Below are 71,315 nucleotides of genomic sequence, written 5' to 3' on the forward strand. Positions count from 1 at the left end.
GTTTTTTCGTATGTTTGGGATTTAATAGGCAATGATGTATGGGAAGTATGTAAGGAAGTGTTAGAAAATGGTGTGTTGTTGAGAAGTATGCGTGAGAGTATTATTGTATTATTGTTTAAGAAAGGCGATCGGAAATGTTTGAAAAATTGGAGACCGATTGCGCTTTTGAATGTTGATTACAAAATTATTGCAAAGGTGATTGCAAATAGGTTAAAAAGTGTGGTTGACTGTATGGTAGGTGAAGAACAGATGTGAACAGATGTGTGCGGTGCCAGATAGGCAGATTTCTGAATGCTTGTTGGGTTTGAGAGATGTGTTATGGGATTGTGAGGATCGGAAGCAGGGTGTGGCTGTGGTTGCGGTAGATTTCGAGAAAGCGTACGATCGGGTGGTGCATGAATTTATGTTTCGGGTGTTAGAAAGGATGGCTGTGCCTGTTCGGATGATCGGTTGGATTAAGTGTTTATATAGTGATATTGTGAGCAAGGTGCAAGTGAATGGTTTTTTGAGTAAGGATGTCAGGATTAAGTCGGGGGTACGTCAAGGGTGTCCCTTATCCCCCATTTTGTTTATTTGCGTGATTGAGCCTTTGTTGGGTATGTTTCGGCGTGATAAGTTGATACGTGTTGTTGAGATTCCGGGAAGTGGTGGTCGGGATTTGCGTGTGATTGGATATATGGATGATGTTACGGTTGTGTGTAAATCTATGGCTGCAGTGAGAAGATCGAAGTTGTTGATTGAATGTTTTTGTATGATGAGTGGTTTTAAACTGAACTTGGATAAGAGCGGATGTAAATTTTTTGGTGCTTGGGCTGGTCATGAGGGGTGTGAGTGGCCTATTCGAATGGGTGGTATTGAGATTTTGGGAATTGTGTTTGACAAGGATTTGTATGGGAAAGAGTCCTGGGAAAGGGTGTTGGTGCGTATAAGGAATATAGTTGGGTTTAGGTCTGTAAGGACATTATCGATAGAGGGTCGCATTTTGATTATTAAGTCAGTTATTTTACCTATTTTGTTATATGTGAACTATGTTTTTCCGCCTCCTGACAGGTGTCTGGCGAGGATCGGAAGTTTTTGTGTTCCTGTGGAACTCGCAAATGGAAAAGTTGAAATGTGAGAAAGTGTTGAAAAAGAAGATGAATGGTGGTAAAGGTTTGATGAATATTGAGGTGTTTTTGGCTGTGAAATATGTTAGTTTTTGTATGAAGGTCAGTAAGAAAGATAGTGTGTACGGATGTATGATGAGATACTTGGCAGGGAGTGTGTTGCGAAAGTGTAAGTTAGAGGTGAGAGATTTAAGAGTGCCTGTGTGTTTTACTAGTCCGTGGTTTTATGTAAGGATTGAGCGGTGTATTAGGAGAAATGATTTGGGAAGTATGAATGTGCAAGACTGGTGTGATAGTAAGAAAGTGATGGATAAAATTGATTCTAGAGAGATTATGGAGGATATTGGGGGTCTTACTGGGAATGAATGTAAAGCAGCGTGGAAGAAGGTGCATGATAAAAGCTTGACGAATAAACAGAAAGATTTAGCTTGGATGAGTGTGCAGAGATGTTTGCCTACCCGAGAGTTTCAGAGAAGAGGGTTGGTGACAAGTGAGGTATGTTCTAGAGAAAGATGTGGGAGGACAGATGATTATGTGCATGTGTTGTGGAAGTGTGGCATGCGTAAAATGGTTGATGGCCTAACAGGGATTAAAATGTTAACTTTTAATATGATGATGTTTCGATTGTGTGGTTTGAATGGTGCGAAAGCTAGAGTGTTATGGTTGTTAGTGAATTGTCTGAAAGAGGTATTGTGGGATGTGAGAAATATTTTAATTTTCAAGAAGGAGGTGATTGAAGTACATGAGTGTCTGGGTATGGTCCGTGTAAGGCTCTTTTTGTATGTTCTTTGTGACTGGAAAAACCTTGGTTTTGAAGATGCGGAAGGATTGGATTTGAAACATGTAAATAATTTATGTCTTTCCTTTTTCAGCCAGTTTGGTCTTTTTATGGAGAATAAAGAAAAGCGTCTGTCAAAATGTTTATGTTGTATCTTATGATAAGTAAAGATATTTTCAGTTTTTTCCTTAAAGGAGGATGTATTGTATTGAGTTCTTACATGTCTTTTGTGTAAAATGTATTTTAGTTTCATTACTTTGAACTTTTGTTACGTAAGACTTGTATATTGAACTTTATTTATAATAAAAGAATAAAAAAAAAAAAAATCAAGAGGTATTGCACTGGTCTTGGCCAGAGGTGCCCCGGGTACCCTGATCCTCGGCCTTAGAGAAAGGCCACGGTTGATAGCCGTGGTTGGACTCTCTGCTGCTATTGGGGAGAAGGCTTAGTCTCAGGGCAACGGGAAGCGATCACCTGGCCGCTTTTTGAGTGGTGGAGGTTCTTTTGGCCATTATGGAGGAACCAATGGAGGCTTTGCTGCAGGAGCAGAAGGATTCTGATTCAATACCTGGATATGCGCAAGTCCGGAATGGAATCCGCGTTATCGTGGAGGAGAAGGAGCGTATGCGGAAAGACTTGGTCTTTATCGTTAAAGTCCTGTTGGGCGAATTTATGGGATTTGGAAGGAGTGAAGTACTGGCGCTAATGGACTATCCAAAAGAGGATGCTATGATATAATTCTTCAGAGTGCTGATTTATGTACCAACTTTTTGTGGAAATGGGAAGAGGCAAAACTGGATGCAAGGTTAGTGGGTGTGAGAGTTATCCCTCACTTTCCTGGAAACGTTAAAGTTGTCATAGTTAAAATGTACTCGCCCTATATTGGTGAGGAAAAAATAACTGCTTATTTACAAAAATTTTGTGACCAAGTGGTGCCATTGGGCAAAGTGTATAACCAATTCGGTTTCTGGACTTCTAAGTGGAGATACAAGGTATCTTTGAGGAAGGACGTATCTGGGAAAGATGAGTTTATTCTACCGGAAGCAAGATTTAAGATAGGCAAAATAACGGGAGATTTGTTTTTTAATGGGATACCAGAGTTTTGCAGACGTTGTAAACTGTATGGTCATCTAAAGGAGAATTGCAATGAAGAGGGCATAATACTGAGGGCTGTACCAATCCAAAATTGTGTTTCCTTTGTCATGAGAGTGGTCATGAGGTGCGTAATTGTCCTAAGAGGAAGGATGCAGGGGAAAAAGAACCAGATCCTCCTGGAAAAGGGGAAACTGCAGAAGACTTGGAGGCGGAGATAATGCAAATGGGGGATGCTTTAGTAGAATCCCAGAAGGAAAGTCAGAAAAGGAAAGCAGAGCAGGAACCTCAAGCTGGTGGGAGCCATCAAGAGGAAGCTGTTAAAAAGAAAGAAAAAAAGGTGGAGGAGGTGAAAGTTGATAAAAAAGAGGAAAAAAGAAAGGAGGAAAAGAAAGAAGTATCACTTTTGGAACTGTCAGATGATCTTAGAGTGAGAATGCAAAGGATAAATAGTAGATATAACCAAACGCAGATGGATAGAAGCCGAAGAAAAGTGTTGGAGAAATATGGGGATGACCCAGTAGATTTTTGTGCAAGATATAAACTTGAGCCCGGGATTTTAAGAGCTTTAGAGAAGATTGTGGAATTATCGGATGTGGATTATTTAGATTTTCAAGATGCTTTAATTGCAAGTATTCAGAAAGCAGGTTTTTCTTGGTAATAGGATATAATAAGTGTAAAGTTTGTTTTGCCTGTGTCTCCCTCTTGTGGATCTTTTAAACTGGATGACTTGGTAAGTTAAAAAGTAGTCCAGCACTTCCTATGTATCAGCAATAGCTGGACCTTCCTTGTCTGGCCAATGGACGGAACACTGCACGTGTCACAAGAGGTCAAGTAAGGTCAGGTCAGTGGATGACATCACAAGGGCCCTGACGGAACACTCAACAATGGGGCAGTGACATCACAATCAACAATGCATACAACCTTATTATTATTTTTTTTCTTTCTTCACACTACTCTCCATTCACTCCTTATCCGTGTTTCTGCTTGGCGCTCTTTGGCACCAGGAATTTCGTGTGAAGAAAGGCGTGACCAAAAGTGGTGGGTGGAGCTATGCAGATCCGGAAAAACACGAAGTGCAGCATGCTGTTGATTTCAGAGCGTAGGACGCACGTTTTCCCTGGTTTGTGAGAGAAAGATGCCTCCCGGACTGTCTCTGCAGCTGGGGCCTGTAGCCTATCGCCTTCACAAGTGTTCTGCATTGAGGACCATCGGCCTGTAGGGCGAACCCTTTTCTGGTTATCGCTTCTCGGCCTTTTGGCTGCGATCATGGCATGACCGGACGCAGCCAGGGCTGAGGTTGGGAAGGCGATCACCGGATACGGACGTGGACGGAGGACGAAGGACGACATTTCCAAGATGGGCGTCACCATCCGCTCTGCGGGGACGGAGGATTTTCGTGTCAAGCATGGATTCGGCATCGAGATATCGGAGGAGAAGCGGGAGAAGTTTACCTTGGAGATTATTGTGCATGAGGTACTTTTTAAGAAACTGCTTGTCAGACGAGAAGAGATCTTATGTTTGCAGGACCCGAAGCGAGGCCGCTATACTTTAGTTTTAACTAATCCCGCTGCTTGCCATAATCTCCTAACTATGTTAAAAGGATGTGTGAGTGATCCTTTTTTTGATGGCGTTACTTTTGTTGTTTTGTATAATGACGACATTCCGCTGGTGGTGTATATGCACAACCCTTATGTCCCTTTGGAGAATATCACGGTCTTCTTGGGACGATACTGTGAGGTGGTACGGTTCTCCCATAAGGTCTTGAACTCCGAGGCCTTGTGGACAGGCAAATATAAATTTTTCGTACGGTTTAAAGCGGACGTAACTAGACCTGGTGGTTTGTGCTACCCCCCGATGTCTTTTTCCATCGGGAGGGACAAAGGGTTTTTGTTTTTTCCCGGCAATCCTGCTTTTTGCAGAAAATGTAAGGTGTATGGACACACTATGGAAGGTTGCAGAGAGACACCGTTAAGATGCTCAAATTGTAATCAGGAAGGCCATCTTTCTGGTTCCTGCACGAATCCTTGTGAGTGCAATGTGTGTGGCCAGACTGGCCATATTTTCCGGGAGTGCCCTTTGAACGTCAACCCATCCAGGTCAAAGGCTAAGTCCTATTCAGACGCCGCTAAGGCGCGTCCTCCTGTCCCTGAGAGATATCAGAGACAGGCCCAGAAAGTGCCTGTTATTGAGCAAGAGGGTGGTGATGCTAACGTGGAGGCGGAGGGTGTGAGCGGAGGAGCTGGTGCGGGAGAGATGGACTTTTCTCTTCCGGACATTTCTCTTCCACCAGATGAAGTCACTGGCTTGCAAGGAGAAGGTGGAATGGAGGTTTCCTTGGATAAAACCCCGGTTTTACCAGGGGAGGAGGTGCAGGTGATGGAGGGAGGTGGAGGTCAGGGGGACTTCTCCAGACCCTCATCAAGTTTGGAGGAGTTTGGGTTGGATTTGTCGGTGAAGAGGCCTAGGATGGAATCCCCGTCAAGCGAGGACGCAAGTCCCCGTGTGGATAGAATTTTTCCCAATTCTGAGATCGCTAACGAACATCTTTTTTTAGACGCTCTCGGGACTGGGGGCTTCAACTTTGGCTATTCCCCTCAAGGAGAAGAAGGTTGAGATTGATGTGGGGGATTGAGAACTATACCCACAAAAAGATCAAAGCATGGGGGTCAAAGTTGGCATCCATGTCATATCCCTAAATGTTCGTCTCCTTAAGTCAGCTGCGAGGAGGGCGATAATTCTTGACTATCTTGAAAAACAAATTGTTGATATTGTATGTTTGCAGGAGTGTGGAATTGCAGAAGATTTAAGAAAGGATGAATGGAAGCATGGAGAGTCTGTATGGTCAGGGTCATGTGAGAACAGGAACTCGGGGGTTGGAATTTTGTTGAGAAATAGTAGGATGTGTATAGAGTCATATACAGTAGTGGAAGCAGGGAGATGTATTGTAGCAGTTATAAAGTTGAATAAATGGAAGTTTAGAGTAGTTAATGTGTATGGGTCAACCAAAAAAGAGGAGCGGGTGAGTTTATTAGAAAAGTTGAATGTGTTTTTGGTTGGGAGGATGGAGACTATTATGATGGGTGATTTCAATTGTGTGTTAGAGGGTGAGAAGAAAGATGTATCTGGGAATATGCTACAAAAACTAATTGATGACTTTTCTTTCCTAGATGTAGCAGAGATCGTTCTGGGGAAACCACCACCTTGTACCTATAAGTCTGAGACAGGGAGTATAGAGTCCAGAATTGATTTCATGTTTGTGTCTAAAAATTTAAAATGTATTAAGTTTTCACAGGAGGATGTTTGGTTTACGGACCATATGTGTTTAAAATGTTGTGTGGAAGGGGATGTTGGGAGTTCATATGGGAGGGGGTATTGGAGGTTGAATGTTGGTTTGTTGGATGATAGTAGAGTGATGGAATGTTTTAGATTTGAATATATGGAATGGAAGGAAAAGAAGAAGGATTTTGAGGACGTATTAGGATGGTGGGACTGGATGAAAAAAAGAGTTAAAGTGTTTTTCAGAAAATGGAGTGGTAAGAAAGCTAGGATGGCAAGGGAGGAATATAAGGAACTGAATATGAGGATTGAATGGCTTAAAAAATTGAAGGATTTAGGTGTGGATGTGGATGACTTATTGATGAAAGGGAAAAAAGAGTTGAAACAAGCTATGGAGAGAAAGGGTAAAGAAATTATATTTCGGTCAAAAGTGATGGTTTTGGAAGAGAATGAGAAATGTACAAGGTTTTTCTTTAAGAAGGTGTGTGCAAAAAAGGAAGATATGGATGAGGTTGTAAATGAGAAGGGGCAGTCTGTTTGTGGTGAGGATGTGATCAGTGAGGTAGAGAAGTTTTACTCCGCCCTGTATGCAAATAAGTGGGTGGATAAAATGTTAATGGATCAGGTTGTAGGGTGTTTGGAGGGGAAGCTGGGTAAGGGAGATGAGGAGTGTCTGTGTGCTGGTATATCTTTGGAAGAAATAAAGAAGATTGTCTTTGATTGCAAAAGGAGCAAAACACCAGGGAAAGATGGTATCCCAGTAGAGGTTTATATGAAAGCGTGGGAGTGGATGGGAGAAGATTTGTTTGAAGTATGTGAGTTTATGTGGCAGAAGGGTGTTTTGAGTGAATCTATGAAAGAAGGAGTGGTGGTTTTGATTTTTAAGAAAGGTGAGAAGAAGAAAGTTGAGAACTGGAGGCCGATTACGTTGTTGAATGTAGATTATAAGATTTTTAGTAAGTTCCTGGCAAATCGTATGCGTAGTGTTGTTGGGAGTGTGGTTGGTGAGGATCAGGTATGTGCTGTGCCAGGGAGAAGTATGAATGAAAATTTGATGTTATTGAGGGATGTGATTGGGGATTGTAAGGACAGGAAACAGAAATGTATGGTGTTGACAGTAGATTTTGAAAAAGCGTTTGACCGGGTTTCTCATGAATATATGTTTAAAGTTTTGAGTGTGATGGGGTACCCTGAGGAGTTTTTGAAGTGTGTGAGAAGTCTATATGAGGGAGTTAGTAGTGAAGTATTAGTGAATGGGCATTTGAGTAAAAGGATAGATGTGTTGTCGGGTGTTAGACAGGGTTGTCCAATGTCCCCTGTCTTATTCATAAGTGTGATTGAAGTGTTAATGTGTATGGTGAGGAAGGATAAAGTGATGAGAGGAATGTTGATTCCAGGAAGTGGGGGAAAGCATGTTAATATTTTGGGTTATATGGATGACGTGGTTATGGTGAATGATAATATGGCGGCTATGCGGAGAGGTAGATTAATTTTGGATCTTTTTTGTGGTGCTTCGGGGTTTAGGGTCAATTGGAATAAATGTTTGTTTAAGTGTTTTGGGGATAGTTCAGTGAGGTTGGAGGATGTGGTGTATGAAAATGGGGCAATTAAAGTGTTAGGGGTTCTTTTTAATGATAATCTGAAAGGGGATGAAAGCTGGGATGAATGTGGGAAAAGGATTGAAAGGAAATTTAATTATTGGAGAATGAGAGATCTGAGTTTGTCTGGGAAAATTTTGATTGTTAAGTCAGTGATTATGCCGGTGATATGGTTTGTTTTTTCTATTTATCCAACTAATACTGTGAAAGTGAGAAAGGTAGAGAAAATGGTGTTTACTTTTTTATGGGCAAGCAGAATGGAGAAATTGAGAAGAGTGGATGTGTGCAAATCTAAGGAAAGGGGAGGGCTTGGTTTGCCGGTGTTTGAATGTTTTTTCGGAGTTGCGTATGTTAAGAATTTTGTTATAATGTATGGGAAAGAGAATAAATGTGCTTATATGATGCGTTACATGGATTAAGATGGAGGATTAGAGATGCAAGGTTACCTGTGGCGTTTAAGTGTCCTGAATGGTATAAGGTGGTGGAAAATTTATCAGAAAATATTATTTGTTGAGGCTTGAGATGAATTGATTTAAGAATAAGAAAGCTGTGATGAATGTGATATGTAAGGATGAACTTGAATGTGATATTATGGGTTTGAGATCAAATGAGGCAGTGACGGTGTGGAAAAAGTTGGGTATTAAGGGAGTGTCTAATAGACAAAAGGATATTGTATGGATGGGATTGCAGAATATTTTGCCTGTAAGAGAAGTGCAGAAGAAGAGAGATTTAGTTAAGTCAGAAGTTTGTCCAAGAGAAGGGTGTGGTGCAAGTGAAAGTGTGAGGCATTTGTGGTGGGATGATAATTATGCTCGAAATATATGGAAAAGAATGGGAGGTATGATTAAGGAATTGACTGGGGTAAAATATATGGATTGGAAGGTAGCGATGTTTGGTTTAGGTGCATGTGGGAAGCAGAATATTAGGTTGTTATGGTTTATAATTGTGTGTGTAATGGAGTGCTTATGGGATGTGAGAAACTTGTTGGTGTTCAAAAGAGAAATTGTATCGGAGTATGACTGCTTGAAATTAATTTTGTCAAGGTTATATATAATATATTGTTGGGATAAGAAGTACGGTGGTGGTATAGATAGTGAGGGTGTGTGGAAGTTTAAGAAGTGGAGGTTCTTGGTGAAAAAAATTTGATTGGAATATAAAGTTATAAAAAATATATAATAAAGAATTGCCACGATGATGAGGTTGGAATAAAGCTTACTATATAAGTATATTAAGAGCTTTTAGATACTGACCACTGAGTGGTTTAAAAAAAAAAAAAAACTGTTCTTATCAGTTTAATATCTGATACGTCCCCTATCTGGGGACCATATATTAAATGGATTTTTCGAACAGGGAGATGGAAAAAGAGCTTGCTCTGTCCACTCCACGCATTGACCTGGTATTGCAGTACCTCCAGGACCGGTGCACCCTTTCTATTCCAGTATAAAAAAAATGACTGAAATTGAGTGATGGATTTCAAGGATCCTTCCAGCAAGCAAGTGGAAAGTTGCTGTGCCCTGCCTCAGCAGTCCTGCACTTCAGCTTCTCCTTCCTCTGTGAGGGTTTTGCTGTGCTGCTTTCTGCATCCCTGGTGCTGCTGCATCTAGCCTTTCAATCTCTTAATTGCATCACCTGTGTGTGGGTTTGTTCCAGCACCAAGCAACCCAGCCAGCCAGTCACCTCTCCTCACAGTCCAAATCCAATTAAGATTGATGGCTTAATTGTTGTGTTAATTGGCTTTTCACCTGAATGCAGTTTTTGGACCTCCCTCCACTCTGTGCACCTCTGTTTTGATTTGGGCCTGTTGTGCACACCTGGGCAGTCTGCTGAGTTGTTCCTTTGAATTGACCCTTTTGTAGCAAGTTGGCTTGATGTAACCAATTTTCTTTTCCTAGTTCTTTATTAAATAAGTAAAAGTTTGTTTGCCTGTGTCTCCCTCTTGTGGATCTATTAAACTGGATGACTTGTAGGCTAAAATCTAGTTCAGCAGTTCCTATGTATCAGCAACAACTGGACCTACCTTGTCTGGCCAATGGACGGAACACTGCACGTGTCACAAGAGGCCTGTCAGGTCAGAGGTCAAGTAAGGTCAGGTCACTGGATGACATCACAAGGGCTCTGACGGAACACTCAACAATGGGGCCGTGACATCACAATCAACAATGCCTAGATACTTAATTGTATTTTTTTTTCTCCTCTCTCACTACTCTCCATTGACTTCTTATCGGTCATTCTGCTTGGCGCGCTTTGGCACCAGGAATTCCGTGCGTGCGAAGAAAAGGCGTGACCAAAAGTGGTGGGTGGAGTTATGCAGATATGAAAAACACGAAGTGGAGCATGCTGTTGATTTTAGAGCGTAGGACGCACGTTTTCCCTGGTTTGTGAGAGAAAGAAGCCTCCCGGACTGTCTCTCTCTCTGCAGCTGGGGCCTGTAGCCTATCGCCTTCACAAGTGTTCTGCATTGAGGACCATCGGCCTGTAGGGCGAACCCTTGTCTGGTTATCGCTTCTCGGCCTTTTGGCTGCGATCATGGCTTGTCCGGACGCAGCCAGGGCTGAAGTTTGAGAAGACGGTGGACGGAGGACGGAGGACAGAGGTCGGAGGTCGGCACAAGGCGCTAAGATGGGTGTGATTATACGCTCTGCTGGGAACGGAGAATTCCGGGCCCGTAACACTTTTGGGATTGATATCGAGGAGGAAAAGAAGGAGAAATTTACCCTAAAGCATCTTGTTCAGGAGGTACTGTTCAATATTTTGCATGTGAGGAAGGAGGTTATCCTTTGTTTACAGGATCCTAGGAGAGGGCGCTATACTTTGGTCTTGTCATGTGTTCAGGCTTGCCAAAATCTACATATGTTCCTTAAAGACCAGGAGTATAATCCAGAATTGGATGGGTTAACATTTACATTGTTGTATAATAATGGTGTGCCGTTGGTGGTGTATATGTATAACCCCTATGTGTCTGTCGAATGCATTACTGCTTTCCTACAGAGATTCTGTGTGGATATCAAGTATATCCACAAGGTTTTAAACTCTGAGCTCTTATGGACAGGAAAGCATAAATTCTTCGTCAAATTTAAAGTTGATCCGACCTGTGCTGGGGGTATGACATACCTGCCGGAGTCCATCGCTATTGGGAGAGATAGAGGCTTGTTATTTTTTGAAGGTGGTCCGAGTTTCTGCCGAAAAATGCAAAATTTATGGCCATACTGCGGACAATTGCAGAGAGACAAGACTTATATGCTCCCGTTTCAATCAAGAGGGTCATTTGGCTGGGTCCTGTCCTAACCCCAAAACATGTAATGTGTGTGGGAATGCAGGGCATATTTTCAAAGAATGCCCTATGAACCCTATGGCAAAAAAATCCTATTCGGATGCTCTGAGGAGGGACCCTGGAAGTACCTCCAGGACTCCCGTTGTGGAGAGACCTCAGCCTGATGAGGTGACGCTCCTTCTGATGAGGTGACGGGCTTACAGGGTGAAGGAGAATCAGACATGGCGGTGACCGAAATCTCGGCCACGGCAGACAGTGAGGACAGTGAAATTCCCTGTGGCCAAGCAGGTGTTCAGGGGGATCTCGCTAAAAGATCCCTCGCTTCTGAAGTGGAATGTGAGGAGATGGCCTTGAAGAGACCCAGGAGTATGGTATCACCACTTAGTGATGATGGTAGTTTGGGGGAGGAGAGAGCCTTCCCTTCGAATTCCCCTAACACTCACCATTTTTTAGACGGAGTAGAGATTGGGGACTGTATGCAAGGCTTCCTCCCTCAAGGAGAGTTAGGATGATAGCAAGATGGAGGGTTGGGAAGTACATAATAAGATGGTGTAAACTATGGAAAGACGACTTGCCTTTCATGTCCTATCCGTAAATGTGAGACTATTGGCGGCAAGGGCAAGGAGGCTTGTGATTTTTGATTTCTTAAAGAATCAAGGGGCGGACATTATCTGTCTCCAAGAATGTGGAATTTCTGAGTCCTTAAAGGCGGAAGAGTGGCCTTATGGGGAATCTGTGTGGTCAGGGACGAATGATAATAGGAATGATGGGGTGGGGATTTTGGTTGATGAATAGAGAAATGAGTGTAGTGTCCTATACAGTGGTGGAGGCAGGAAGATGTTTAGTGGCTGAAGTAAAATATAAAAATTGGAGGTTGAAAGTTGTGAATGTGTATGGATCAACAAAAAAAGAGGAGAGAGTGAACTTGCTGGAAAAGTTGAACGTGTTTTTGCTAGGGAGAATGCCGATTGTGTTTGTGGGAGACTTTTATTGTACGACTGAAGGGGAAAAGTGTGATATATCTGGTAAAAAATTAAATCAACTAATCAAAGATTTCTCCCTTCTAGATACAGCAGAGGCAAGTTTGGGGAAACCATATAAAGCCGATAGAGGGGGTATAGTCTCAAGGATCGATTATGTTTGTATCTCTAAAAATCTTAAGTGTATAAGTTATGCTCAGAATGAAGTGTTTTTTTCAGATCATGTTTATTTGAAAGTCGGTGTGGAAGGTGAGTTGAAAAACATACATGGGAGTGGGGTGTGGAAATTGAATACGAGTTTATTGGATGATGAAAGAGTAATGTATGCTTTTAAGAAAAATTATATGTTTTGGAGGGAAAGAATGAATGATTTTGAGGATATTTTGAAGTGGTGGGAGTGGACTAAAGGGAGAATGAAAATTTTCTTTAGAAAATGGAGCTATAAGAAGGCTAGAATGTCAAGAAATATGTATAATGAGTTGAATTTAAGATTGGATTGGTTGAGAAAATTAGGTGGGTTGGGTGTGAATGTAGATGATTTAATTAAAAAGGTTAAAGAAGAGCAAAAACAGTGGATGAGGAAAAAAGGGAAAGAAATTATTTTTCGTGCAAAAGTTGAATGCTTGGAGGAAGATGAAAAGTGTACAAGATTTTTCTTTAAAAAAGTGTGTGGGAAGAAAGAAGAAATGAGTGGAATTTTTAATAATTTAGGGATAAGTGTGGATGGGGGGGAGATGATGGAGGTGATAGAGGACTTTTATTCAACTTTGTATGGAAGAAAGCGTATAGATATTGGTCTGATGAATGAAATGTTGAAGAATGTAGAAAATAAACTAATTAGTGAAGATGGAGAGCTTTTGAGTGATGAGATTACTTTGGATGAGATAAAGAAGATTGTATTTGGAGCAAAAAGAAATAAAACACCAGGAAAGGATGGGTTACCTGTAGAATTGTATGTTAAAGCATGGGAATGGATGGGTGAAGATTTTTGTAAAATATGCAAATTTATGTGGGAGAATGGCGTTCTGGGAGAATCAATGAAAGACGGTGTGGTTGTGCTGATTTTTAAAAAAGGTGAGAAAAAGTCTTTGAATAATTGGAGACCAATTACTTTATTGAATGCGGATTACAAGGTTTTTAGTAAAATATTAGCAAATCGTATGCGTGAAGTGATTGGTAAGGTGGTGCAAGAAGACCAAGTTTGTGCTGTGCCTGGGAGGAGTATGTCAGAGAACTTGTTTTTGTTAAGAGATCTGATTGGGGATTGTGAAAGTAGAAAACAGAAATGTATGTTGTTGTCAGTGGATTTTGAGAAGGCGTTTGATAGAGTGGCGCATGAGTTTATGTTTGAGGTGTTAAAGAAAATGGGTTATCCTGGGAGTTTTTTTGAAGTGTGTGAGGAGTTTATATAATGGAGTGGGAAGAGAGATTTTGGTGAATGGGAATTTGAGCAAAAAAATTAGAGTACAATCGGGAGTTAGACAGGGATGTCCATTGTCTCCAGTCTTATTTATTAGTGTGATTGAGGTCCTGATGTGTATGGTTAGAAAAGATAAAGTAATGAGAGGTTTGTTAATTCCAGGTAGTATGGAAAAGTATGTGAGTGTATTAGGTTATATGGATGATATTGTAATAGTGAATGGAAATATGGCTGCTATGAGGAGAGGAAGGTTGATTTTGGATTTGTTTTGTGGTGGATCAGGATTTAAGGTGAATTGGGATAAATGTTCTTTTAAATGTTTTGGAGATGCTGAGATTAAAATGGATGATGTGAAATGTGAAGAAGGACCAATTAAAGTGTTGGGAGTTTTATTGAATGATAAATTGAATGGGGATGAAAGCTGGGATGAATGTGGGAAAAGAGTAGAAAGAAAGCTGATTTTTTGGAAGTTGAGAGAGTTGAGTATGACTGGTAAAATTCTGATTGTAAAATCTGTGGTTTTGCCGATTATTTGGTTTGTGTATGGTGTGTATCCTCGGAATTTAACGAAGTTTAAAAAAAATAGAGAAAATGATTTTTTCCTTTTTTTGGGGGAGTAAAATGGAAAAATTAAAGAGAGTGTTTTTGTATAAACTAAGAGAAAATGGAGGTTTGGAATTTCCGAATTTTGAGATTTTTTTTGGTTTATGTTATATACCTTTGTGGTTCTAGTTGGGAAAGAAAGTAAGTGTGCGTATATGATGAGGTACATGGCAGGATGGATGATGTATGGCTTGAGATGGAAGAAAAGAGATGCGAGAGTGCCGGTGGCTTTTGCGTGTCCAAAATGGTATTCGGTGAATGAGGTGTTCATTAGGAAGCATGATTTGTTAAGTGTTAAGATGTGTGAGTTCAAAAATAAGAATTATGTTTCGAATATTTTGTGGAGGAATGAGGTTGCGTGTGATATTGTAAACTTAAGGTCATGGAAGGCAGAAAATGTATGGAAGAAATTGTCAATTAAAGGCACTACGAATAGACAGAAAGATATTGTGTGGATGGGTTTGCAGAATATATTGCCGGTGGGAGAGGTACAGAAGAAAAGAGACTTGGTGAGATCTGAGGTGTGCCCAAGAGATGGTTGTGGAGACAGTGAAGGTGTGAGTCACTTGTTCTGGGAGTGTAAGTATGCAAAGGAAGTATGGGATTAAATGGGGAGATTGACAAAAGAGTTGACGGGGGTTACACAGTTAAATTGGAAAGTGGCTCTGTTTGGTATGGGTGCAAATGGGAAGCAAAATACTAGGTTGTTATGGTTTATTGTGGTTTGCATGATGGAAAGTCTATGGGATGTGAGGCATTTGTTGGTCTTTAAGAGGGAGTTGTTGTCTGTACAGGAGTGTGTGAATCTTGTGTTATCTAGGTTATTTTTTTGTGTATAGATGGGATAGTAAGTACGGTGGTGGTTTAGATAGTGAGGGATTTTGGAAAATAAAAAAATGGAAATTTCTGCTAAATAAATAAAAAAGATAACCATGATGATGTTGTGATAAGAGCTTGATACAGTTCTGGTGATGTCTTTCAGATATCGAGACTATGTATTTGAGAGCTTGTATTATTAAACTGAATGGTTTTAAAAAATAAAAATAAAAAATCTGTTCTTATCAGTTTAATATCTGATACGTCCCCTATCTGGGGACCATATATTAAATGGATTTTTCGAACAGGGAGATGGAAAAAGAGCTTGCTCTGTCCACTCCACGCATTGACCTGGTATTGCAGTACCTCCAGGACCGGTGCACCCTTTCTATTCCAGTATGAAAAAACAGAATGAAATTGAGTGATGGATTTCAAGGATCCTTCCAGCAAGCAAGTGGAAAGTTGCTGTGCCCTGCCTCAGCAGTCCTGCACTTCAGCTTCTCCTTCCTCTGTGAGGGTTTTGCTGTGCTGCTTTCTGCATCCCTGGTGCTGCTGCATCTAGCCTTTCAATCTCTTAATTGCATCACCTGTGTGTGGGTTTGTTCCAGCACCAAGCAACCCAGCCAGCCAGTCACCTCTCCTCACAGTCCAAATCCAATTAAGATTGATGGCTTAATTGTTGTGTTAATTGGCTTATCACCTGAATGAAGTGTTAGGATATCACCTGAATGCAGTTTTTGGACCTGCCTCCACTCTGTGCACCTCTGTTTTGATTTGGGCCTGTTGTGCACACCTGGGCAGTCTGCTGAGTTGTTCCTTTAAATTGACCCTTTTGTAGCAAGTTTGCTTGATGTAACCAATTTTGTTTTCCTAGTTCTTTATTAAATAAGTAAAGTTTGTTTGCCTGTGTCTCCCTCTTGTGGATCTATTAAACTGGATGACTTGTAGGCTAAAATCTAGTCCAGCAGTTCCTATGTATCAGCAACAGCTGGACCTACCTTGTCTGGCCAATGGACGGAACACTGCACGTGTCACAAGAGGCCTGTCAGGTCAGAGGTCAAGTAAGGTCAGGTCACTGGATGACATCACAAGGGCTCTGACGGAACACTCAACAATGGGGCCGTGACATCACAATCAACAATGCCTAGATACTTAATTGTATTTTTTTTTCTCCTCTCTCACTACTCTCCATTGACTTGTTATCGGTCATTCTGCTTGGCGCGCTTTGGCACCAGGAATTCTGTGCGTGCAAAGAAAAGGCGTGACCAAAAGTGGTGGGTGGAGCTATGCAGATATACAAAAAACACGAAGTGGAGCATGCTGTTGATTTCAGAGCGTAGGACGCACGTTTTCCCTGGTTTGTGAGAGACAGAAGCCTCCCGGACTGTCTCTCTCTCTGCAGCTGGGGCCTGTAGCCTATCGCCTTCACAAGTGTTCTGCATTGAGGACCATCGGCCTGTAGGGCGAACCCTTTTCTGGTTATCGCTTCTCTGCATTTTGGCTACGATCAAGGCATGTCCAGACGTAGCCAAGGCTGAGGTTCGAGGAGGCGATCGGAGGACGGAGTCGATCGGAGGACGAGGAATGGGCGTAAAAGTCGACTACGCTGCGGCCGGAGAGTTCCGGGTCAGAAATGCTTTCGCAATCCATGTGGCTGAGGAAAAGAAAGAAAAGTTTTCCGACTAATATCTCGTCAAAGAGGTACTGCTGAAAACCTTGCATGTGAATGTATCAGATATATTATGTCTGCAAGACAGAATTGGAGGACGGCGTACACTGGTCTTGACTTCAATTGCTGCCTGTCATAATTTATTTTTATTTTTGGAATTCAACAAGAACAATCCAGATCTAGACAGATTAACCTTCACTGTACTTTATAACAGGGACTTACATCTTGTTGTGTTTATGTTTAACCCGTATGTGGACACGGACAATATTTTTCTGTTTTTGTCAAAATTTTGTGAGACGGTTGTGTACTCACATAAAGTAATGGGCAGCCACGGTCTATGGACCGGTAAACGTAAATATTTTGTTCGTTTTCGCCCTGACCCGCGAGGACCGGGAGGAATGAGCCATCCAACCCAAAGCTTCTCCATTGGTAAGGATAGAGGCCTCATCTTTTTTCAAGATGCACGGTCTTATTGTCGGAAATGCAGGATGTACGGTCATGTACAGGAATCCTGTGACCAAACAATGAGAGACTGCCCGAAATGTCATAAAAGTGGGCATATTGCAAAAGACTGCGAAAATACTATTGTCTGTAACCTTTGTGAAAAGGAAGGACATACATTTAGGAATTTCCCGGCTCGTGGGTATAGAGCTGAAAGATCAACCAGATCCTATGCGGATGTGACCAGGGAAAAGGCTGCAGGGCCATTCCAGTCTTCAGCCCAGCCACCGATTCAGACTCCAATCCTCTCGCCTCAAGTTACAACTATGCCACTTCAAACCTCGGTTCAGCCATCTGAAGTTCCAGACCAAGCACCTCAGAGTGCAGTACAGTCACAGACCAGTGTACAAGAAGTTGAATATGCTCAGCGGTTGACTCCTCTTGTAAGTCGTGAAAGTGAAGGGATGGAAATTTCCCAAGTAGAGGAAGTCTTTCCGCAACTTTTTGGGAATAACCCAGATCTTCGTGGAGAAGGGGAGACAGATCCGTCTCTAGACAGATCCCCAGATTTTAGATGGGATGAGATGGAGGAGGTGCAAGAAGAAGGGAAAGCTGACCAGGGTGATTTCGCATCTACCAGCGACTTTGCATCAGGCCCCACAAGACCGGCGGAGGAAGTCCTGGTTTCGGAAGTCAAGAAACCCCGTTTGTTGCCGCCACAATTCAGTAGGGAGGAACAAAGTCCAATAAGACAGGAGGTGTATCCGGAATCCTGTATCTCGGACAATTCTTCTTTCCTAAATGAGGCAGACTCCAGAAACTTTTGCTTGGGCGGTCAACCTCCCGGCGGGGTTGGCTGAGGAAGTAATGGGGTTTTGGGGATTATGCCCGTGAATTTCTATAATGGGTCGAAAAGTTGAAGTACAGGTCTTATCTTTAAATGTTAGCTTACTTAAGACAAGGACTAGAAGAACTGCAATTTTTGATTAAGTTAAAAAATTGAACCCAGATATTGCATGCCTGCAAGAATGCGGTATTGAGGAATCTGTCTGTGCTGAGGAGTGGCCATACGGCGATTCGGTGTGGTCAGGCTCATGCACAAACAGAAACGATGGTGTCGGAATTTTATTGGGATGTAGGGATTTTTCTTTTGAAAGTGTCACTGTGGTGGAGGTGGGACAGTGTATTATGGCTTTAGTTAACTACAAGGGGTGGCGTTTCAGGGTCATAAATGTGTATTGTCCTTCTGGAAAGAAAGACCGTTCAGAGCTACTGGACAAATTGAACCTTTTTTTGGTAGGCAGAATGCCAACTTTTTTTGTTGGGGGACTTTAATTGTTCTATAGAGGGGGATAAAATGGATGTGACTGGGAACAAGTTACATAAGATGATTTTTCATTTTTCATTACATGACTCTGCTTTGATTTTAGGCAAGCCGCCGCCTGCCACCTTCAAAGCAGACAAAGGAGATATTTTTTCCAGAATTGATTTCATCTTTCTTTCCAAAAATCTAGTTTGTAAGAAAATGTCACAATATGATGTCCTTTATTCTGATCACATGCGTTTGTTCATTTGAGTGGAAGGGGATGAAGAAATTACGTATGGTAAGGGTGTATGGAAGCTAAATACTGTTTTGTTGGAGGATGAAAGAATAATGAGAGTTTTCAAGTGTCAGTATGAAAGGTGGAGATTGAGAAAGGATGAATTTGAGAGTGTGTTACTTTGGTGGGAGTGGGTTAAATCCAGGATTAAGCTTTTTTTCAAGAAATGGGGACGTAAGAGAGCAAGAAGATTGAGGAGTGAATATAGTGAGCTAAATTCGAGGTTGGAGTGGTTATGGAAGTTGAACGCTATGGGGGTGGATGTGAAGTGTCTGTTGGATGAAGTAGGAAAGGAGAGAAGGTTGTTCATGGAGAGAAAAGGTAAAGAGATAATTTTTAGATCAAAAGTGGAGATGATTGAGAAGAATGAAAGATGTTCTAGGTTCTTTTTCAAAAAAGTATGTGGCAAAAGAGAAGAGATGCTTGAAGTAGTCAATAGTTTGGGTGAGTGTGTCAGTGGTAAGAATGTGATTAGGGTAGTTGAAGATTTTTATGAGAACCTGTTTGCGGAAAAGTGGATTGATAAAGGATTAATGAGAGAAGTGTTGAGTGTGTTGGAGGGGAGATTGAATGTGGAAAGTCAAAAGTTTCTGTGTGAGGATATTTCTGTAGAGGAAGTCAAAAAGATTGTTTGGAGTTGCAAGAGGAATAAAACACCTGGTAAGGATGGGATCCCGATTGAGTTGCATGAGAGAGTGTGGGATTGGATAGCGTGTGACTTTGTGGAAGTATGTAGGTATATGTGGGCGAATGGAGTGATATGTGACTCGATGAAAGAAGGTGTAGTGGTTCTGATTTTTAAAAAGGGGGACAAGAACAGATTAGAGAATTGGAGACCGATTAGTCTTTTGAATGTAGATTACAAGATTTTTAGTAAATTGTTGGCTACTAGGATGCGTGATGTGATTGATGAGGTTGTGAATGAGGACCAGGTGTGTGCTGTGCCAGGGAGGTGTATGCTTGAGAATTTCGTTTTGTTGCGTGATCTGATTGGGGATTGTATGAGTAGAAGACAGAGATGTATGTTATTAGCTATTGATTTCGAAAAAGCTTTTGACAGAGTGGCACATCTTTTTATGTTTGCTGTGTTAGAGAGGATGGGTTTTCCAAGTAAGTTTGTGGATGGTGTGAGGAGCCTCTTTATAGGAATGTATCGAGTGAATTTATGGTGAATGGTTGGCTAAGTAGAAAGGTGAACGTTAAGAGTGGTGTGAGACAGGGGTGCCCGATGTCACCAGTGCTTTTTATTAGTGTGGTTGAAGTGTTAATGTGTTTGGTGAGAAAGGATAAAGTGATGAAAGGTGTATTGATCCCAGGTAGTACAGGTAGATGTGTTAGTGTGTTAGGATATATGGATGATGTGGTGATTGTGAGTGACAATTTGGCTACGATAAGGAGAGGAAGACTGTGGTTAGATATGTTTTGCGGAGCATCTGCGTTTAAAGTGAATTGGAGTAAATGTGTATTTAAGTGTTTTGGGGATAAAAGTATTTGTCTTGGGGATGTGAGGAATGAAACTGGTGGAGTGAAAGTGTTAGGTATTTTTTTCAATGATGATTTAAAAGGGAGCGAGAGTTGGAATGAATGCGGGAGAAAGTTGGAACGTAAATTTAATTTTTGGAGGTTGAGAGACCTTTCACTTGTGGGGAAAATACTTATTATAAAAACTGTGATTTTGCCTGTTATTCTTTTTGTTGCCGGGGTGTATCCGGCATCCTCAAGGAATGTTAGGAGAGCCGAAAAATTAGTGTTCACTTTCCTTTGGGGGAGCCGCATGGAGAGGCTAAAGAGAGAACATGTGTACAAAAGGTGTGCGAATGGTGGTTTGGATATGCCTTGTCTGGAAGTTTTTCTTGTTTTGAATTATATTAAGTTTTTTGTGTGCTTGGTGGGGAAGAGTAATAAGAGTGCTTGTATGGTGAGATAAATGTCTGGATGGATGATGTATGGCTTGAAGTGGCGTGAAAGGGATGCAAGAGTGCCTGTGTCTTTTAAGTGTCCTCTGTGGTATGAGGTAATTGAAAGTTTTATCAGGAAGTATGATCTATTGTCAATAGGAATGGAAGAGTTCAAGGATAAGAGAAAGGTGCTAGCTAAGTTGAGAGAGAGAGAATGTATGTGTTATAGTGGGTTCAAGACCGGATGTGGCCTCAACTGTGTGGAAGAAACTAGCGATACAGGGAGTGTCCAATAGGCAACAGGACATAGTATGGATGTCTTTACAAAATATTCTGCCAGTGCGGGAGGTGCAGAACAGAAGGGGCTTAGTAAGGACAGAAATGTGTCCAAGGAAAGACTGTGGAAGGTGTGAATCAGTGAGACATTTGTTGTGGGATTGTAGGTATGCGAATGAAGTATGGAGAAAGGTGGGTGTTTTAGTTAAAGAGCTGACAGGAGTCGGGTATATGGACTGGAAGGTGGCTTTGTTTGGATTGGGTGCGTGTGGTAGGAAAAATACAAGAATTTTGTGGTTCGTAATAGTATGTGTGATAGAATGCCTGTGGGACACTAGGAATATATTAGTGTTTAAGAGGGAAGAGATATCGGTGAATGAGTGTGTCAAAATATTTTTGTCGAGACTTTATGTGATTTATCTCTGGGACAGGAAACGGGATGGTGGTCTGGACTCGGAGGGAGTTTGGAAATTTAAAAAATGGAGAGCACTGATTAAGTAAATATGTGGAACACTGTTATGTTTTGATGTTGTTGCTTCTTCTAATATTTGCTTTCTCGTATGTTTGCTTTTGTCTTAATAATAAATAAATATTAATAAAAAAAAAAAATCTGTTCTTATCAGTTTAATATCTGATACGTCCCCTATCTGGGGACCATATATTAAATGGATTTTTTGAACAGGGAAATGGAAAAAGAGCTTGCTCTGTCCACTCCACGCATTGACCTGGTATTGCAGTACCTCCAGGACCAGTGCATCCTTTCTATTCCAGTATGAAAAAACAGAATGAAATTGAGTGATGAATTTCAAGGATCCTTCCAGCAAGCAAGTGGAAAGTTGCTGTGCTGCTTTCTGCATCCCTGGTGCTGCTGCATCTAGCCTGTCAATCTCTTAATTGCATCACCTGTGTGTGGGTTTGTTCCAGCACCAAGCAACCCAGCCAGCCAGTCAGTCACCTCTCCTCACACAGTCCAAATCCAATTAAGATTGATGGCTTAATTGTTGTGTTATTTGGCTTATCACCTGAATGAAGTGTTAGGATATCACCTGAATGCAGTTTTTGGACCTCCCTCCACTCTGTGCACCTCTGTTTTGATTTGGGCCTATTGTGCACACCTGGGCAGTCTGCTGAGTTGTTCCTTTGAATTGACCCTTTTGTAGCAAGTTTGCTTGATGTAACCAATTTTGTTTTCCTAGTTCTTTATTAAATAAGTAAAGTTTGTTTGCCTGTGTCTCCCTCTTGTGGATCTATTAAAGTGGATGACTTGTAGGCTAAAATCTAGTCCAGCACTTCCTATGTATCAGCAACAGCTGGACCTACCTTGTCTGGCTAATGGACGAAACACTGCACGTGTCACAAGAGGCCTGTCAGGTCAGAGGTCAAGTAAGGTCAGGTCACTGGATGACATCACAAGGGCTCTGACGGAACACTCAACAATGGGGCCGTGACATCACAATCAACAATGCCTAGATACTTAATTGTATTTTTTTTTCCTCTCTCACTACTCTCCATTGACTTCTTATCGGTCATTATGCTTGGCGCGCTTTGGCACCAGGAAGTCCGTGCGTGCGAAGAAAAGGCGTGACCAAAAGTGGTGGGTGGAGCTATGCCGATACGAAAAACACGAAGTGGAGCATGCTGTTGATTTCAGAGCGTAGGACGCACGTTTTCCCTGGTTTGTGAGAGAAAGAAGCCTCCCGGACTATCTCTGCAGCTGGGGCCTGTAGCCTATCGCCTTCACAAGTGTTCTGCATTGAGGACCATCGGCCTGTAGGGCGAACCCTTTTCTGGTTATCGCTTCTCGGCCTTTTGGCTGCGATCATGGCTTGTCCGGACGCAGCCAAGGCTGAGGTTTGAGAAGGCGATCGACGGACGGACGGCGGACAGTGGAAGTCGGACGGCGTACGGCTGGAGAATGGGCATCATTATACGCTCGGCGGGGGGCGGAGATTTCCGGGTCCATAATAGCTTTGGCAATGATGTGGCGGAAGAAAAGAAAGGAATCTTCACGATGAAGCACCTTGTTCACCAGGTACTGTTCAAGCTGTTACATGTAAGTCGTGAGGATATTTTATGCTTACAAGACCCAAGGAAAGGGCGCTATACCCTTGTGCTAACGAGCTCTCAGGCTTGTCATAACCTACACATGTGGTTGAAAAGCCATGAGAATAATCCGGAGTTGGTTGGGTTGTGTTTCACACTGCTGTATAATGATGATGTGCCTCTGGTGGTATATATGTACAGTCCTTATGTGTCTGTGGACGTTATTTCACTTATCTTGAGTAGATTTTGCGAATTGGTGAGGTATTCACACAAAATCCTAAACTCTGAGAGTTTATGGACCGGGAAGCACAAGTACTTTGTTAAATTCAAAGGGGACACTTCATGTGCTGGTGGAATGTGCTACCCACCTGAATCCTTTTCTATCGGAAGAGATATAGGTTTATTGTTTTTTGATGGTGCTCCGAGCTTCTGCCGGAGATGTAAGGTGATTGGCCACACTCTGGAGAACTGTAGTGTTTCAAATAAGGTGTGCGCTAAGTGTAATCAGGAGGGGCATTCTTCCGGCTCCTGTGTAAACCCGGTGATATGCAATGTATGTGGAAAGTCGGGCCATGTGTTCAGGGATTGTCCGCTGAATCCGCGGCCGAGGAAAAAAACATATGCGGATGCCGCCCAGGGAGCTTCTGGGGGATCCTCTACGGTAATTGCTCAGGTTCCAATGAGGTTTCGGAAATCTCAAGAACCTCACCGGGCTCCGGTTCCACCGCGGGTGGAGGTTGGGTGAGGAGGAGGGAGAGATGGAATGCTCCCATGAGGTGGGGTTTCTTCCCCTTCCGTCTGATGAGGCGACTGGCCTCCGGGGGGTTGGGGAGTCAGAGATTGCTGACCCTACAACGCCGATTATGTGGAGTGAAGAGAGCCCTACGGGTATAACAGGTGAGCAAGGTGACTTCACAAAAGACAAAAGGTCTGAGGAGGAGGAGGAGGATCAGGCTTGCATAAAAAAAGCCAGATTTGCATATTCCCCTGTGAGCGACTTTGGCAGTTCTGGGGATGAAAGAGTCTACCCGCTGACTGACGTCGCCAACGAGATAGCTTTTTTAGGAGAAGTCGGGACTGGGGACTATACCTTAGGTGGCCACACTCCCGAAGGGTTCGGATGATTTCCAGATGGAGGATTGGGAAATATATCAATAGATGGCTCAAGGCATGGAAGGACGAACTGCCTTACATGTCATATCCTTGAATGTGAGGCTGCTGACATCAAGAGCCAGGAGAGCTGTAGTGCTCGATTTTGTGAAATATCAGGGCGCTGATATTATTTGCCTACAGGAATGCGGGATAACAATGTCTTTAAGCGCGGATGAGTGGCCTTATGGCAAGTCTGTATGGTCTGGGGCGAGTGGGAATAGGAATGTGGGGGTGGGCGTTTTGTTAAATAATAAATGTATGAGTGTGGAGTCATATACGGTGGTGGAGCCTGGGAGATGCTTGATGGTGGTGGTAAAGTTTAAAAAGTGGAGGATTAAAGTGTTGAATGTGTATGGATCAACAAAAAAAGAAGAGCGGGTGAATCTATTGAGTAAGTTGGGGGTGTTTTTGGTAGGGAGGATGCCGTGTATGTTAGTAGGTGATTTTAATTGTGTGGTTGAGGGTGAAGAGAAAGATACGTCAGGTGTGCAATTGAAACAATTGATAAGTGATTTTTCTCTTCTAGATACGGCTGAAGCAGTAATGGGGAAACCACCACCAAGCACCTTCATTTCGGATAGAGGGGGTATAGAGTCTAGGAATGACTTCATCTTTATTTCTAAAAATCTTAGTTGCATAAGTTTTTCACAGAATGGGGTGTTTTTCACAGATCATGAATGTCTAAAGGTTGGAGTGGAAGGTGGGTGTAAAAATACGTATGGTAATGGTGTTTGGAAATTAAATGTAAGATTGTTAGAGGATGAAAGAATTATGGGTATTTTTAGATTTCAATATGGGGAGTGGAAGAGGAGAAAGGGGGAGTTTGATGATATTTTGAAGTGGTGGGAATGGTTGAAAGGGAGGATAAGAGTTTTTTTTAAGAGTTGGGGATGTAAAAAAGCGAGGATGATGAGGAATAAATACAACGACTTGAATATGAGGTTGGAATGGCTGAGGAAATTAAAGGAATTAGGTGTGGAAGTGAATGATTTTATCAAGAATGTTAGGGAAGAGCAAAAACAGTTCATTGAAAGGAAAGGGAAAGAAATAATTTTTCGGTCAATAGTTGAGTGGATGCAGAAGAATGAGAAATGTACAAGATTTTTCTTTAAGAAGGTGTGTGGGAAAAAGGAAGATATGTGTGAAATTATGAATAAGGCTGGGGTATGTGTGAGTGGGGAGGGAATGATGGGAGAGGTGGAGGAGTTCTATGCAAATTTGTATGCAAAAAAGAGGATAGACAGGAGCTTGAAGGGTAATGTATTAAATTGCATAAAAAATACTTTATGTAAGGAAGATAGGGAATTATTGTGTGAGGATATTATGGATGAGGAGATTAAGAAGATTGTGTGTGGGACAAAAAAGAATAAAACACCAGGGAAGGATGGGATTCCGATAGAATTGTATGTGGCTGCATGGGATTGGATGGGGGAGGATTTTTGTAATGTATGCAGATATATGTGGACAAATGGAGTCCTGAGTGACTCAATTAAAGAAGGAGTGGTTGTGTTGCTGTTTAAAAAGGGTGAGAAAAGATGTTTGAGTAATTGGAGACCAATCACTTTGTTGAATGTAGATTATAAAATTTTTAGTAAATGTTTGGTGAATCGTATGCGTGAGGTGGTTGGTAAGGTGGTGCAAGAGGACCAAGTGTGTGCGGTGCCTGGGAGGAGTATGTTTGAGAATGTGTTTTTATTAAGGGATATGATTGGAGATTGTAAAGATAGGAAAAATAAATGTATGTTGTTATCAGTGGATTTTGAAAAGGCATTTGACCGAGTGGCGCATGCATTTATGTTTGAAGTACTAAGGAGAATGGGGTATCCAGAGAGGTTTTTGAAATGTGTGAGGATGTTGTATGAAGGAGTGGGAAGTGAGATTCTAGTGAATGGGAAATTGAGTGGTAAGATAAGGGTTGCATCCGGAGTTAGACAAGGGTGCCCAATGTCTCCGGTTTTGTTCATTAGTGTGATTGAGGTTTTGTTGTGTATGGTACGAAGTGATAAAGTAATGAGAGGTTTGTTAATTCCAGGGAGTATGGGGAAATGTGTGAATGTATTAGGTTATATATATGATATTGTGATACTGAGTGATAATATGGCTGCAATGAGAAGAGGTAGATTGATCTTGGATTTGTTTTGTGGAGGTTCAGGGTTTAAAGTGAATTGGGATAAATGTTCGTTTAAACTTTTTGGGGATAATAGAGTAAGAATGGAGGATGTAAGATATGAGGAAGGGCCGATCAAAATATTGGGGGTGTTATTTAATGATGATATGAAAGGAGATGAAAGTTGGATTGAGTGTGGGAAAGATTGAAAGAAAGCTGAATTTTTGGAAATTAAGAGAGTTGACTATGACTGGTAAAATTCTAATAGTGAAAGCAGTGGTATTGCCAATCATAGCATTTGTGTTTTGTGTGTATCCTATGAATGTTGTGAAGTTCAAAAAGGTGGAGAAAATTGTGTTTTCCTTTCTATGGGGGAGCAGAATGGAGAAAGTGAAAAGGGAATATGTGCAAAAGTTAAGGGAGAATGGTGGGCTGGATTTTCCGAATTTTGAGGTGTCATTTGGTATAAGTTATGTTAAAAGTTTTGTGGTTTTGATTGGGAAAGAGAGTAAGTGCGCATATATGATGAGATACATGGCAGGTTGGATGTTGTATGGGTTGAGATGGAAGAAGAGGGATGCCAGAGTTCCGGTGGCTTTTGTGTGTCCGAAATGGTATATGGTAATAGAGGTTTTTATTAAGAAGTACGATTTGTTAAGTGTTAAGATGGATGAGTTTAGGAACAAGAAATATGTGTTGAATGTATGGCGAAAGGAAGAGATTGCATGTGATATTGTGGGTTTGGGTTCGAGTGAAGCTGAAAGGGTATGGAAGAATGTTTCAATTAAAGGTACGTCGAATAGACAAAAAGATATAGTGTGGTTGAGTTTGCAGAATGCGTTACCGGTGAGAGAGGTTCAGAGAAGGAGAGGTTTGATTAGATCTGAATTGTGTCCAAGAGAAAGTTGTGGTGGGAGTGAAAGTGTAAGACATTTGTTTTGGGATTGCAGGTATGCACAAGAAGTATGGAAAGGGGTTGGAGGTTTGGTAAAAGAACTGACGGGTGTTACGCAAATGAGTTGGAAAGTGGCTTTGTGTGGTATTGGGGCGAGTGGTAAACAGAATACTAGATTATTATGGTTTATAATATTTTGTATGATGGAAAGTTTATGGGATGTGAGGAATTTGTGGGTGTTTAAGAGAGAGGCTTTAGATGTGTGAAATTTTTTGTATCTAAATTGTATTTTGTTTATAAATGGGATAGTCAGTACGGTGGTGGTTTAGATAGTGAGGGGGTGTGGAAGTATAAAAAGTGGAGGTTCCTTCTTGATTGATTAAATAAACAAAAGACCATGATGATGAAGTAGAAGGTACTCTTTATGGATTTGGTGTTTTTAGAGATGCCGAGATGATGTATACTGAGTGCTGAATACGTACTGAAAGGTCTAAAAAAAAAAGAAAATCTGTTCTTATCAGTTTAATATCTGATACGTCCCCTATCTGGGGACCGTATATTAAATGGATTTTTCGAACAGGGAGATGGAAAAAGAGCTTGCTCTGTCCACTCCACGCATTGACCTGGTATTGCAGTACCTCCAGGACCGGTGCACCCTTTCTATTCCAGTATGAAAAAACAGAATGAAATTGAGTGATGGATTTCAAGGATCCTTCCAGCAAGCAAGTGGAAAGTTGCTGTGCCCTGCCTCAGGAGCCCTGCACTTCAGCTTCTCCTTCCTCTGTGAGGGTTTTGCTGTGCTGCTTTCTGCATCCCTGGTGCTGCTGCATCTAGCCTGTCAATCTCTTAATTGCATCACCTGTGTGTGGGTTTGTTCCAGCACCAAGCAACCCAGCCAGTCACCTCTCCTCACACAGTCCAAATCCAATTAAGATTGATGGCTTAATTGTTGTGTTAATTGGCTTATCACCTGAATGAAGTGTTAGGATATCACCTGAATGCAGTTTTTGGACCTCCCTCCACTCTGTGCACCTCTGTTTTGATTTGGGCCTGTTGTGCACACCTGGGCAGTCTGCTGAGTTGTTCCTTTGAATTGACCCTTTTGTAGCAAGTTTGCTTGATGTAACCAATTTTGTTTACTTATTTAACAAAGAACTAGGAAAAGTTTGTTTGCCTGTGTCTCCCTCTTGTGGATCTATTAAACTGGATGACTTGTAGGCTAAAATCTAGTCCAGCACTTCCTATGTATCAGCAACAGCTGGACCTACCTTGTCTGGCTAATGGACGGAACACTGCACGTGTCACAAGAGGCCTGTCAGGTCAGAGGTCAAGTAAGGTCAGGTCACTGGATGACATCACAAGGGCTCTGACGGAACACTCAACATTGGGGCCGTGACATCACAATCAACAATGCCTAGATACCTTTTTTTTTTTTTTTTTTTCTCTCACTACTCTCCATTGACTTCTTATCGGTCATTCTGCTTGGCGCGCTTTGGCACCAGGAATTTCGTGCAAATAAAAGGCGTGACCAAAAGTGGTGGGTGGAGCTATGCAGATACAAAAAACACGAAGTGGAGCATGCTGTTGATTTCAGAGCGTAGGACGCACGTTTTCCCTGGTTCGTGAGAGAAAGAAGCCTCCCGGACTATCTCTGCAGCTGGGGCCTGTAGCCTATCGCCTTCACAAGTGTTCTGCATTGAGGACCATCGCTTCTCGGCCTTTTGGCTTAGATCTTGGTTTATTGCCTGTTTTAAGCTGAGGGGTGTGTTCATAGGGTCCTCCTTGGGAGGGCCCTGGATGCTCGAGTGGGGATCTCTTCTCAAGCGACAGGATGGCGTCTTTTCGTGGTGGACAAGACACAATCCGCTTCCAGGTCAAGCCTGAATTCAAGAAGGAGGTAACTCTGAAGACAATCGTGGAGGAAATGATCTTTAAGGTACTGCAGTTGAAATCCCAAGATTTGGAATGTTTACAGGATTTTCCTTCCCAAGGGATTTATGATTTGACTTTATATTCAGAAGCAGACTGTTTGAATGCGGTGGAGAAAATGTTGGCAAGTAGAGAGGCTATTCTCGATAAAGTGAATGTTGAACCTTGTTTCAAGCAATATCGGCGGAAATTGATTGTCCATATGTATAATCCTAGGATAAACATCGACATTGTCAAAGCATATCTTTACCGTTTTTGTGAGCAAATCGACGGAGGAGAAAAGATGCTTAACAAATGGTGTATGCATAATGGAAAATGGAAGTTCTTTGTTGTATTTAAAAAGGACAATGCTAGCCTGGAAGGATACATTTGTCCCCCTGCGAATTTTACAATCTGAGGAGAAAGAGGCTATTGTTTTTTTGAGGGGCAAACCTCTTATTGTCAAAACTGTAATAAGTATGGACATACAAAAGACCTCTGTCAGAAGGGGGTGGTTTGCAAAAACTGTGGTAACCCGGGTCATAAGTCTATCGAGTGTAAAAATGAACGGGTGTGTGATCTGTGTGGAATGGCGGGGCATATGGCCAGAGCATGTGATAGAGGTGGAAAAATCCTTTTTTCCAAAATGGCGAAGGATGGTGGGAGGAGGAGAGAAATGGTGCGTGAAATGGCGCGTTTGGCAGAAGAGGAGGGCTTGTCCATGGACCAATGTGACGGTGGAGCCCCCTCCTCTCTGGCTAATGAAATGGGAGAAAATAATGTGGTAGTGGAACCTCCTCTTGACCGTGATGATGGTGTCCACATGTAGATTTTTTCAGGTAACTCCCAACAAGGTGCAGAGGAGGTGAATGTTGGGGATGAAAATGTGGAAATGATGATTCATGAGCTCTCTAATGAAATAAGTGGAGAAGTTTTGGATGTGATGAGTCCAATCAGTCCATCTACCTTTTGTGAAGTTGATTCGGAAGATGGGATAACACCCGGTCAAAGATGTGTTGCAAAGTCTTCTGGGGAGGAAGAAGGGGAGTGGTCTGGGGGTGGTATGCATAAAAGACTTAAGTATGAGCACGCAAATAGGTTTGAGGCTTTGTCCTCCCTTGCAGGGGATTGTGACAACGCCTCTCAGGGTTCGCCTGGTAATGTGTTCTTAGAGCAAGAAAGTGTAGATAGGTTGATGAGAGTCAGTCTAAGTAGAAATGCCAAGAATTAAGATGGATTGGAAGTATTACTTTATTATAGTCACTATGAGTTTAGTAGTGGCATCCTGGAATGTGAGAAGTATAGGGAATGTTCATAGAAGGGCAGGTGTCTTTGACAAATTAGGTAAAATGAGTGTTGACCTCTTTTGCTTACAGGAATGTGCCATTAGTGTCGCCCCTTTGGATTCTGAATGGTGTCACGTTAATTCTTTTTGGTCACCTTGTAGTGAGAATAGGAATACGGGGGTAGGGGTATTGGTCAAAAACAAAAATATAGTTGTAAAAGAATTTAAAATTGTGATCACAGGAAGGTTTGTTATTCTGGAATTTGATTTTTGGGGGCAAAGTATGAGGATTTTTAATTTATATGCTCCGGTGGAGAAAAAGGATAGGATTAATTTTTTTGAAGTAGTAAAATTTTATTTGCCAGGTAGAACATCTACAATTGTGGCAGACGACTTTAATTGTATTAGGTTTGCTACTGATAGAGAGGGTGTGGTTGAGTCTAAGCTAGACGCTTCTTCTATAGCTTTAAACCAAATTATTCAAGATCTACACTACCAGGATGCTGGTCTATTGGTTGATAGTGTAGATAGATTTACTTTTTTGCTGAAAGTGGTACTGTAAAATCAAGATTAGATTTTCTTTTGTTTTCTCAAGGGATCAAAATTATGAATTGTAAGAACTTGATGGTTGGAGTTTCTGATCATAAAATTGTTAAGGCGGAGGTTTGTATGACAGAGTCTGTGACCTTTGGGAAGGGGTTATGGAAGTTGAACATTAGCTTGCTAGAAGACAAAGATGTGATGCAAGAGTTAGAAAGATTATTTAATTACTGTGTTGGGAAACAAAAAGAGTTTGTCAATATATTACAGTGGTGGGATTGGACTGAAAAGAGGATGACTGATTATCTTAAAGGCGTTGGTGTCTGGAAAGCCAGAAAAGAAAAAGAAAGAGAAGTTGTTTTGGTGAAAAGACTAGAGACCTTATACAAATTAAAAAGTGTTGGCTTTGAGGTAGAGGGAGAGTTGAGTAAAGTGAAAGAGGAAATAATAAAAGGGCTGATGGAACGAGGGAAAAGGATTGTGTTACAGGCAAAAGTTAAACATTTGGAGGAACATGAACAGGCTTTTTTGACTCTGTGCTGTCTGTGGGTGTGAGATAACTGGAGATAAAATGATTAATGAAATTAGTAAGTTCTATGAATCTTTATTTGGTCAGGATAATGCAGCATCAGATAAAGAAATTGAAGAATACTGTAAGGTTTTGGAAAATAATATCCCAAGAGGTGAGTTGGATTTTTTGGAAGGGGAAATCACTGAGGATGAAGTTAAAAATGTGATAAGTGCTATGGCAAAAGGTAAAACCCCGGGTATTGACGGGCTTCCCGTTGAATTTTATATTTCTTGTTGGTCTTTCATTAAAGAGCAGATGGTGGGTGTCATCAAATATGCCTTTAACTCCGGTTCGTTGTCTGAGTCGATGAAGCAAGGGGTAGTCACTTTGATCTATAAGAAAGGTGATAGGAGAGAAGTTAAAAACTGGAGACCAATTACCCTATTAACTAGTGACTATAAGGTTTTAGCAAAAAATCGTGGCTAGCAGACTTAGTCATATAATTAAGTTTATGATTGGAGTACATCAAACTTGTGCTATCCCGGGAAGAAGGATATCTGACAATTTATTGCTCTTGAGAGATATGATTTTTCATGCGAATAATGCTCAATTCCCTTTAATTTTGGAAGGTATTCATTTAGAGAAAGCCTTTGACAAAGTTTCTCACCGTTTTATGTTTACTACTTTGACAAAGATGGGAGTGCCACAGAAATTAATTACAGTCATACAGGGTCTATATAAGGAGGTGGGTAGTAGGATCCGGGTCAATGGGCATGTTGGTCCAAATATTCAAGTTAAATCAGGAGTGAGGCAGGGATGTCCGCTTTCACCTATCCTCTTTATCTGTGTAATGGAAGGATTATTGACGACCTTGCAAAAAGACAAACATGTATCTGGTTTCCATATTCCTGGAGGGGATGGGCAGAATGCTAAATCTTTAGCATATATGGACGATGTGGTCCTTGTGTGTGGATCACAGGCGGATCTAAATCGTGCAAATCTGCATTTGAGAATCTTTTGTGCTGTATCTGGAATGCGAGTTAATTGGAATAAGTGTCAAATATGTAATTTTGGGAGGAAGGTGGAAATCAATGTGAGAGAAGTACCGCAAAAAGAGGATATTGAAGTGCTAGGGGTGGTTTTTGAGAACAATCTCAAAGGAAAACAGAGTTTTGATAAATTAGAAGCTAAAATCGATATGAAACTAGCATTCTGGAAATTACGGGATCTATCTTTGAAAGGCAAGATATTAATAATTAAAGCTATTATATTGCCATTACTTTTGTACACAGCTGTGATCTTCCCACCGGGGAAATTATGGTTGAAAAGAATAACTAGGAAACTATTTGTTTTCTTCTGGAGCTCTAAAATGGAGAAGTCCAGAAGAGAAATTGTAATGAAGAGGAGAACTTTTGGGGGATATGAGTTTCCAAATATCGATTTCTTTTTGAACATGCATTACTTTCTATTGATTTATAACATTGTTAAAGCTGAAAGTAGAACAGCTTGTATGATAAAATATTTGATAGGATGGCTGTTTGTTAAATGGAAATGGATTGAGAAACTGCTTTCTATGTGACCATAAGATCTTTTTATGAAAAATACGATCTGAGTTGTATAACTAATATCAACAAAAAAACATTAATGGGACAACTTAGAAGTAATGAAGTAATAAGTGATGTGCCTTTCCTTAATGCTAAACAGTCAGAGTTTATATGGAAACTTTTTTGGACCCCAGGAATTCTTAATAGATATCTGGACATTGCTTGGATGACTCTACATGGGTGTCTGCCTACACGAGCCTTCCTGAGAACAAGAGGTATAGATGTTGTGGAAGTATGTCCAAGAGACGGATGTGGAGGAGTGGAGGACTTGGAACATATTTTTTGGTCCTGTGTGTTCACAAAACAGGTTTTGTTGCACTTGAAAGGTTGGCTGAAGGTTATATCTGATTCTGATTATGGATACGTACACTTATTGATTGGACATGATTTTTCTAGAAGAGTGGAAACCAGAAAATATTGGATTATTTTCACAATACTAAAAGCAACGTTATGGGATGTAAGAAACCTTTAATTTTTAGGAAAACCAAAATATCTGAGCAGAATACGGTGAAATTATTCCTTTCTAGGGTTTATTTAGTGGTCTTGTATGATCGGGAAAGATGGGATCAAGGGAAAGCTGAGGAATGGTGGAAATTTGAAAAATGGAAACATTTGTGTTAAAAGAGTCTGAAGTATTTTCTATCATTTTAATAAAAGTAAAATAAGTCCAGATGATGTTGAGATCACTTGAATATGGTGAGTCACTGAATGGTGAAATGACCAGAGATTTAAGAGTGTTTTTTGACTGATGGAGAAAAAAATAAAAAATAAAAATCTGTTCTTATCAGTTTAATATCTGATACGTCCCCTATCTGGGGACCATATATTAAATGGATTTTTCGAACAGGGAGATGGAAAAAGAGCTTGCTCTGTCCACTCCACGCATTGACCTGGTATTGCAGTACCTCCAGGACCGGTGCACCCCTTCTAATCTGGTATCAAAAAACAGAATGACATTGAGTGATGGATTTCAAGGATCCTTCCAGCAAGCAAGTGGAAAGTTGCTGTGCCCTGCACTTCAGCTTCTCCTTCTTTTCCTGTGTCAGGGTTTTGCTGTGCTGCTTTCTGCATCCCTTGTGCTGCTGCATCTAACCTGTCAATCTCCTAATTGCATCACCTGTGTGTGGGTTTGTTCCAGCACCAAGCAACCCAGCCAGCTAGTCACCTCTCCTCACAGTCCAAATCCAATTAAGATTGATGGCTTAATTGTTGTGTTAATTGGCTTATCATCTGAATGAAGTGTTAGGATATCACCTGAATGCAGTTTTTGGACCTTCCTCCACTCCGTGCACCTCTCTTTTGATTTGGGCCTGTTGTGCACACCTGGGCAGTCTGCTGAGTTGTTCCTTAGAATTGACCCTTTTGTAGCAAGTTTGCTTGATGTAACCAATTATGTTTTCCTACTGCTTTATTAAACAAGTGAAGTTTGTTTGCCTGTGTCTCCCTCTTGTGGATCTTTTAAACTGGATGACTTGTAGGTAAAAAAGTAGTCCAGCACTTCCTATGTATCAGCAATAGCTGGACCTTCCTTGTCTGGCCAATGGACGGAACACTGCACGTGTCACAAGAGGCCTGTCAGGTCAGAGGTCAAGTAAGGTCGGGTCAGTGGATGACATCACAAGGGCCCTGACGGAACACTCAACAATGGGGCCGTGACATCACAATCAACAATCCATACAGCCTTTTTTTTTCTTTTTTTTTTTTTCTTTTTTTCTTCACACTACTACTCTCCATTCACTCCTCATGCGTGTTTCTGTTTGGCGTTCCTTGGCACAAGGATTTGCGTGCGACGAAAAGGCGTGACCAGAAGTTGTGGGCGGAGCAATGCAGATACGAAAAGTAGAGCATGCTGCTGATTCCAGCGCGTAGGACGCACGTTTTTCCTGGTTTGTGAGAGAGAGAAGCCTCCCGGACTGTGTTTGTGGCTGAGGCCTGTAGACTGTTGCCTTGAGAAGTGCTCTGCGTTTGCGAACAGCGGCCCCGTTGTCGAGGCCGAGCGTGTTATCGCTTCTCGGACTTTTGGCAAGATCAAGGGATTGATTTTGGCAATTGGGTTTTTGCTTTTGCAAGAGTTTCAAAGGCCCTCCTCCTCGGCCCTGGGACATCGCCCTTCGTTGGGCTTAAGTCCCTTGCTGCTATAGGGGAGGGGGTTTACCTTGGGAACTGAGAAGGGATCCCCTAGTCTGAAGTTTCTTCGGAGACTGAGGGCGCTTTTCTATTCTAGTTATGGAGGAGGAAGAGGAAAACCCGGTTCCTACCTATGCCAGACTGAAGAATTCGGTGCGCTTTGAATTTACCAAGACAGCTGATCTGAAGACCCTGAACTACCTTGTGGACCAAGTGCTGGTGGACCTTTGCAATATACAGAAAAGGGAAATTTTGGCTATCCAGGATTACGTCAAAAGAGGTATCTACGATGTTACATTTATTACTAGAGCAATATGCAAAGACTTTATGAAGACTTGGAATGATGTAAAATTGAATCCAAAAGCTGCAAACTTTAAGGTTTTTGAACATATGCCGGATGACTCTATGCTCGTCATTATTAAGATGTACTCTCCATATGTACCTTATGATGAAATTGTTACCTTTTTGTCCACCTTTTTTAAAGGAGTTTCTGGCCTTGGTCAAATTTTCAATTCTTGCGGGATTTGGACATGTAAGTGGAAATTCTCTGTAAAACCATACCGTGACTCAAATGAGACAAGTGGATTTTGGCTTCCACCAGCCAGATTTAAAAAAAGTCATGTGAATGGTGACTTTTTTTTGCAACGGGATGGGTATTTTTTGCAGAAAATGTAAAAAATATGGACACTTTAAAGAAGATTGCAATGCTACTTGTAATAAATGTGGGAGTGATGCACACGACAGTAGTGAATGTCCAGCAGAAAGGAAGTGCCGGTTATGTTATCATGTTGGTCATCTCTGTGCTAATTGTCCTCATAGATCCAAAAATCAGGAACCTAAAGGTCCACCAGCTGAAGATACTACACCTGCTGTGTTTAATGCAGAAGAACCTGCTTCATCTGGTGAAAGTATATGGGACATTAAAGCTAAAGAAAGGAAACAACGAAGTGCCAGCCAACCTTCAACCATGAAGAAGACCTCTCCCTCGGTAATCCCAGATACCCAGAATCCAAGCCCGGTGCTGATGGAGTCACAAGGAGAAAATAAAGAGCAAAGTCGTCAGAAAAAAAGGCGCAAAACGGATCCTCAGGAGACATTAGCAGCGGTAAGATTATCTGATGTTGCAATTGCAGAGTCTATCGCGGAAACTCCGGCTCCAGAGGTTCCTCACACAGAGGGACTAATGGGACAGGAGATGGAAACCTCTGCGATAATGGACTATCTATCAATAATAACTGCTACAATATTCTTTCTACAGGAGTGTGGAATTCCACACCAACAAGAATACAAAAACTATGAACAAGATTGGGTATACGGGCCATCAGTATGGTCAGGCTCAAATGAGTCAAGATCGGCAGGAGTAGCAATTCTTTTTAAAGGAAATGTGGATATTGTTGAAACAGTAGAAATTTGGCCAGGCAGAATTCTAATGGTAAAAGTAAATATTAATGGCTCTAAAGTGCAATTAATTAATTTTTATGGATCACCAAAAAAACAAGAAAGGTGTGATATGTTGGAACTTTTATCTGTATTTCTTAATGATTCTATTCCTCTCATTTTAGCGGGTGACTTTAATTGTGTACTTAAAGGAGAAAGAAGACAAAGTAATTCAACAAGTAGGAATTATGATAAATGATCTCTTTTGCTAAAAAATCTAATTTCTGATTTTAAATTAACTGATGGTTTTAAGGTATGTAATAAAAATCTGCCTGAAAATGAAGGATATACATGGGGAAATAAGAATGTAAGTTCCAGAATTGATTTTGTTTTTTGTTCAAACCAGTTAGTAACAAAAGAATGCAATATTGATGTAAACATTATTTCTGATCACAAAATTTTATCTTTCAGCCATAATTTATCAGTTTTAAATAGACGAGGTAAAGCATCCTGGAAGCTTAATGTCACCCTTCTAGATGATCCATCAGTAAAAGAAGACTTTATATCCTTCTATAAAAAAAATAGAGAAAATAAGAAAGAGAATTTGTGTATGTCCATATGGTGGGAGAGTATGAAAAGAAAAATTAAGAGTTTTTTTATCAAATTAGGAATCAAGAAAGCTAAAGAAAAGAGGGATTTCTATGGTAGACTAACCACACAACCACAAACTTTATATAAATTTAAAAAAGCAGGGATTGAGGTAGAGGAAGATATCGTTATAGTCAGGAAAGAAATAGCAGGATTAATTGAACAAAAAAGTAAGGAAATTAGATTTAATGCTAGAATTAAATACATAGAAGAAAACGAAAAATGTACTAGATACTTTTTTAAGAAAAAGATAGAGAAAAGAACACAGATAGAAGAAATGGAAGGCGAAAAAGAAATTAGTGGTATTCTACAGAAAGTGCATGATTTTTATTCCAATCTTTTTAAAGAGAAAACTGTTGATGAAAGTTTTGTAAATGATGCTCTTAAAGGGATTACTAATATCTTGGATTTTAACTCTCAACAGAAATTAAACAGAGATATCACAGAAGCAGAAGTTTTAAATACTATCAAGAGTTTCAAAAAAGGTAAAGTGCCTGGCCCTGACGGGTTGCCCATTGAATTTTATTTATGCTTTTATGAAACTTTAAAAGATGATCTTTTTAATATTTTTAGAGAAGTCTTTTTAAGTAAAACCCTCCCTCCATCTTGGAGAAAAGGAGAAGTATCATTGCTTTTTAAAAAAGGGGATAAAAAAGAAATAAAAAATTGGAGGCCCATCACCTTGCTAAATAGCGACTATAAGATAATGGCTAAAATATGTGCAAATCGTTTAAAAGATGAAATAAAAAGTTTAGTTCACTCAAATCAAGTTTGCGGAGTCCCAGGAAGGAGCGTGTGGGACAATCTAAATTTAGTTAAAGACATTATCGACGTGACAAAAATAAGGAAAAGTCAGTTAGCTGTTCTGTCACTCGACTTTGAAAAGGCCTTTGACAGAGTCTCACATGAGTTTTTATTTAAAGTTTTAAAAAGCATGGGCATCCCAGAGAGTTTTTTAAAATCTTTAAAAGCCTTTTACGAAGGATGTACTAGCCAGGTTTTAGTTAATGGCTTTAAAACAAAAAAGGTAGTTTTAAACTCAGGAGTAAAACAGGGTTGCCCCTTGTCACCCTTGTTATTTATCTGTGCCCTAGAACCCCTCTTAATAGCAATTAGGAAGAACAAGCAGATTCATGGAGTTCCCTTGCCAGGAGGAGGAGGTCTAGAAGCAAAAGTAATAAGCTATATGGATGATATTGTGGTTTTTTGTAAAGATGAATTGTCAATAAGAAGCGCCTTAAAAGAAGTGCAATATTTTTGTTTAGCTTCCGGTTTTAAAGTAAATTTAGAAAAATGTAATATTTTAAAAGTAGGAAAGTTAAATACTAAAGATATTTTAATTAAAGAAGTTGAATCAATTAAGATTTTAGGTGTCCTTTTTAATAATGATAATAATGGTGAAAGCAGTTGGAATGTTGTAACTCAAAAGGTGAATCAAAAGATTTATATGTGGAATTTAAGAGCATTATCAATGGAAGGGAAAATTTTAGTAATCAAGATGATCATTTTACCTCTGCTTTTATATTTAAGTATGGTCTTTCCACCCCCTCCTGTTTTATTAAACAAAATAATGAGAGTGTGCTTTACCTTTTTCTGGAATTCGAAAATGGAGAAACTAAGAAGAGATATTGTGGTAAGACCAAAAGAGAAAGGGGGGAAAAATTTTCCTGATTTTAAATGCTTTTTATATCTGAAATTTTTTTCCTTCTGTGTAAATAGTCTTTTTAAAAATCATTTCTGGTCATACTTTATGCGCTATAATGCCGGGTTTTTTATGAGAAAACATAATTGGTTCAACCTGGTTTTTACTTCCCCGTACAATTTTAATCTACCAAAGAATTATGAAATTTTAAATAAAATTGTTGAGATGTTTAATTTAAGCCATAAGGAAAAAAAGACTATTTTAAACAGAAAACTCTTAGAGAAAGAGGAAAGAGGGAAAATGTTGATTTGTCAAATAGAGAGATTTGATGAAGTAAAAAGTAAAAAAATATGGAAAATGACTAATATCCCTTATCTCTTTAATTCGCAGAGAGATCTTTCCTGGAGCTGCCTCCATAATTGTTTACCTGTAAGGGCATTCCAGCATCATAGAGGACTTGTAAGAACAGCAAGATGTCCAAGAGAACAATGCACCGAAGATGAGACGGTTCGGCACCTTTGCCAAGCAAGTCTGGAGGAAAGTCTATGCACTCTTAGAAAAACTTTGCGGTTTTAATAAGTTGGACTATGGAATGATTCTATTTGGATGTCTGGAATGCCCTAGGGAGGAACTTTTACCCATAGCTTGGAAAATTATAAATTGTGTCAAAGAGGCGCTCTGGAAGACAAGAAACATTTTAGTTTTTAAAAAGGACCCCTTATCGGTAGATGATGTAATTGAATTTGTTTTAAGTGAAATGTACCTGTATTACTTAATTGATAAGAAAAGTAACCCATCTCTGGCACAAAAATGGAGTTTTAAAGATTGGAATATTGTTAAAAATGTGTGATGTAATATTTTGTTTTTCTGTAAAATTTGCACTTTAAAGTTTTAGTACCCATAGAGGTACAATAAAGTTAAAAAAAAAATCTGTTCTTATCAGTTTAATATCTGATACGTCCCCTATCTGGGGACCATATATTAAATGGATTTTTCGAACAGGGAGATGGAAAAAGAGCTTGCTCTGTCCACTCCACGCATTGACCTGGTATTGCAGTACCTCCAGGACCGGTGCACCCCTTCTAATCTGGTATCAAAAAACAGAATGAAATTGAGTGATGGATGTCAAGGATCCTTCCAGCAAGCAAGTGGACAGTTGCTGTGCCCTGCCTCAGCAGTCCTGCACTCCAGCTTCTCCTTCCTCTGTGAGGTTTTTGCTGTGCTGCTTTCTGCATCCCTGTTGCTGCTGCATCTAGCCTGTCAATCTCTTAATTGCATCACCTGGTGTGTGTGGGTTTGTTCCAGCACCAAGCAACCCAGCCAGCCAGTCACCTCTCCTCACAGTCCAAATCCAATTAAGATTGATGGCTTAATTGTTGTGTTAATTGGCTTATCACCTGAATGAAGTGTTAGGATATCACCTGAATGCAGTTTTTGGACCTCCACTCCGTGCACCTCTCTTTTGATTTGGGCCTGTTGTGCACACCTGTCAGTTTGCTGAGTTGTTCCTTAGAATTGACCCTTTTGTATCAAGTTGGCTTGATGTAACCAATTTTGTTTTCCTAGTGCTTCATTAAACAAGTAAAGTTTGTTTGCCTGTGTCTCCCTCTTGTGGATTTTTTAAACTGGATGACTTGGTAGGTTAAAAAGTAGTCCAGCACTTCCTATGTATCAGCAATAGCTGGACCTTCCTTGTCTGGCCAATGGACGGAACACTGCACGTGTCACAAGAGGCCTGTCAGGTCAGAGGTCAAGTAAGGTCGGGTCAGTGGATGACATCACAAGGGCCCTGACGGAACACTCAACAATGGGGCCGAGACATCACAATCAACAATGCATACAGCCTTTTATTTTTATTTTTTATTTTTTATTTTTTTCTTCACACTACTACTCTCCATTCACTCCTCATGCGTGTTTCTGTTTGGCGTTCCTTGGCACCAGGATTTGCGTGTGACGAAAATGCGTGACCAGAAGTTGTGGGCGGAGCTATGCAGATACGAAAAACACGAAGTAGAGCATGCTGCTGATTCAAGCGCGTAGGACGCACGTTTTTCCTGGTTTGTGAGAGAGAGAAGCCTCCCGGACTGTGTTTGTGGCTGAGGCCTGTAGACTGTTGCCTTGAGAAGTGCTCTGCGTTTGCGAACAGCGGCCCCGTTGTCGAGGCCGAGCGTGTTATCGCTTCTCGGCCTTTTGGCTAAGATCAAGTGTAGGGATACATTGGGTCTTGGTCAGAAGGTGCCTGGGGTACCCGGCTGCTCGGCCTGGGGGGATCGTTCGGGTTCATAGCCCGGACTTCACCCCCCTGCTGCTATTGGGCAGTCGGCTTAGTCCCCGGGCAACGGGAGGCGATCACCATACCTGCCTACTGCCTTGGCAGTGGGTGTAGGGCATCGCTTTGGTTCCAGTGTTCGTGCCAGGTGTATCAGCGGTGATGGAGACCCAGAATCCTGACGGAGGAGGAGTTCCTGATCCCGGTTTTGACAGCTTTGGTCCTGGAGAAGTGCCCGCTTTTCAGCGAATTAAAAATGGTATCCGGTTCCTGTTACAAGACCCGCAAAAGAAGGAAAGAGGACTTGCCTTTCTTGTCGAGGAGATCTTGGTGGGACTTATGGATATTCGGAAAGAACTTATTCTTGCTATATTGGACTTCCACAAAAGGGGGATATATGATGTTGTCCTCAATTCGGAAGACGTTTGCATTGAAGTGCTTAAGAAATTGGAACTTTGTAAATTAAAATCGATCCTGGAGGGTGTGGTAGTGCTGCCGCACTTTCCAAGAAGGCAAAGGCTGGTGACAGTTCTCATGTACAGCCCCTATGTTGCGCAGGAGGACATTGTTACTTTTTTAATGAAATTTTGTGACAAAGTTATTCCTACAGGTAAGGTCTATAACCATTATGGTATATGGACCATGAAGTGGAGATTTGATGTGCTTTTGAAGATTAAGGAAAGAGGTGAAATAATTTTCCCGCCTGGGAGATTTAGAATTGGCAAAGTAAATGGTGATTTGTTTTTCAGCGGTATGGCTGAATTTTGTCGCAATTGTAAACAGTACGGACATATAAAAAATGATTGTACCCAGCAGTATTGTACCATTTGTCAATGTGCAGGTCATGTCTTTGAGAATTGTAAGGAGAGAAAGAAATGTTATTTATGCTTCCTGTCCTCAAAAGAGAAAGGAGGGAGGGGGCAGAGAGATGGGAGAGAAAGGAAAGAAAGGGAGGCTGAGGAGTCAAAAATAAATAGAACAGTTAAAGAGAATAAGAAGACAGAAGGGCTTGAGAGAGGGGAAATTGAGGAGCTAGGAAGAAAAAAGATAGTAGTTAAGGAAATAGGGGGAAAAGAGGAGCTAGGAAAGAAAGGAGAATTAGAAGCTAAATTGGGATTAGAACTGTCAGCTTCAGAGGATGAAGAGGGAAAGAAGAGAAAAGGGAAAATAAAGATGCCTGATTCAGAAAGTGGAAAGAAAAGCTGTAAAATAAAATACCAAAAGAATATGAGATGTGGTTAGCCCGGTTAAGGAGAGAATACCCTGGTGGATCACTAGAGGTAGCAAGGAAAAATGTGGTGGAAGGTTATGAGGATGACCCAGTTGATTTTTTAAAAGACTTCGAGGTAGAGGGATGGTTAATTAAGATTCTTGATGAGAAAATTGATGTTACAATGGAAGAATGGACTTTTATACAAGATGCTTTATTAATGTCTGTTTTGAACAAAGGGAAAAAAGTTATTTAGTTATATTTTTGAAGAGTTATATATAGTTTGTATATTAAGTTACATATTACTATGTCTTGTGACTATATTTTGCTTGGAAAGCTGTAAAGTTATATATTATGTTTTCTTAAATTATATTATGTGCTTTCTTTATTTATTATTTTACTAAAATTGGTTTCACCTTGTTGTATTTGTTTTTTCGTTAATAAATTTATGTTGAAACCTTACTGCCTTGGTCTTGGCTGAGAGAGTCTCCGGGTACCCGTCTCCTCGGCCTGGGAGGGGGGCACTGGTTTATAGCCAGTGTCTTACCTCCCTGCTGCTATTGGGGAGCGGCTTAGTCTCGGAGACGTGCAAGAGGCGATCAACGTCGGTATGGGTCTGACCATACGCTCAGCGGGGGCCGGTGATTTCCGGGTCAAGAACGGTTTTGGTATTGAGATCGTGGAGGAAAAGAGGGAGAAGTTCAACTTGCAATTCCTGGTGAACGAGGTACTTTTTAAAGTTCTGCATTTAAGATGCGAGGATATTTTGTGCTTACAGGATCCCAAGAGAGGTTACTTTACTCTGGTTTTGACCAGCAGTCCGGCATGCCTTAATCTTCAAATTTTCTTAAGGAAACTCGAATCGGATCCTGGGTATGATGGAGTTACTTTTATTCTATTGTACAATGATGATGTACCTCTGGTTTTGTACATGCATAATCCCTATGTGCCTCTTGATAATATTAAGGTATTTCTTTACATATACTGTGAAGAGGTACGTTTTTCCCACAAGGTACTAAACTCAGAGAGATTGTGGACTGGGAAGTACAATTTTTTTGTTAAATTTAAGCCAGATGTCTCAAGTCCTACAGGCATGTGTTATCCGCCTATGAACTTTGCTATTGGGAGAGATAAAGGCTTCTTGTTCTTCCCAGGAAATCCACTTTTTTGCAGACGGTGTAGGGTGTATGGGCACACAATGGAGGAATGCACAGCTTCTCAGAGGTGTAATAAATGCAATAAGGAGGGGCATGTGGCAAGAGTGTGTAACAACCCAGCAGTCTGTAACGTCTGTGGAGAGGAGGGACATATGTTTAGAGACTGTCCTTCTAATCCAAGACCTAAGCCAAAAACATACTCAGAGGTAACCAGAGGATGGCCAGTGAGGAAAGACCCGGTCCCCTTTGTTGAGCAAGACCAGCCCAACCAAAGTATGATGGTTACTGAACCCGGTGATGCCGGAGTAGATGTAGAGAAGGGAGAAGGAGGAAGTGAGGAAGGAGGAGTCTTAGATATCTCCGCAGTTTTTGATGAGCTCCAGATACCATCTGATGCAATAACTGGTCTCCAGGGAGAAGGTGAGATGGATTACAATCTGTCAGGCTCACCTGATATGGGATGGAGTGGAAGGCAAGAGGAAAGTGAAACCGGTGGACAGGGGGACTTTACTAGGAAGGCATCAAGTCTGGAGGAGACAGGTTTAGACTTGTCCAGCAAAAGGAGGAAAGTGAATGTGCAAGGTGAAGAAGCAAGCCCCAGAGAGGAAAGAACTTATCCAGGTCCTGAGATGGCTAATGACGTGCCTTTTTTAGAAGGAGCCGGGACTGGGGGCTTTACTTGTGGCTTCTCCCCTCCAGGAGGAGTAGGTTGAGGATGAAGTGGGGGATTGAAAATTATACCCATAAAAAAATTAAGTAATGGGGGACAAAGTTAAATGTAATGTCCTATCCATGAATGTGCGCCTCCTCAAGTCAAAAGCAAGGAGAGCCGCTATCTTTGACTTTTTAAAAAATCAAGAAGCGGATATTATAGCTTTGCAAGAGTGTGGGATATCTGAAGCATTGTGTGTGGATGAATGGAAACATGGTGAATCAATATGGTCAGGATCATGTGAGAATAGGAACTCTGGTGTAGGGATTTTGCTAAAAAATAAGATGATGAGTGTTGAATCATATACAGTGGTGGAGGTGGGAAGATGTGTGCTGGCTGTTATCAAGTATAAAAGATGGAAATTTAGAGTTATAAATGTGTATGGGTCAACAAAAAAAGAAGAACGTGTGGATTTGTTTGAAAAATTGAGTGTGTTTTTGTTGGGAAGAATGGCTACCATATTGGTGGGTGACTTTAATTGTGTATTAGAGGGGGAGAAAAGGGATGTGTCTGGGAAAAAGTTATACCAGCTAATCAAGGATTTTTCTCTTCTAGATACATCAGAAGTCATGATGGGGAAGCCACCACCGTGCACATATAAATCAGACAAAGGAAGTATAGAGTCTAGAATAGATTTTATTTTTATTTCAAAAAATATAAATTGTGTTAAGTTTTGGCAAGAAGATGTTTATTTTTCAGATCACATGTGTTTAAAATGTTGTATGGAGGGGGATGTGGAAAGTATGTATGGGAGAAGTTTCTGGAAGTTGAATGTAAAATTATTGGAGGATGAAAAAATAATGGATGTTTTTAGAAGTTAATACATGGAATGGAGAAAAACGAAAAGAGGACTTTGAGGATGTGTTAAAATGGTGGGATTGGATGAAGGGAAGAATAAAGGTGTTTTTTAAGAAATGGGGTTGTAAAATGGCAAGAATTTTGAGCAATGAACATAAGGATTTGAGTATGAGGATTGAATGGTTGAGAAAACTGAGTGGGTTAGGTGTGAATGTGGATGATTTAATGCTGGATGCAAGGAAATAAATGAAGCAGATTAGGGAGAGGAAAGGAAAAGGAATTATTTTTCGATCAAAAGTGGAATGTTTGGAAAAGAATGAAAAATGTACAAGTTTTTTCTTTAAAAAGGTATGTGGAAGGAAAGAAGATATGAATGAGATATTTAATGCGGCTGGACAATGTGTAAGTGGCGGAGAAGTAATCAGGATATTGGAAGATTTCTATTTATGTTTATATGAGAATAAATGGGAGTTTTAAAATGTTTAGAGGGGAAACTAAGTAGGGAGGATGGTGAAGAAATGTGTGCGGGAATAAGGATGGATGAAGTAAAGAAAAATGTTTTTAGTGCAAAAAAGAATAAGACACCGGGTAAAGATGGGATTCCTGTTGAGTCATATGTGAAAGCTTGGGAATGGATGGGGGAGGATTTGTTTGGAGTATGTAGTAATATGTGGCAGAGAGGTGTGTTGAGTGAGACGATGAAAGAAGGTGTGGTTGTTCTAATATTTAAGAAGGGTGAGAAAAAGAAATTAGAAAATTGGAGACCGATTACTTTGCTAAATTCAGATTATAAGATTTTTAGTAAGATTCTGGCTAATCGTATGCGTGGTTATGTTGGGAAAGTGGTTGGTGAGGATCAAGTATGTGCTTTACCAGGAAGAAGTATGTTTGATAATTTGACTTTATTGAGAGACGTGATTGGAGACTGTAAGGATAGAAAACAGAAGTGTATGTTGTTATCAGTTGATTTTGAAAAAGCGTTTGATCGGGTGTCACATGTGTATATGTTTGAAGTTTTGAAAGTAATGGGATATCCAGAATGTTTTTTAAAGTGTGTGAGGAGTTTATATAATGGTGTGTCTAGTGAAGTGTTGGTGAATGGACATCTGAGTAGGAAAATACGTGTGCATTCAGGTGTAAGACAGGGATATCCGATGTCCCCTGTCTTATTTATAAGTGTAATTTAAGTGTTAATGTGTTTGGTCAGGAAAGATAAGGTTATGAGAGGTATGTTAGTTCCAGGGAGCGGGGGTAAGTATGTGAGTATTTTGGGGTATATGGATGACATTGTTATAATAAATGATAGTATGGCTGCAATGAGAAGAGGAAGGTTAATATTAGATTTATTTTGTGGTGCGTTTGGATTTAAGGTCAATTGGAATAAATGTTTGTTTAAATGCTTTGGAGATAATCAAATGAGACTAGAGGATGTGAAATATGAGGAGGAGGCAATCAAAGTATTAGGAGTTTTGTTTAATAATGATTTAAAAGGAAGTGAAAGTTGGGATGAATGTGGGAAAAAGATTGAGAGGAAGATTCATTTTTGGAGATTGAGGGATTTGAGTTTGTCTGGGAAAGTTTTGATTGTGAAATCTGTAATTTTACCTTTGGTATGGTTCATTTTTAGTATTTTTCCGGTGAATGTAGTGAAAGTCAAAAAGGTGGAGAAAATGGTTTTTACCTTTTTATGGGGCAGTAGGATGGAGAAACTTAAAAGAGAGTATGTGTGTAGATCAAAAGAGAAAGGAGGTCTTGGCCTTCCAAACTTTGAATTTTTTTTGGGACTATCGTATATTAAGATGTTTGTGTTAATGAATGAGAAAGGGAATAAATGTGCATATATGATGAGATACATGTCAGGGTGGATGATGTATGGTCTGAGATGGAAGAAAAGGGATGCAAGGATACCTGTTGCCTTTATATGTCCCGAATGGTATGCGATGGTGGAGAAATTTATAAGAAAGTTTGATTTGTTTTCAGTCAAGATGAATGAGTTCAAGAATAAAAAAATGGTAATGGGTGTGATATGTACAAATGAGGTTACTTGTGATATTTTGGGTTTGAGGTCAAATGATGCGGAAGGCGTATGGAAGAGATTGTCCGTGGAGGGTGTGTCAAATAGACAGAAGGACGTTGTATGGATGGGGTTACAAAATATTTTGCCTGTTCGAGAGGTTCAGAAGAAGAGAGATTTGGTTAAGTCCGAATTTTGTCCCAGAGAAGGGTGTGGGGCAAGTGAGAGTGTGAGGCATTTGTTTTGGGATTGTAAGTATGCACAGTCTGTGTGGAAAGGAATGGGCGGTATGGTTAACCCTTTCACGACTGCAATCTGTATATATACGTGATAGCTGCACATACCCCGTGCAGCTACCACGTATATAAACGTTCTGGCAGCTCTTTAATCCAAGCGCTGCAAAGCGCTTGGATTAAAGCTTCTGCCCCTGCCCTGTATGCTGTCACGGACAGCATACAGTGCAGTAATGCCGGCAAGGGACCAATCAGAGTGGCCCCTTGCCGGCAATCGATCCGATTGGTTAGTCTGTGCAGACTAACCAATCGGATCGCGGCAGTGTTAAAATGCCGGTTTCATGCTCTGATCTGCGCTCTGCAGACCAGAGCATGAAATCAGGTAATGTGTCCTCGAGTAATACACCCCCCCCCTGCCGATCTGTGCCTCCGATCTGTGTCTGTGCCCCCCCTTGTGCTGCCTGCAGCTCAACTCCTACTAGCTGCCGAGATGTGGTCCGCCCCCTCCCCGCCCCCTCCAGTCATTTTGTAGCCTCCCCGATCCCCCCCTACCCATGCAGTCATTTTGTAGACCCCCGATCCCCCCCCACCTTTCTAGCGCTGCCCCCCGATCCCCCTGCTGTGTGCGATGGCGGCGGCTCCATTACTGAGCCACCGCCATCAGCAGAGAGTGTCAGCTCTATGCTGACACTCTCCTGTAACCCCATAGATGCCGCGGTTGCGGCATCCATGAGGTTAACAGAGGGAGGGAGCTCCCTCTCTCAACCATCGGGGCTGCAGCGCTGTGATTGCAGCACCCGATGGTTGCCATGGCAACCGGACGCTTTGCAAAAGCGTCCTGTTGCCATGGAAAGGTGTCCAGTGCTGCCACCTACAGGACATCTGGAAGTATTATACTTTGGAATACAAGAGCATTGCAAAGTATAGTACAACTATCAGCCCCACTGGATCTTGAAGATCCAAGAGGGAACTGATAAAAAAAGTGAAAATAATAAAAGAGAAAATAAGTAAATAAATAAATAAAAATGTAAATTAAAAAAATAAATTGCCTTTTCCTATAAAAAAATGAAAAAATAAAATAAAATACACATATTAGGTGTCGGCGCGTCCGTAACGACCGCCTCTATAAATATATCACATGATAGACCCCGTCCGATAAACACCATAAAAATAAAATAAAAAAAACAGTGCCAAAAAAAGCTATTTTTGTCACCTTACATCACAAAAAGTGCAACAGCAAGCGATCAAAAAGGCTTATGACCCCCAAAATAGTACCAATCAAACCGTCAACTCGTCCTGCAAAAAATGATACCCTATTTAAGACAATCTCCCAAAAAATAAAAAAGTTATGGCTCTCAGACTATAGAGACACTAAAACATCATTTTTTTGGTTTCAGAAATGCTATTATTGTGTAAAACTTAAATAAATAAGAAAAAGTATACATATTAGGTATTGCCACGTCCGAAATCGATCTTCTCTATAAAACTATCACATGACCTAACTCCTCAGATGAACGCTGTAAAAATAAATAAATGAAAACTGTTCCAAAACAGCCAATTTTTGGGTCACCTTGCCCCATAAAGTGTAATAATTAATGATCAAAAAATCCTATGTACCCAAAAATGGTACCAATAAAAACCTCAACACTTTCTGCAAAAAACGAGCCCCTGCACAAGATGATCGGCAGAAAAATAAAAAACATATGGCGTTCAGAAAACCAATCCAGCACAATCTGCCTTCCAAAAACCGTATGGCATTCCTTTCCTTCTGCGCCCTGCCGTGTGCCCGTACAACAGTTTACGACCACATGTGGGGTGTTTATGTAAACCGCGGAATCAGGATAATAAATATTGAGTTTTGTTTGGCTGTTAACTCTCAATGTGTTAAAGAAAAAAAAATTATAAAATGGAAAATCTGCCAAAAAAGTGAAATTTAGAAATTTCATCTCCATTTCCTTTAATTCTTGTGGAACGCCTAAAGGGTTAACAAAGTTTCTAAAATCAGTTTCGAGTAACTTGAGGGGTGTAGTTTCTACAATGGGGTCATTTATGGGGGTTTCCACTATGTAAGCCCCACAAAGGGACTTCAGACTTGAACTGGATCCTTTAAAAGTTGGTTTGGGAAATTTTCTTAAAAATTGTAAGAATTACTTCTAAACTTCTAAGCCTTCTAACGTCCTAAAAAAATAAAATTACATTTCCAAAATGATGCCAACATAAAGTAGACATATGGGGAATGTTAAGTAATAAATATTGTATTAGGTATCACTTTCTGTTTTAGAAGCAGAGAAATTGAAATTTGGAAAATTGTGAATTTTTAAAACTTTTTGGTAAATTTGGGATTTTTTCATAAATAAAGGTGAAATATATTGACTCAAATATATGACTATCATGAAGTACAATGTGTCACGAGAAAACAATCTCAGAATGGCTTGGATAAGTAAAAGCGTTCCAAAGCTATTACCACATAAAGTGACGCATGTCAGATTTGTAAATTTTGACCTGGACACTGGGGCATCAATGACCCTTGGTCATGAAAGGGTTAAGAAGGAATTAACAGGGGTGAATAATGTGGATTGGAAAGTGGCTATGTTTGGTGCGGGTGCTGGTGCTAGTGGAAAGCGGAATATGAGGATGTTATGGTTTATAATGGTATGTGTGATGGAAAGTTTGTGGGATGTTAGGAACTTATGTGTGTTTAAACGGGATTTGGTGCCTGTGAAGGGTTGTATGAAGTTAATATTATCTAGGATGTATACTATATATTGTTGGGATAAGAAGCACGGTGGTGGTGTAGATAGTGAGGGGTTCTGGAAATATAAAAAGTGGAGATTTCTTGTAAAAAATATCTGAGGAATATATAGAAAAAAATTAAGAAAGAATAAAACTACGATGATGAAGTACAAAGCGATCTTGGCAATTACCAAGAAAATGAAGTGAAGGTGAAATTGCGAGCTTTTGATACTTACTGAGTAGTAAAAAAAAAAAAAAAAAAAAAAAAAAAAAAAATCTGTTCTTATCAGTTTAATATCTGATACGTCCCCTATCTGGGGACCATATATTAAATGGATTTTTCGAACAGGGAGATGGAAAAAGAGCTTGCTCTGTCCACTCCACGCATTGACCTGGTATTGCAGTACCTCCAGGACCTGTGCACCCCTTCTAATCTGGTATCAAAAAACAGAATGAAATTGAGTGATGGATGTCAAGGATCCTTCCAGCAAGCAAGTGGACAGTTGCTGTGCCCTGCCTCAGCAGTCCTGCACTCCAGCTTCTCCTTCCTCTGTGAGGTTTTTGCTGTGCTGCTTTCTGCATCCCTGTTGCTGCTGCATCTAGCCTGTCAATCTCTTAATTGCATCACCTGTGTGTGGGTTTGTTCCAGCACCAAGCAACCCAGCCAGCCAGTCACCTCTCCTCACAGTCCAAATCCAATTAAGATTCATGGCTTAATTGTTGTGTTAATTGGCTTATCACCTGAATGAAGTGTTAGGATATCACCTGAATGCAGTTTTTGGACCTCCACTCCGTGCACCTCTCTTTTGATTTGGGCCTGTTGTGCACACCTGTCAGTTTGCTGAGTTGTTCCTTAGAATTGACCCTTTTGTATCAAGTTGGCTTGATGTAACCAATTTTGTTTTCCTAGTGCTTCATTAAAAAAGTAAAGTTTGTTTGCCTGTGTCTCCCTCTTGTGGATTTTTTAAACTGGATGACTTGGTAGGTTAAAAAGTAGTCCAGCACTTCCTATGTATCAGCAATAGCTGGACCTTCCTTGTCTGGCCAATGGACGGAACACTGCACGTGTCACAAGAGGCCTGTCAGGTCAGAGGTCAAGTAAGGTCGGGTCAGTGGATGACATCACAAGGGCCCTGACGGAACACTCAACAATGGGGCCGTGACATCACAATCAACAATGCATACAGCCTTTTATTTTTCTTTTTTTTTTTTTCTTTTTTTCTTCACACTACTACTCTCCATTCACTCCTCATGCGTGTTTCTGTTTGGCGTTCCTTGGCACCAGGATTTGCGTGCGAAGAAAAGGCGTGACCAGAAGTTGTGGGCGGAGCTATGCAGATACGAAAAACACGAAGTAGAGCATGCTGCTGATTCCAGCGCGTAGGAAGCATGTTTTTCCTGGTTTGTGAGAGAGAGAAGCCTCCCAGACTGTGTTTGTGGCTGAGGCCTGTAGACTGTTGCCTTGAGAAGTGCTCTGCGTTTGCGAACAGCGGCCCCGTTGTCGAGCGTGTTATCGCTTCTCGGCCTTTTGGCTAAGATCAAGTGTCTTGGCCAGAGGTGGTGGTGAGGGTACCCGACTCCTCGGCCTGGGAGAGGGGCTCAGGTTCATAGCCTGGGTCTTACCTCCCTGCTGCTATAGGGGAGCGGCCTAGTCCCAAACCACTGGAGAAGCGATCGTGTGCGGCATTCTGCCGGTATGGAGCGTCAGGGAGTACGTAATACTCTGCGTTTTCTGGTTAAGCCAGCTCATATGTTTCAGATCGGAAGACAAACCTTGGTGGAGGACGTCATCGTAAAAACCCTGGAACTCGATTTTGGATACATCCTGTGCCTGCAAGATTTCCCGAAGGTTGGGCGCTTCGATCTTACTCTCATCAAGGAGGGGATCTGCGTGGATATTTACGAGAAAGCGAAATCCCTGAAGGTGGAGGACCCCCAGTCGATTCTGCACAAATTCGACATTTTTCCGACCTACTTGATGGAGGAAAGAGTGGTAACTGTTCATCTTTTTAACCCCTTTACCCCTATGGAGTTGGTGCATGCTTTTTTGTTACAGTATTCTACCACAGTCAGAGGCCCGCAGAAGTTGTATGACCGTTGGGGACTGGCCACCGGCAAGCATCGGTTCTGGGTAAGACTGTCTCCCTCCCCCGAAGGGATAGGTGGTGTTAAACACCCACCAGGGAACTTCTCTATTGGGGGCTATAGGGTTTTTTTGTATTATGAAGGGCAGCCGAAATATTGCCGCCAATGTTTCAAGTTTGGCCATGTGATGAGCGAATGCACAATTGGGAAGTGCTGCTGTAATTGCAAGGAACCTGGCCATGAAGCTGGAGCATGTGATAAGGCACGCAAATGCGACACATGTGGTAAGGCGGGGCATGCTTGTAAGGACTGCCCAAAGGCCCTAATTCAGGGTACCCCGTCTTTCGCAGATGTGGTAAAGAAAACAACCAGGCTGATCGAGAAAAGGTGGAGCCCTAGTAGACCGGACGGTAATAGTGTGGACCCTGAAGTGGAGGTGGGGGCCCAATCTGAAGGTGAGCAGCCGTCGGGGCCGGAACCTATGGAGGCTGCAGGGGGTTCTCAGCAGGGGCAGCCAGCCCAGGCCCCTCTTGTCCTCCAGTCGGAGCCGGTTATTCCAGGAGGTTCTGATGATATATTCCAGTTTGGTGAGACTGTTGGGGGGGAGGATAGATGGGAGCTAGTAAAAGGGGCAAAAAGGCCCAGAAGGGACCCGGTTCCGGAGAGCCAAGGGGATGATACTCCTCCTTGTGGACAACAACTGCCGGAGTCCTCAGAATTTGTATCGGAAAATTCGTTCTCGGCATTGGAGATGGCGGAGGCGATGCTGAGTCCACTAAGCGGGGCTTCTTCCCCCTACTTGGGTGCTGAGGAGGTGGAACAACTTGCAGAGGTAATGCAGATGCCTCCCAATTCGTAATCTTGTGTGTTAATTTCTTAATGTTTAATTCTTAGTAATTTTTCAGTTTGTTCCCTCAATGTGAGGGTCTTTAAAAATAATGCCAGACGCTCCGCCATTTTGGAAGATCTGGCTAGTAGGCCAGGGGATATTTTTTGTTTGCAGGAATGTGGACTAGATGTAAGTCCTAAAAAAGAGGAATGGCGTTTTGGTGAATCTGTTTGGTCCACTTCATCAAGGAATAAAAACGATGGGGTGGGTATTTTATTTAAAAATAAGAGTTTTGTTATTGACCATCACATTAACATTGAACCTGGAAGATGTATTATGGTTTTTGTTAAATTTAGAAATATTATGTTTAGAATTATCAATGTGTATGCTCCTGCGGATAAAAATCTAAGAAAGGATTTATTTGAAAAAATTCAACTCTTTTTACCAGGTAGGATTCCTTGTTTACTGGTGGGTGACATTAACTGTCAACTAGAGGGTGACAAAATGGATGTCACTAGTAAATTATTTAATCAAAATATGAATGATAATATTTTGAGGGATGTTGTTAAGATATGTAAGATCAAACCAATCCCAAATACATACCATGCAGACAGAGGGGGCATACATTCCAGCATAGACTACATTTTTGTTTCAAGCGCTTTTTTGGTTAAAAGGTATTCACAAGTAAGAGTGGGATACACGGATCATGAGTGTTTGCAGTGTGATTTGGAACTAGAGAGTGTGAAGAATTATGGAAGAGGGGTGTGGAAGATGAATATGAGTATGTTAGACGATGAGGGTGTGAAAGGGGAATTTAAGAAAATTTATGGTGGATGGTGTCGGAAGAAGAGTGAGTTTAAATGTGTTTTGGATTGGTGGGATTGGATGAAAGAGAGAGTGAAAGTTTTCTTTAAGAGGATGGGTTATAAATGGGCAGCGAGGAGAAGGAATAGGTATGTTAGATCTAATATGAAGCTGGATTTTCTGTACAGTATGAGGGAAATGGGTTATGACGTGGATGAGAGTTTGTGAGGAGAGGAAGGTTTTGAGTGATCTATTACGAGAGAGAGGGAAGCAAATAATTTACCAAACAAAAATGGATGTGTTGGAGAAAGATGAACGTTGTTCCCGTTTTTTCTTTAAAAAGGTAGTAAGAGGAAGGATGGAGTTAGAAAGGGTGAAAGATGTGAATGGGGTAGAGATAGGTGGGGATGGGGTAAGCGGAGTGGTAGAAGAATTCTATAAGGAGCTTTATAGGGAAAAGTGGAGGGATGCGGGTTTGGAGGAGGAGGTCCTTGGGGCATTAGAACACAAGGTAGGGATTGAAGATTTAGGAGGGTTAGAAAAGGAGATCTCTGAGGATGAGGTTAGAAGTATAGTTGTTGGTATGGCTAGAAACAAAACGCCAGGGAGGGATGGAATTCCAGTGGAATTCTTTGTTAAATTTTGGGATTTGTTGGGTAAAGATTTAGTGGAGGTGTATAGGTATATGTGGAGTAAGAGTGTGATTAGTAAGTCGATGAAAGAAGGAGTGGTGGTGTTAATTTTTAAAAAGGGTGGAGACCCATAACGTTACTGAATGCTGATTACAAGGGGTATGCTAGGTTGATTGCAAAGAGAATGAGTAGAGTGGTTGGACAGGTTGTGCAAGAAGAGCAAGTGTGTGGTGTGCCGGAAAGAAGTATATCTGGGAATTTGATTTTGTTGAGGGATGTTTTGTGGGATGGATTGCAGAGAGATAGGAGTGTGAATGTGTTTTCGTTGGACTTTGAAAAAGCCTTTGACAGGCTTTCACATATTTTTCTGTTTAGAGTGATAGAAAGAATGGGATTTCCGAGAGTTTTTGTCAGTGCGATTAGAAGTTTGTATGATGAGATAGGTAGTAGACTTTTGGTGAATGGAGTAGAGAGTGATAGAATTAGCGTTAGGTCTGGGGTTAGACAAGGATGCCCGCTTTCACCGGCGGTTTTTATATGTGCTATGGAGCCTTTGCTTTGTCTGATTAGGAATGATAAGTTTATGAGAGGAGTAAGTGTGCCTGGGAGTGGTGGTAAGAGTGTTAAAGTGTTTGGGTATATAGATGATGTATGTGTGATAAGTGAGAGTAAGGCTGAGCTTCAACGGGCTAAGTTGATTGCAGATATTTTTTGTGGGGCCTCAGCCTTTAGAGTGAATTGGGATAAATGTGAGGTGAAGTGCTTTGGTGGTGGATGTGAAGTGTTGGACTTGGGTGTGAAAGTAGTTGACAATATAAAAGTGTTGGGTGTTAGGTTTGATGAAAGGATGAATGGCCAGAAGAATTGGGATGATGTGAGAAGTAAAATAGACAGGAAATTGGATTATTGGAAAATGCGAGAGTTATCGTATACTGGGAAAATATTGGTGATAAAATGTGTGATTTTGCCAATATTGCTGTACATAGGGAACATATTCCCGCCAACGTACATAGAATTGAGGAAAATTAACAGAGTGTTGTGCTTGTTTTTGTGGGGTGTGAAAATGGAGAGAGTTAAACGTATGACTGTGATGAAGTTTAGAAAGAATGGTGGTTTGGGGTTTCCGGATGTTGAGTTGTATTTGCATATAAATTTTATGGTGAATGTATTGAGATTGTTGAATGGGGGTGGTAAGGTGGCTTGTATGATGAGTTATACGGGGGGTTGGCTGTTGTGTCGGTTGGGGTGGCGTGAAAGGGATTTGAGGCAACCGGTGGCCTTTATTTGTCCTTACTGGTATGTTAAAATGGAGAATTTTGTGAAGGAGAAAGGTTTGTCTAGGTTAAGTATGAATGAACTAAAAATTAAAAAGAAGGTTTTGGATGTATGTAAGAAAGATGAGGTGGCAGCAGAGATTAATCTATTGACTTCAGCAGAAGCGGAGAAGGTGTGGATGAGTATAGGAATGGACGGAATGACAAATAAGCAAAAGGATTTGGTGTGGTTAAGTATGCATGGGGCTTTGCCAGTGAGAGAGGTGCAAAAAAGTAGAGATTTAGTGAGGAGTGATGTGTGTCCAAGACAGGGTTGTGGGGGGAGAGAAAGTATTCTGCATGTATTTTGGAACTGTAAGTTTGCCCAAAAAGTTATTAAGAGGGTGGGTGGTTTGGTTAAGGAATTAACTGGGTTAAATTATGTAACATTTGCTTTTGTTCTGTTTGCTATTGGTTTGTCAAGTAAAAAAGAGAGCCGAATGTTGTGGCTTATAATGACTTGCCTTAAAGAGGTATTATGGGAGGCAAGGAACTTATATGTATATAAAAGGGAGGTGTGGGACGAGGCTGACTGTATTAAGCTTTTTCTAAGTCGTTTATATGTTTGTTACTTGTGGGATAAAAGGAAGGGGAGCAAAATTGATGCTGAAGGTATATGGAAATTTAAAAAGTGGAAACAACTTGTATTATTGTAATTATGTTGTTATTTTTTTGAAGTAAAAAAGGCCTGATGATGATTTGGTTAACCAGCTTGTATACTCGCTAATGTTATCCAAACCTGAAAGGTTTTAAAAAAATAAATAAAAAATCTTCGGTGCTGCACTTGGTCAGACGTCAGAAGGTAGGACCCGGGTAACCTCTCTCTCGGCCTGGGGGGATCGTCTTAGGTTTATCGCCTAGACTTCACCCCCCTGCTGCTATTGGGAGAGAGGCTTAGTCCCGGGGACGTCGAGCTGCGATCCCCCGAACCTCTGTAAGTCCCAGGACTTGCAGAGGAGCATTTGTATCTTTTGTCCCTAGAGACAAAGCGCCTGGTAACACCTATGGCAGACGACCCGGGAGGAGGCAGAGGAGGAGACGGGGTCGATGGAGGAGGAGGAGGAGCAGTCGGAGGAGGAGTAGTCGGAGGAGGAGGAGAGATCGGAGAAGGAGGAGAAGGATTTACTACGAAGGAGAGGAAAAAGAAGAACGGAAAGAAAGGAGAAGCGACAAAGGAAAATTCTAAAGATGATGGAGCCCGGAGGAAAGAGGAAGCAAGAAAAGACGAGTCCCGTGGTGGCACAGAGGAATTGAGAGAAAATGTGACCAGACCAGAAGATGACGACGATGAGCACCAGATCCCGGATTATGCGAAAATTAAAGATACCGTAAGACTAGATGTAACAGAGAGCAAAAAGGATGTATATGATCTTAAATATCTTGTGGAGAAAGTCCTGTATGGCGTGTTTAGTGTACAGAAGCATGAGATCTTAGCCATACAGGACTACCCAAGACGGCGTGTATACGATGTTACTTTTAGTAAAAACTGTATCTTTAAAAGCTTTTTAGCTAAGATTCCACTGCATATAAATGATGATAGAATACGGGGCCTTAAGATATATGAACATGAAATAGATGAATCCCTCACTGTGGTTATTAAAATGTACTCTCCTTTTGCAGATCTTAACGATATTACTATATTTTTATCCACCTATTTTAAAAAGATCATTGCAGTGAGGAAGGTTTTAAATTCTGCCGGGATCTGGACGTCAAAATGGTGTTTTAAAGTCATCTGTAACCGCGATTCCAATCATCCTGAAGGCTTCATTCTCCCCCCAGCGCGTTTTAATTTGGGAGACATGGTAGGAGACATGTTTTTTTCCAATATGCCACCATTCTGCATGTACTGTAAAAAATACGGACATTACACGGAGAGATGCATAAGCTCATGTAAGAACTGCGGTAGCACTCAGCATGACACCAGGGAGTACTCCGCAAGTAAAAAATGTTATTCTTGTACAAAAACCAGGCATCTCTCTCGTGATTGTCCTTTTAATAAGTCCAAGGCACAGCCAGGGCAGCGGAGGCAGCCGGAGGAACGGAAGGAACGAGCGGAGCCAGAAGAGAAGGATCATGCCGAGCCACAGCCCCAAGGAGAGGAGCCCGAGCGCATGTATACCACAAGCGGACCCCCCCAATCAGGTATACCGAGGGAGAAGCGGAATAAGAGAAAGTCCAGTGATCAGCCGACGAGTAAGCCCCCTCCTGAAATGGAGGCTGGGGGCGGATCGGATGAAGCTGATCCGCCTGGCCCGCACTCGGTCCCTGGGCACACCCCAGAGGATCCAGGTGGAGCCGTGGCGTCCAAAAAAAGTAAGACCTATGCGTCGGTGGTGAGCCAAAGGGAGATGTCTTCTGGGGGACCAGAGGCGGACCCCGGAGGTAGCCAGCCGGGTCTCTCCACTCACCTGAGTGGTGACACGGAGGGCACAGTTCACACTGTGCCCGAGACAGTGTTCGACGAGACCTCTGCCCCGGAATGGGAGAGGGAGGACGCCGTGGCTCCGAGACCTGGGCTAGAGTTGCTGAGCCCCGAGTGGCAGCGGACTCTGGAAGGTGTGCTAGCAGGAGAGGGGGGTCTGCGAAGGGATGGTGGCTCCTCTTCTGTCGATACACTGGACACAGTAACATCTGGGGTGCTTGGTGGCGAGGAGAGTGGATGCGAGTACTCCGGCCCTGCTGATGCTGTCTGAAGCTGTGCCGAGGTAAGATTTTAAACTCCCTTTTTAATCTTTTATTATGGCTATTTTAAAAGGCATTCCCCTGAACACCAGAAGCGTGCATTCCCAAGCAAGAAGAATTGCACTTTTTAATTATTTATCAATTTTATCAGATTTGGTGTTCTTTTTACAGGAGTGCTGCATCCCCCACAGTCAAAACTACCAAAAATATAAAAAAGACTGGAAACTCGGACCATCCGTCTGGTCCGGGTCAAATAAAAATAAGTCGGGGGGTGTAGCCATTTTATTTAAGGGAAATGTTTTAATAGACCATATTAATGAGATTTTACCGGGGAGGATTTTATTGGTTAAAGCTTTTATTGATGGTTTTAGATGGCAGTTTTTAAATCTTTATGGTTTTACTAATAAAAAGGAAAGAGCCGAAATGTTAGAGATTTTACGCCTTTTTATTAATGATTCCGAGCCATTGATTTTAGCAGGAGTTTTTAATTGTATTCTAAAAGGTGAACGCCGGCTCTCTAGCGCAGTGAGCCGGAACTATGACAGATCCTCCTCTCTGCTCAAAAATATCGTCATAGATTTCAAGCTCATTGATGTTTTAAAAAAATGTAATAGTCTTTTATCTGAAGAGGCTGGCGTTACCTGGGGTAACGCTACTTGCAAATACAGAATTGATTTTATCTTCTGCTCTTATCACGTACTGCCTCTTAATTGTAAGCTTTTAACTAATATTTTTTCAGACCATAAGCTTTTATCTTTTAAGGTGCAGCTTGGTGGCAATCACAAAAGGAAAAAAACATGGAAATTGAATGTCTCCCTTTTAAAAGACCCTAAAGTTTTGTCAGATTTTATTGTCTTTTATAAGTACTGCAGGCGGGTAAGGAACCCCAGAAGGCCCAAAACTGAATGGTGGGAACATATGAAAAAGAAAATTAGGACCTTTTTTATTAACAAGGGGAAACTTAAGGCCCAAGAGAAGAAGAAATTTTACGACGACCTAAATACCCGCCTGCAGACACAATACAAGCTCCGCGATCGGGTCAATGATATGAAAAAAGAAATCTCTGACACTAAAAAAGAGATTTCTCAGTGCCTGGAGCAGAAGAGTAAGGAGATCATGTTTCGTTCAAAAATAAAACACATTGAGGAGAACGAGACCTGCTCCAGGTACTTTTTAAAAAAAATACAAGAAAAACGTGCCCAGATGGCGGAGCTTGGGGGGGGGGGGGGGAAATATTAATGGTATTTTAAAGAAAGTCCATGAGTTTTACACTGAGTTATTTAATGAAAAGAAAATTGATAAACATTTTATGAAAGACTCGCTGAAGGGGATTGAGAATGTTTTAGATTCTGACTCTCAAAGATTTTTATTACAGGATATCACCGAACATGAAGTTTTAGAAACAGTTAAAAGTTTTAAGAAGGAGAAGGTGCCCGGCCCTGACGGTATACCCATTGAGTTTTATATTACATTTTATGGCATTTTAAAAGATGATTTATTTTCTCTTTTAAAAGAAGTTTTTAGGTCCAAGGCTCTCCCGGGATCCTGGAAAAAAGGTGAGGTCTCCCTTTTATACAAAAAAGGTGACAAGGCGGATATTAAAAACTGGAGACCCATCACATTGCTTTGCTGCGATTATAAAATAATGGCAAAGCTATGTGCAAATAGATTAAAAAAGATTATACATAAGGTAATTCACCAAAACCAGGTCTGCGGGGTGCCCGGGAGAAGCATCTGGGACAATATTAACCTTTTAAAAGACATTATTAATCATACGAACGAAAGGAACGGGAAGGTTGCCATTTTATCTTTAGACTTCGAGAAGGCTTTTGACCGCGTATCGTATTTTTACCTTTTTAAAGTTTTAAAGAAAATGGGTATACCAGAAGGGTTCGTACAATCTTTGAGAGCATTTTATAACCAATGTACAAGTAAGATTTTAGTCAATGGTTTTAAGACTCAGGATGTTATTTTAAAATCTGGTGTGAAGCAGGGGTGTCCCTTGTCCCCACTACTTTTTATTTGTGCCTTGGAGCCTCTTTTAATTATGCTACGCAACGATAAACAGATACGCGGAGTCCCCCGGCCAGGCGGAGGGGGACTAGAGGCTAAAGTAGTAGGGTACATGGATGATGTAGCCGTAATTTGCAGGGACACCCTTGCAATACAAAAAGCAACCAAACAAGTGAAATACTTTTGTTGCGCCTCCGGCTTTAAAATTAATTTTAATAAGAGTAATATTTTAAATGTCGGAGATATGATTTTAAATGACGTTAACATTCCTGAGTCTGAGTCTATAAAGATTTAAGGAGTCACCTTCAGCGAGTCTAATGACGGCCTCAGGAATTGGGATGCGGTTACAGAGAAGGTAAATAAGAAATTATGCATGTGGAATCTAAGGAAGCTGACGATGGAGGGAAAGGTTTTAATTATCAAAATGATAGTTTTACCTATTTTATTATATCTTAACATGGTGTTCCCTCCATCGGACCATATTTTTTTAAAAATTAACAAAGACTGTTTTAATTTCTTCTGGGGTTCCAGGATGGACAAGTTACGACGAGATACGGTAATGCTTCCTAAAAACAAAGGTGGAAAAGATTTTACAGATATTAAAGCGTTTCTTTTAATTAAGTATTTTAGTTACTGTTTTAATGCCCTTTTTAAAGACAATTATTGGTCGTTTTTTATTCGTTACAATACTGGGTATTTTATGAGGAAGTTTGGGTGGTTTAAGACGGTTTTAAACTCTCCCTACTCTTTTAATTTACCAGCTTCTTATAAGATTTTAGAGAAAATAACGAATACTTTTAAATTGGACCAAAAGAGGGTGGAGATTTTAAAAAACTGTAAAATGATTTTAAAGGATATTAATGATAATAAATTGATGGCCCCCATTAAGAATTATAATGAAAGTAAATGCTAGCAGACCTGGAGAAATATTAATGAAAATTATCTTTTTAACGCGCAGAAGGACCTGGCCTGGAGCTGCATTCATGAGTGTCTTCCATGCCGGGCATTCCAGCACCGAAGAGGATTAACAAGCACCGCGGAGTGTCCTAGGGGAGCATGCAGAGAGGAGGAGGACGTTTACCATCTATTTTGGTACTGTTATTTTATGCAAAAAATATGGAGAAAAATGTTCCCCTTGATGAAGAAGATCACAGGACTCAAAGCGCTATCTATGGACGGTGTCTTTTATGGGTGTCTGGAGTGCCCTTCAAGAATAAAAAGGACTATGGCATGGAAGATCACGAACTGCGTCAAAGTAGCTCTATGGTCGGCCCGGAACATTTTATGTTTTAAGAATGAAGTTATTTCTGAAGAAAATGTTTTAAAGATGATTTTAGATGAAATGTATAATTATTATTTATTTGACAAAAAAAGAACTCCTTTTATGTGTCACAAGTGGTTTTTAAGGGAATGGGTGTCAGTCATATGATTTTATAAAACCTGCTTTTCAATAAATTACATGTACAAATGGTTTTATAATATTTATGTGATGTAATGTTGTTGTGGTTTTAATAAACGATTTTTACCCCTCGATGGGTAAATATCAACTTAAAAAATCTGTTCTTATCAGTTTAATATCTGATACGTCCCCTATCTGGGGACCATATTTTAAATGGATTTTTCGAACAGGGAGATGGAAAAAGAGCTTGCTCTGTCCACTCCACGCATTGACCTGGTATTGCAGTACCTCCAGGACCGGTGCACCGCTTCTAATCTGGTATCAAAAAACAGAATGAAATTGAGTGATGGATGTCAAGGATTCTTCCAGCAAGCAAGTGGGAAGTTGCTGTGCCCTGCCTCAGCAGTCCTGCACTTCAGCTTCTCCTTCCTCTGTGAGGTTTTGCTGTGCTGCTTTCTGCATCCCTGTTGCTGCTGCATCTAGCCTGTCAATCTCCTAATTGCATCACCTGTGTGTGGGTTTGTTCCAGCACAAAGCAACCCAGCCAGCCAGTCACCTCTCCTCACAGTCCAAATCCAATAAAGATTGATGGCTTAATTGTAGTGTTAATTGGCTTATCACCTGAATGAAGTGTTAGGATATCACCTGAATGCAGTTTTTGGACCTCCCTCCACTCCGTGCACCTCTGTATTGATTTGGGCCTGTTGTGCACACCTGGGCAGTCTGCTGAGTTGTTCCTTAGAATTGACTTTTTTTGTAGCAAGTTGGCTTGATGTAACCAATTTTGTTTTCCTAGTGCTTTATTAAATAAGTAAAGTTTGTTTGCCTGTGTCTCCCTCTTGTGGATCTTTTAAACTGGATGACTTGTAGGTTTATAAGTAGTCCGGCACTTCCTATGTATCAGCAATAGCTGGACCTGGCTTGTCTTGCCAAAGGACGGAACACTGCACGTGTCACAAGAGGCCTGTCAGGTCAGAGGTCAAGTAAGGTCAGGTCAGTGGATGACATCACAAGGGCTCTGACGGAACACTCAACAATGGGGCAGTGACAACACAATCCACAATGCATAGATACCTTTTTTTTTTTTTCTTCTCTCACTTACTACTCTCCATTGACTTCTTATCGGTCATTCTGCCTGGCGCGCTTTGGCACCAGGAATTTCGTGCGAAGAAAAGGCGTGACCAAGAGAGGTGGGTGGAGCTATGCAGATACGAAAAACACAAAGTGGAGCATGCTGTTGATTTCAGAGCGTAGGACGCACGTTTTCCCTGGTTTGTGAGAGAAAGAAGCCTCCCGGACTGTTTCTGCAGCTGGGGCCTGTAGCCTATCGCCTTCACAAGTGTTCTGAATTAAGGACCATCGGCCTGTAGGGCGAACACTTTTCTGGTTATCGCTTCTCGCCCTTTTGGCTAAGATCAAGTGTCTTAGCCAGAGGTGGTGGTGAGGGTACCCGACTCCTCGGCCTGGGAGAGGGGCACAGGTTTATAGCCTGTGTCTTACCTCCCTGCTGCTATAGGGGAGCGGCCTAGTCCCGAGTCACCAGAGGGCGATCAATCTTCCTGCGTCTCGTCATGGAGCGCGAGGGTCTGCGGAATACGCTGCGTTTCCTGGTCCGGCCAGAGTTCATTGCCCAGATTGGAAGGACGACCGTGGTGGAGGAAGTTATTGTGAAGACGCTGGAGTTGGATCTACGCTACATTCTTTGTCTCCAGGATTTCCCCAGGACCGGTCGGTTTGATCTTACTCTCATCGAGGAAGGAATCTGCCTGGACGTCTTTGAAAGGGTGAAAGCCATAAAAGTCTCGAATCCTGATTCAGTTCTGCACAAGTTCGACGTCTTTCCCTTATTTCTGATGGAGTAGAAGGTGATTACGGTACATCTCTTTAACCCCTATACTCCTATGGAACTGTAACGTGCCTTTTTATTGCAATTTTGTATTTCTGTTAGAGGCCCAACTAAAGTCTTGAAACGGTGGGGACTGGCTACTGGTAAGCACAAGTTCTGGGTCAGATTGTCCCCCTCTCCGGATGGCATTGGAGGTGTAAAACACCCTCCAGGGAACTTTACCATTGGAGGTTATAGGGGGTTTCTGTCTTATGCCGGACAGCCTAAATACTGTCGGATGTATTTTAGGTTTGGTCACATTGCAGATGAATGTACTGTGGGCAAATGTTGTCGCAATTGTCAAGAACCTGGTCACGAAGCTGGGGCATGCCCCATGGCCCGGAAATGTGACACCTGTGGGAAAACCGGGCATGCATGCAGAGAGTGCCCTAAGACCTTGGTCCCTGCCCTTTCCTATGCAGAAGCACTGCGCAAAACTGCCAGGATGGTTCAGAGGAGATGGAAACCCAGTTGCCCTGATGGTAATTATGACGAAGCACAGGGGGTGTCGGGTGCCCAATCTATTATGGAGGAGCAGTCCAATACAGAAGCTCCGGTAGAAGCTGATGCCCCAGTTCAAGACCAAAATGTTGGTGCAGAGGCTATGGAGGCTAGTGGGGGAGTTCAGCAGGGGCAGGTAGCCCAACCTTCACCTGCTATCCCAGAAGGATCTGGAGAGAGCATTTTTCATTTCGGTCAGGACAATGTCAGAGAGGATGATAGGTGGCAGGAGGTGGCCTTCAAGTCAAAAAGACCTAAAAGAGACCCTGGTCCAGAATGCTCGGAGGATGCGACGCCCCCTTGTGGGCAACAGATGCCAGAGTCCCCGGGTGTTGTGTTGGAAAATTATTTTTCAGTGTTGGGTGATATTGCGGATGAACTTCTAAGCCCTTTGAGTGGGGCTTCTTCTCCTTTTTTGGACTCCGATGCAGTGGAGCAGCTTGCCGACGCGATGCAAATGCCACCTAACTAGTGAACTTTTATGTTATAACCTTAATGTCTAACCTTCACTAAATTTTCTGTTTGTTCCCTTAATGTAAGGGTCTTTAAGGATAAGGCGAGAAGAGCTGCCATCTTAGAGGACCTTGCTGCCAGACCTGGCGATATTTTCTGTTTACAAGAGTGTGGGTTGGAGGTGGCTCCCAAAAAATCAGAATGGGTATATGGGGAGTCAGTTTGGTCCACCTCATCACGTAATAAGAATGATGGGGTGGGTATTTTGTTTAAAAATAAGAATTTTGTGTTAGAGCGTTATATTGTTATTGAACCTGGTAGATGTGTTATGGCTTATGTTAAGTTTAGGAACATTTTGTTTAAAGTTATAAATATTTATGCTCCAACGGAGAACAACCTGAGAAAGGAGCTGTTTGAGAAAATTCAGGTTTTTTTGACAGGTAGAACACCATGTATAGTAGTAGGAGACATGAATTGTCACCTGCAAGGTGATAAAATGATTATCACCGGTAAGTTATTTTGTCAAAGTATGGTTGATAACTTGCTGAAGAGATGTCGTTTGTGTTTGTAAAATTAATCCTTTGCCTTTTACATATCATGCTGACAGAGGGGGTATACACTCCAGGTTAGATTATATTTTTGTTTCTAGGGATTTTTCTGTTAAAAATTATTCTCAAGTAAGGGTGAGTTATTCTGATCATGAGTATTTGCGGTGTAAATTTGAATTGGAGGGAGTAAGGAAGTATGGAAGAGGAGTGTGGAGGATGAATGTGCGTATGTTGGATGATGAGAAAGTGAAGGAACAATTTCAAAGTAGGTATGGGAGATGGTGTAAGAAGAAGAGTGAGTATGAGTGTATTCTGGATTGGTGGGATTGGGTGAAGGAGAATGTGAAAGTGTTTTTTAAAAGAATGGGTTATAGAAGTGCAGCAAGAAAGAGGAATATGTATGCTAGATCTAACCTTCGGTTGGATTTCTTGTATAAAATGAGAGAATTAGGTCATGATGTGGATGAGGAATTGTGTGCAGAACGGAAGGTGATGAGTGGTTTATTGCGTGAAAGAGGTAAACAGATTATTTTTCAAGCAAAAATGGATGTATTGGAGAAGGATGAATGTTGTTCTCGTTTTTTCTTTAAAAAGGTAGTGAATGTGAAGGGGGATTTAGAGGGGTTGAAGGATGGAAATGGGGTTGAGGTTCGTGGGCAAGGGGTAAAAGAGGTAGTGGAGGACTTCTATAGGGAGTTATATAGGGAAAAGAGCAGGGATGTGGGTTTGGAGGAGGAGGTGCTTGGGTCTTTGGGGAATAGGGTTGGGAATGATGAGCTGGGAGGCTTAGTAAAATAGATAACTGAAGAGGAAGTCAGGAGCGTGGTAGATTGTATGGCAAGGAATAAAACTCCAGGAAGGGATGGGATCCCGGTGGAATTTTATATTAAATATTGGGATATTTTGGGTAAGGATCTGGTAGAGATTTACAGGTATATGTGGGTAGAAGGGAGGATTAGTGAGTCTATGAGGGAAGGAGTTGTGGTTTTAATTTTTAAGAAAGGAGAGAAGAATGATTTACGTAATTGGAGGCCAATCACGTTATTGAATGCGGACTATAAGGGTTATGCTAGATTGATAGCGAAAAGAATGAGTAGGGTGATTGGGCAAGTAGTGCAAGAGGAACAAGTGTGTGGGGTGCCTGAGAGATGTATAGCTGGTAATTTGAGTTTGTTGAGAGATATTATTTGGGATGGTTTACAGAGAGATAGGAGTGTGAATGTGTTTTCTATTGATTTTGAGAAAGCTTTTGATAGGCTTTCACATAGTTTTTTGTTTAAGGTATTAGAGAGAATGAGATTTCCGAGTGTGTTGGTGAGAGCGGTGAAAAGTTTATATGAGGGTATTGGGAGTCGTGTGTTGGTGAATGGGTATGAAAGCAATAGGATCAGAGTTAATTCTGGTGTAAGACAAGGGTGCCCACTTTCACCGGTTGCCTTTGTCTGTGCTATTGAACCATTATTATCTATGATCAGAAACGATAAGTGTATGAGAAGGGTGAGTGTTCCGGGAAGTTGTGGTAAGAGTGTGAAAGTGTTTGGATATATGGATGATGTATGTGTGGTGAGTGAGAACAAAGCGGAACTGCAGAGAGCCAAACTGCACGCAGACATTTTTGTGGCGCATCCGCTTTCAGAGTGAATTGGGATAAGTGTGAAGTGAAGTGTTTTGGGGGAGGTTGTGATGTTTCGGATTTAAGTGTGAAAGTGGTTAATAGTATTAAAGTGTTGGGAGTTAAGTTTGATGAGAGAATGAATGGTCACGAGAGTTGGGAAGAGGTGAGAGAGAAAGTGGTAAGAAAGGTGGATTTCTGGAAGTTGCGTGACTTATCCTTTACAGGGAAAATTTTGGTCATTAAGTGTGTCATTCTACCTATTTTGTTATACATTGGGAATGTTTTCCCACCAACATATGTGAATCTGAGGAGAATTAATAGAGTGCTGTTTTTGTTTTTGTGGGGGGTGAAAATGGAGCGGGTGAGGCGTACGACTGTGGTGAAAATTAGAGAGAATGGTGGTCTAAATTTTAGATTTATATTTGCGTATTATATTTGCGTATTAATTTTATGGTGAATGTACTGAGGCTGATAAAAAGGAGTGGTAAGGTAGCATGTATGATGAGATATTCTGGAGGATGGTTGTTGTGTCGTTTGGGTTGGTGTGAAAGGAGTCTGAAGCAGCCTGTGGCTTTTGTGTGTCCTTATTGGTACGTGGGATTGGAGACCTTTGTGAAAAAGTATGGTTTGAGTGGGTTTAGTATGAATGATTTAGGTAATAAGAAGAAAGTTTTGAGTGAATGTAAGAAAGAAGAAATAGCAGAAGAAATTAACTTACTGCGGTCATCTGAGGCAAAGAAAGTGTGGAAGAGTATGGATACGGATGGGATGTTGAATAAGCAGAAAGACTTGGTATGGCTGAGTATGCATGGGGCTTTGCCGGTGAGAGAAGTACAAAAAAATCATGGTTTGGCAAGGAGTGATATGTGTTCAAGACAGGGGTGTGGGGGTAGGGAAAGCATTATTCATGTCTTCTGGAATTGTGGCTTTGCCCAAAATGTATTAAGGAAGGTGGGAGGTTTAGTGAAAGACTTGACAGGGATTAGTTACCTAACTTTTGCCTTTGTTTTGTTTGGCATTGGTCTGAGTGGTAAGAAAGAGAGTAGAGTTTTGTGGTTGATAATGACTGTTTTGAAAGAAGTGTTGCGGGATGCAAGGAATATGTGTGTGTACAAAAGAGAAGTGTGGGAGGAAAATGATTGTATCATGCTATTTTTGAGTCGGTTGTATATCGTTTATTTGTGGGATATTAAAAAAGGTGAAAAATTTGATGCGGAGGGGATCTGGAAAGCTAAGAAATGGAAAGATCTTGTGAAACTGTGATGCTTTTTGATGCTATATTCTTGAAATAAATGTGCCAGAGGATGATTTGTTTAACCTGCTAGTTTTATTGCAATGGTTAATCAAACCTGATGGTTTAAAAAAAAAAAAGAAATCTGTTCTTATCAGTTTAATATCTGATACGTCCCCTATCTGGGGACCATATATTAAATGGATTTTTCGAACAGGGAGATGGAAAAAGAGCTTGCTCTGTCCACTCCACGCATTGACCTGGTATTGCAGTACCTCCAGGACCGGTGCACCCCTTCTAATCTGGTATCAAAAAACAGAATGAAATTGAGTGATGGATGTCAAGGATCCTTCCAGCAAGCAAGTGGAAAGTTGCTGTGCCCTGCCTCAGCAGTCCTGCACTTCAGCTTCTCCTTCCTCTGTGAGGTTTTGCTGTGCTGCTTTCTGCATCCCTGGTGCAGCTGCATCTAGCCTGTCAATCTCCTAATTGCATCACCTGTGTGTGAGTTTGTTCCAGCACCAAGCAACCCAGCCAGCCAGTCACCTCTCCTCACAGTCCGAATCCAATTAAGATTGATGGCTTAATTGTTGTGTTAATTGGCTTATCACCTGAATGAAGTGTTAGGATATCACCTGAATGCAGTTTTTGGACCTCCACTCCGTGCACCTCTCTTTTGATTTGGGCCTGTTGTACACACCTGGGCAGTCTGCTGAGTTGTTCCTTAGAATTGACCCTTTTGTAGCAAGTTGGCTTGATGTAACCAATTTTGTTTTCCTAGTGCTTTATTAAACAAGTAAAGTTTGTTTGCCTGTGTCTCCCTCTTGTGGATCTTTTAAACTGGATGACTTGTAGGTTAAAAAGTAGTCCAGCACTTCCTATGTATCAGCAATAGCAGCAATAGCTGGACCTGCCTTGTCTTGCCAATGGACGGAACACTGCACGTGTCACAAGAGGCCTGTCAGGTCAGAGGTCAAGTAAGGTCAAGTCACTGGATGACATCACAAGGGCTCTGACGGAACACTCAACAATGGGGCAGTGACATCACAATCAACAATGCATAGATACCTTTTTTTTTTTGTTTTTTTTTCTTCTCTCTCACTTACTACTCTCCATTGACTTCTTATCGGTCATTCTGCTTGGCACGCTTTGGCACCAGGAATTTCGTGCGAAGAAAAGGCGTGACCAAAAGTGGTGGGTGGAGCTATGCAGATCCGAAAAACACGAAGTGCAGCATGCTGTTGATTTCAGAGCGTAGGACGCACGTTTTCCCTGGTTTGTGAGAGAAAGAAGCCTCCGGACTATCTCTGCAGCTGGGGCCTGTAGCCTATCGCCTTCACAAGTGTTCTGCATAGAGGACCGTCGGCCTGTAGGGCGAACCCTTTTCTGGTTATCGCTTCTCGGCCTTTTGGCTCAGATCTGGTCGGGGAAACCCTGCTGGGTCTGGGTCAGAGGGGCCGTTTCTACGAGGAAACCTTTCCGTCGTGCCAGAGTGATCCTGTGCCTTGGGCATTTTGAAAGAAGATGGCTGGAGTGAAGAACACCGTACGCCTTGTTGGTGACATCTGTCATAAGGACCGTTTGAACCTGAAGTTTGTTGTGGAGAAGATCCTGATCAATTTGGGGAAAATTTCATTGGACCAAGTTTTCTGTATCCAGGAGTTCCCGGCTTACTGCACCTACGATGTGCCCTTTTTCTTGGAAGAGGTATGTTTGAATTTTTTTCAAGACCTAAGAGCTAATAGCCGCCACCGCTATATGGAGCACTTTACTTTCAATGCCCTTTTCTCTGCCATTCAGAGACCTTTGACTGTACATATGTATAACCCTTTTGTGGAGAAAGCACTAATCAAGGCTTTCCTAGCAAGGTACTGTTCTATGGTAAAGGGCGGCCTTGAGCAAAGGAACTCGTATGGTGTATTTAATGGGAACATCAAATTCTGGGTAAAGTTTAAGCCAGATCCGGAGGGCATTGGTGGAATAATGTATCCACCGGCAAATTTTTCTATTGGAGGAAATAGAGGACACACTCGAGAGAACTGTGGAAGTGGAGTTGTCTGTAGGAACTGTGGGCAACGAGGCCATGAAACGAGAGTATGTCCAAGTCCTCGCTCCTGTGACCTGTGTGGGAGCACAGAACATGCTTGCAGGGCTTGTCCAAGTATGGGCAGTCTCGCAACGGAGATGCAGTGCGAAAGGCGATGGGCGAGAGATCAGGAGAGGATGCGAGCAGATTCCAGGATGGAAAGATTGCAGAGAGGTGAGAGCACTGTGATGGAGCCGGATTCTGAAGCAGAAGAAGAGAAGGGAGGAGAAGAGGTGGAGGAAGCCGGGTCTCCAGAGGGTCAGTCTTTGGAGGAGGAGGTGGAGCGGGATTTGGAAGAGGCCGTCCCTATGAGTGAGCAGGTCCAGCAAGAGGCGGTTACCGAAACCCCTCAGGAGGTGGCAGCGGCTGAGTTTGAGCTGGAGGAGGTGGGCAATACCATGCAAGTTGTGGAGGCAGAAAGTCCGGAAACAGGGCAAGAGTCAATGGCTTCTGGGTCAGCAGCCTCTGCAATAGATTGGTCTGTGCCTGCTGATGAGCTGGAGGAGGCAAGAATGCCCGCTGCCGAAAATGCAGCCATTTTCCACAAGGTGGTGTCCAAAATACCTATTGGTAAGATGAAAAGAGACCCTAAAAGGCTGAGGAGGAGTCCTATGGTGCCTGGGAGTTCCAGCTTTCCTGGGCCCTCTTCGGCGATTGAGTCCCCCAACCCTTTTGCGGTGCTAAGTCCTGATGATGGGCAAGCTCTTGAGTCACCAGAGTATGTGAGTGAAACACCAAGTATTCAAGAGTACCTGGATGAAGGACAGCTTGCCGATTTGGAGAGGGCTCTGCAGTTTTCGGGAACGTGAAGGTCCGAGCCATGGTGGTATCTCTTCCTTAGAAACCTGACCTCCTCTTTAAGTTCCATCTATGACATTACAACTCAAGATAGTGTCTCTTTCAATCGGCCAATAAAAGAGCGATGGTCCTGGACTTTTTAGCCTCTAAGGGCTCGGATATAGTTTGTGTCCAAGAATGTGGTTTGTCTGCCACTCCGAAGGAAAGTGAATGGACATACGGTAAATCCTTCTGGTCCTTTTTGGTAGTTAACAGGAATGATGGGATCTGTGTTCTAATTCAAAATAAGGATATTGCTGTTGAACAAAGAGAAATAGTAGAAGAAGGAAGATGTATGTGTTTGGTACTTTCTTTTCGTGGTTGGCGCTTTAAGTTGATCAACATATATGGTCATGCAGTCAAAAAAGATAGACTGGCTCTCTTTGAGAAATTAAGTTTTTTTCTACACGGGAGGATTCCGATTATTATTTGTGGGGATTTCAATTGCATCCTTGAGAAGAAGGGAAGAGCCGGGTCTTATGAATCAGAGGTGGATGTCACCGGTAACCTGTGGAAGCAACATATGCAGGTTTTTTCTTTGCAGGATGCGGGAGGGGGGAAGAAGTATGCTTTCACCTATCATGCTGATGACGGGAGAACTGAGTCACGCCT

The 71,315-nt window shown here is 41.6% G+C and overlaps 7 non-coding genes and 2 pseudogenes across 7 annotated transcripts; all 9 read left to right on the forward strand.

Moving 5' to 3' along the window:
• The first annotated feature begins 9,084 nt into the window (after window positions 1–9,084).
• On the forward strand, window positions 9,085–9,283 carry LOC122942682. Its single transcript, XR_006390641.1, has one exon. It is a non-coding gene; the product is annotated as a U2 spliceosomal RNA (small nuclear RNA).
• A 5,868-nt stretch (window positions 9,284–15,151) lies between these two features.
• Window positions 15,152–15,331, forward strand: LOC122942639 (annotated as a pseudogene).
• A 6,060-nt stretch (window positions 15,332–21,391) lies between these two features.
• LOC122942677 lies at window positions 21,392–21,590 on the forward strand. Its single transcript, XR_006390637.1, has one exon. It is a non-coding gene; the product is annotated as a U2 spliceosomal RNA (small nuclear RNA).
• Window positions 21,591–27,499: 5,909 nt separating this feature from the next.
• Window positions 27,500–27,685, forward strand: LOC122942747. Its single transcript, XR_006390685.1, has one exon. It is a non-coding gene; the product is annotated as a U2 spliceosomal RNA (small nuclear RNA).
• A 5,921-nt stretch (window positions 27,686–33,606) lies between these two features.
• LOC122942661 lies at window positions 33,607–33,800 on the forward strand. The gene has a single exon (XR_006390624.1). It is a non-coding gene; the product is annotated as a U2 spliceosomal RNA (small nuclear RNA).
• A 5,752-nt stretch (window positions 33,801–39,552) lies between these two features.
• LOC122942662 lies at window positions 39,553–39,749 on the forward strand. Its single transcript, XR_006390625.1, has one exon. It is a non-coding gene; the product is annotated as a U2 spliceosomal RNA (small nuclear RNA).
• Window positions 39,750–50,011: 10,262 nt separating this feature from the next.
• On the forward strand, window positions 50,012–50,222 carry LOC122942734 (annotated as a pseudogene).
• Window positions 50,223–61,665: 11,443 nt separating this feature from the next.
• Window positions 61,666–61,860, forward strand: LOC122942862. The gene has a single exon (XR_006390746.1). It is a non-coding gene; the product is annotated as a U2 spliceosomal RNA (small nuclear RNA).
• A 6,027-nt stretch (window positions 61,861–67,887) lies between these two features.
• On the forward strand, window positions 67,888–68,080 carry LOC122942690. The gene has a single exon (XR_006390646.1). It is a non-coding gene; the product is annotated as a U2 spliceosomal RNA (small nuclear RNA).
• The last annotated feature ends 3,235 nt before the right edge of the window (window positions 68,081–71,315 follow it).

This window comes from Bufo gargarizans, chromosome 6 (genome assembly GCF_014858855.1).
Source record: "Bufo gargarizans isolate SCDJY-AF-19 chromosome 6, ASM1485885v1, whole genome shotgun sequence".
In the NCBI taxonomy this organism is placed as follows: Eukaryota; Metazoa; Chordata; class Amphibia; order Anura; family Bufonidae; genus Bufo; species Bufo gargarizans.